At 44.8% G+C, this 72,089-nt stretch overlaps 1 protein-coding gene, 1 long non-coding RNA gene and 3 pseudogenes across 2 annotated transcripts; 2 read left to right on the top strand and 3 right to left on the bottom strand.

Moving 5' to 3' along the window:
- The first annotated feature begins 24,724 nt into the window (after window positions 1-24,724).
- Window positions 24,725-32,964, top strand: LOC149354481 (uncharacterized; annotated as a pseudogene).
- Window positions 32,965-33,086: 122 nt separating this feature from the next.
- Window positions 33,087-41,610, bottom strand: LOC149354480 (uncharacterized; annotated as a pseudogene).
- A 1,207-nt stretch (window positions 41,611-42,817) lies between these two features.
- Window positions 42,818-58,094, bottom strand: LOC149354479 (mitochondrial amidoxime-reducing component 1-like). Its single transcript, XM_089575985.1, has 6 exons — window positions 58,069-58,094; window positions 57,555-57,836; window positions 49,105-49,252; window positions 46,037-46,183; window positions 45,902-45,963; window positions 42,818-42,875 (listed from the first exon to the last, which is right to left on the bottom strand). Exons 1-6 carry the CDS (start codon window positions 58,092-58,094, stop codon window positions 42,818-42,820), a joined length of 723 nt encoding a protein of 240 aa, XP_089432111.1.
- Window positions 58,095-61,381: 3,287 nt separating this feature from the next.
- LOC149354478 (uncharacterized) lies at window positions 61,382-64,951 on the top strand. Its single transcript, XR_016289657.1, has 3 exons — window positions 61,382-61,471; window positions 62,535-62,662; window positions 64,818-64,951. It is a non-coding gene; the product is annotated as an uncharacterized LOC149354478 (long non-coding RNA).
- A 3,828-nt stretch (window positions 64,952-68,779) lies between these two features.
- Window positions 68,780-69,780, bottom strand: LOC149354477 (uncharacterized; annotated as a pseudogene).
- Between the last annotated feature and the right edge of the window lie 2,309 nt (window positions 69,781-72,089).

Genomic DNA, 72,089 nt, shown 5'->3' with positions numbered 1-72,089 from the left:
TGCTGAACATGCTAGTACAGTCTGTGATGCAACCTGGCGATAGCTTGCATTTTTTTCCCTGCCCTATCACTTCACCACTTGACTCAAAGTCTGGGTGCCCACTCAGCCACTATTGTGCCTCCGTACGGCAGTCTCACTCTCGGGCCGTAGTGTTTCTCACCTCAGCGTCTGTTGCTGCGTAGCTTTTAAAGCTTCGAGAGTTTCAGTGTGCGCTACACAAACTCTCATTTATCATGGCCAATGAGAACGCGCAGTGTCCTCAGGGCACAACAAACACAACACAACGTTCGGTGCAATACCACCTTTCGAAATAGAAGTTTTACTTACTGGCAAAGTACACTGCTGCATGCAAAAAAGGAATCGCAATAAAAAAAAAGACTGCACTGAGCATGCGACAGAGTCCTGTCTTTCATTTGCAACCCGATAGATGGCATGTTTTTTTTGTCTATGTGTAACAGACTGCAACAACGTGTCAATGCTTGTTCGCTCGTCACTCGCAGCTTCATTGGTTGCATGACAGTTTCTTCCACCCAGGGATTTGCGCAGCAGTGTGTCCCGGTGTGATTGCTACTCACAGCGCCCTTCTTTCTTTCTTGACTTGTTTTGATTTCCATTAGGTTCGGAGGTATCTTTTTAGAACTGCAGAGATATAATAACTATTCTGCGTAAACCTTTATGTCAGCTAGGATCACAATGGAGTTCCTTCTGCCACTTCCTTTATCTTGTGCTGAGGAAAAACGAACGGAGTATCAGTAGTGCCTCCCACAATAGTAAAATGACGACTCGGTCATAGATATTGGTTTAATTTGTGCAGTTTAACGGCCAGAGTGAATAAGGCTATGAGGGATGCAGTAGTGGAGGTGTCCGGAAAATTTCAACCACCTGGGGTTTTTTTTAGTGCGCTGACCTCGCATAGGCTAGCATTTTGCCTCAATCGAAATGTGACCGACGCAGCCAGGATCGAAGCCGCGTCTTTCGGTCGACGGCCGAGTAACATAATCACTGAGCCACCGCGGCGGCTGTCATACATCTTCAGAGACCGCTAACGGCTTTTATAAGTTTGGAGCACCTTTGAAGTGCCATATACAGCCTGCACTAGTTCATAGCACCCCTGTCAAGCACGCAAGGTAAAGTGCACTTGCAAAGAGCGTCACTTCCTAAAAGTGCACTCCAGCACAGCTAAACGGAGTAACATAAGTGTACACGCCAATGTGCGCACTCAGGTCACAATGCATTCACAGAACACACTTTGTGGGCGAATGCATAGGCTCGGAAGCAGCGACATGCAAATGACAACATGTATAGTGAATAAAGAAGTACTCGCAAGTTGATTTTACTTGCTATACCACTGTTCTTAAATATTTCTTCTCTATAGCTACAGCTAAGCAAGACCACAAAAGAACACGGTCAGATGCAACTCCACTGCAGGCTGCCATCTTGCTTGCTGTCAAAATTCTAAATAGTTTTGGCTGGTGCTGGCTGTTCCTCTATTTCCTGTTTTCTTCATAGTTAAAAACTGTTTAAGCTCGTTTTATTTGTGTTATCACATACAACAATCAATGTTTAAGAGTCCATTTTTTCATTTTCATCGACCTCATCAAAAACTCCACTCATTTTCAGTTGCCTTTTTTTTTACGAGTGCACTTTACTTTTCCTTTTAGACCACATCGCCTGAAGTGTCACTAGATATGTTGAAGAGCACTCCGCATAACTGTACTTAACTTGCGCGCTTGGCAGGGGTATTATGGGAAAAGGGGCTCCAGCGCTTTTAAAGAGAAAGCTTTACTACGGCAAGTTCCACGAGTTTCGCCGACCACGTCGCACTGACCTTGAGGGACCTTTAGTCGCTACGGAGCTGTGCCGAAACAAATGATGAGCGGGTGCTTCAAAAGCAAATGGTTTATGGTTTATGGGGTTTAACATCCCAAAGCAACTCAGGCTATGAGAGACGCCATAGTGGAGGGCTCCGGAAATTTCGACCGCCTGGGGTTCTTTAACGTGCACTGACATCGCACAGTACACGAGCCTCTAAAATTTCTCCTGCAAAGAAATTCAACCGCCGCGGCCGGGATCGAACCCGCGTCTTTCGGGTCAGCAGCCGAGCACCATAATCACTGAGCAACCGTGGCCTCGCTTCAAAAGCAAAGTAAAGGCGCATAACTGGCCCCCTGGGACAGTGGACACCTCAGTCGTACCTTAAGCTACGCGGCGGTAGTGACAGGTGTGTGCTGCATGCATTGGCATTCACAACGTTGTGGCAGAAACACGGCATTGAAGCTATAGGCTACGGCGTTCATTGTGTTCCATGGCGTTGGCGTTGTCAACGCTCTAGACCCTGATGATTTTGAGGAAAAGGATGGGTGCATAACTGGGTCCCTTGCTCAATGGACACCTCAATCGCACTTCGAGTTAAGTTGTTGTGGTGAGACAGAGATTTGGGCTGAATGCGTTAGTGCTGACAACGTTGTGTAGACATGGGGCACTGCAGCAACAGGCCGCAGCGTTCACTGGGGTGAGCAGCCTCTAGCGATTAACCCACCTGCCAAGGTCGCAGGGCGGGTGTGCAGCTTATCCAGTGTCTGGACAGCACTCAACGTTACAGATGCCAAGCTGCGTCTAGCTGCCTGATGCACCACAGCTTTCGCTCTCTAACCAGGTACAACCGTAGTTGAACAGCAGCTAGTTTTTTTCCTGTGAGCTGTAACTGAGCTCTGTGTTGGATGGCATGCCATATCCCGTTGTATAGCAGCCTTTTTGTCTTTTTAAAGAAAGCGAAGAAGTAAAGTCTATTCGCAGCGCGCTTAATACCTCATCGGCGGCCAACAGCACCCTGCAAACAATGTCTCGAGCATGTGCGTGAAGCCTGAGGTTCATTTGGCCTTTAACTGACTGTGATGATCCAGCACCTCCACACCGCCGCACCTGAGACATACCTCGCAGACTCACGACACTAGAGGGCTAGGAAAAAACTTGGACAACGCCTAACCTACTATTAACAGTGCAATATGATAGCATTACAGATCCCTTTCGTGTAAGTGCCCCTGTTTATGATCATAGAGTCATAGATTGTGGGGAGTCCTCATATCACTACAGGTGCAGCGGTTGAGCGATGTGTCGCTGCACCGGCAGATGGCTGTTTCAGCACAGCCACCGCTGGGGCTCGCAAGACGCAGAGTGCTCTTCCCGAGCTCGCGTCATGCTCATTTTTGCACAGGCAGTGTTTCGTGAGGCTGTCTATCTCTCCACGAATGAGCTGATGCACAGTGCTGCGGTGGGAAGGTGGAAATCGCATTGAATTTATTAGAATTTCAATGCTGCCTGACATGGCGTGCAGGCTGCCCACAACCCGGTGGGCAGGTTGCCACCTCTCTTTCGTGACGCGGATGAGAGCCAGCTTTTCTCGTGAATGGAACGTCTAATGCTAGCACATTAAAAGCATTCCCGATGCACCAACATGCCGGTCACCCCGGTGTAATCCACTCTGTGCCTTATGTACGGGCATTTTGGGGCTACACCTTAAGACACCGAATTCTGGTTTGCCTGAAGGGCTTGATGAGCGCGCGTTCCTTCACTATATGTTCTCGCTACCTTCCTCCTCTTATTATCCGACCGAAATCTTACTGCATTGATAAAAATCGATGCATTTCTGAGGTCAAGATACCTAATCTCACTGCAATGTAGATGGTGCCCTTACCACTGCGCTTACCCTTACCATTGATGACTGTATTTATCATCCTTCTACGCATTCAATGTTCTTCATTCTACTCATAGTCGCTAAATATTCTTCACTGTTCTCAAGAACAGAGAAAACAGAGAACACATAATCAGCCATGCAAGAACTTAACACCCTGGCCGTTTCCTATCTCCTAATAACACATTTTACTTACCATATCAAAAAACCATTTTTTGGGGGTCTTTTAAGGTGACCTTTATCTGATTCTCCTACCATCATCCTCACAGCCACCTTGCTCTGCGTCAATTTATTTTCTTCAGTTACTGGCAGTATACTCTTTATGTATTCATGATTAACACATTGTAACATACGAGTAGAAATACATAGATGCCAAGCTGCCGACTTCGAAGTAAGTGTAACAAATCGACTGCGCTTCAAGGTCACAACTGTTAAATGTCGCTTTAAATCCTGTGCTATGGACCATTCGAGATCTCTCAACATAGGTGCCCCATGCACATATTATACCAAGAACAGAAATAACTCCTACAGCACTGTTTCGTGTGTGGTCGGCATAAGTGGCAAACGTGTCAGTGCCTGTCAGCGATTAAAAATGCGCCCTGGCGTTATTATGCTTTCTTCTTGACATTTTTTGCTTACAATGTGGGCACATGGGAATAAAGATCTCCAGTTGGTCGAAATTATTCCGGAGCCCTCCACTACAGCACCTCTTTCTTCTCTCACTCCCTCCTTTGGTTTGGTTTGGTTTATGGGGTTTAACGTCCCAAAGCGACTAAGGCTATGAGAGACGCTGTAGTGGAGGGCTCCGGAAATTTCGACCACCTGGGGTTCTTTAACGTGCACTGACATCGCACTGTACACGGGCCTCTAGAATTTCTCCTCCAAAAAAATTCAACCGCCGCGGCCGGGATCGAACCCGCGTCTTTCGGGTCAGCAGCCGAGCACCATAACCACTGAGCCATCACTCCCTCCTTTATCCCTTCCCTTTCGGCACGGTTCAGGTGTGTACCGAGATGTGTGACTGATACTGTACCATTTTCGTTCTAAAAAAAAAACACTTTTCAAGACCAGCTGTAGGACAAGCTTCAAAGTCATGTTGGTTAACTCTTCAGATATTGCAAATGACTGATCACGTAGACTTGTTTTCTATGCTTCTCGTTGTATAATGCGCTAGGCTCTTTAATGGCACACTACCAAATATTGCCGGAATAGCAGTGGCCTGAGCCTTGGTGCTATAGAACCCCAGCCTGAACGTATGCCGTCTTACCGCTCATCTCCTCGCCTAGGTCGATGCGGCAGAAGAGGAAGACGAGCGAAGGCCGCATTCCAGCAATCGGAGCCATCTTCCACAGTAGGGTACATGCTGGCAAGCACCCACGCCACAAGGAGAGACACCGACGCCTGCGAATGAGGAAACACAAGTTTGAACAAAGAGCCGTGCACAAACGGCACTCTTTCGCAGCAGTCGCTGCCACTTATATGTTGTAGGCCTGTTCGCTGTTAGTGCGACCGTAATTAGTACCACGCAGCAGCTTCTGTGCATAAACGCAACTATCGAAGTTTAGACATCTTTCCCTTCCCTTCACACCGAGCTGCATCACCTAGAGATATATGTTGAGAAACCTCGGGCACCCATTTAATACAAACCTTTAATTCCTTTCAGACAAGCGCTGTGAAAACAAAACTCCCCAGCAGCTCTAACAAGCTTTCGTATTATATTTGCGCAAAGATGTACCATTTCTCCCACCAGTCTACGTGTATGCATGAACACTTAGTTTCTCATGCATACTAATTCCAAAATATATGAGAGAAGTTAACACATGTAAGGCGCCAGTTTCACCCAATATGCTTGCTCCCCACCAAGCCGGGTGATTAAGAGGAATTCTTTGCTTGAAAAATAGTTTCCAGATTACTGCTGCAGTTTCTTTTTTAATATAGACACGTCCAAACGCTGCGGTGAGGTGCAATGAATTTTCTTGAGGGGAGCATTCATTGTTCTGAGCCCATAATTGGCACTTTGGTTTAATCTGACGCCTCCAGATAAAGGCACCTGCAGGCGTCCTAGCACAGATACCCAATGGAATCGCACCGAAGCGTCGGGTGCGTCAAGGGCATATTAACGTTGCATTTCATAAAAAGATCCTCAGCACATTTGTTAGCTTTCGTACACAGCATGACTGGACCATTTAGCACAATGCAAATTTTTGTCATTTTTTGGCAAAACTACCTGTTTGCAAGGGGCTTAACTTACACAAAACGCGAGTTGTAGACTAGAAAATACAGTACTTGAATATTCTACGTAGCCTACAAAACACCTTTCAATACACTGCACCCTAACAGTGGGCATCCTCCAGGGGGGGCAAGTTTACATTCTCAATTTTACCGGTGCAAAATTGTGGAACATATTAATCACTTCTATCCTTACCATTTACCAGAAAGTGTCTTTCTGAACCAGCTGAACCAAAACCGTAAGTCACTGTGTTGTGTCTGTTGTTAATATGAGCATAAAGTACCCCATTAGGGCTCGAATGCACCTCTTGAGGGTAGCACAATGAGTATGCTCATAAAATTGTAGCTGTTCTCAACGTTTTAGTTTATATTTTTCTTTTCTAAAATGGCATGTTTAACAAGATTCCACACTAGAAACTGAAGCACAAAACGCCGGCCTCATTTTCTCTCAGTTAATGCGTCATGCTACTGTATTTCTGAAGATAAAAGCCATTTCTCTTCCCTTCAGGCTATACAAGACCTTCAGGCTATACAAAGAAAGATGACAACCACATGCGAGAGGAGCTAAGCAATAAAACACACATTGAATTAAAAAAGTTAAACCAGAACATGTGGCAGTACGAACACTCAAACTCCTATGGGGATCAGTTTTTCATTGCAAGAGAGCTGCTTTCCGAGACCAAAAACTTTGACACCAGCGCTGTATTAAAGATGCAATAAAGAGAAATTTGAGTTCATCTTTTTTTCACGGGAGCTCGATCTACACGCTTCAAGCATTCTCAGAAACATCGAATTAATATCCTGTGTTGCCGATTTCAATATTAGATCGGATTAAATGCTCCAGCTCTCGCCATATGTTTTTTAATCTCACTGCAGAGAGTAGCAGGGGTCAACCAACACGGTTGCCAAAGCGAAAAGCATGTTCAGAATGCCAAAATATGCAAGTTGAAGGCTGCACTATGTTCAGCCGGAGCCGACGAGATGAGGAGAAAACACAGTCCGCTTGCTTCGGGCTTTTTATTTTAGCGACATGTTCTCTTAGCTACAAATATGTAGCAATTTTACTAACTACTGCTTATATCACAGACAAAAAGAGTAATACAAATTACTTTGGGATCTTTCATCGATTACATTAATTTCTGTGGCCATCGCAGAGTAATAAGGGTGTCTTCGCAAAAGTCCATGCATATATTTATTTCCACGGCCTCAATTTGTGGCTATGTTGTCTACGACGAGCTATTATTTCTCAGAACTGCGAAAATCAATTTTAAAAAATTGCTGGCAGTTTAGCATTGCTAACCACGAAATACTGTGTGGTTAGGATTGAAAGTGCGTTTCCTCTCGTGACTTGCGCACAGATGGAAGTTAATGAAGGCAACGACGTGCCCTGCACAGCGCGAGAGTGCAGCAGTTCAACACGGAGCTGTAGTGAAAGACTAGTGCTTTCGTGCACTGGCCAGCGAACAGAAAAGTACTATGTAATGAACTGCCACCATTGGTTGGGAGGGTCGTGACATCATTAACACCATGTGACCACCAGTGGACCAATCATAGCGCACCGCAAAATCGAAATCTGAGCACAGTCTTTGTTCATTTGTTTTGTTTGCTTCATAGGGTTTAATGTACCAAAACGACGCAGGCTACGAGGGACGCCGCAGAGGAGGGCTCTGGAATTTCGACCACCTAGGTTCTTTAACGTGTGTTGACGTCGCACAGTACACGGGCCTCCAGAATTTTGCCCCCATCAAAATGCAACCGCCATGGCTGGGATCGAACTCCAGTGTCTTTCAGGCCAGCAACCGAGCACCATAACCATTCAGACACCGCAGCGGCTTCAACAGTCTTTGTGGCCAGTCGTGTCTCCTATACCAACACTGACTAAAAGCTCAACGGCTGAAACTTTTGAAAAAAGGACATTGGAAAGGCTATCTCACCAGGAATGGCGTCAGGATATTCGTAGTGCACTGAGTTGGAGAGAAGAAACTCAAGAACCTCTGGAAAACTCACTCCTAGCCTGGCCAATGGTGGAGCGAGACACAGCGGCAGGGTGAGAGAGAGTTTGTACTGTGGACGCTAAGTGGGTGCATGCGCACCTGCTTTGCCACAAAGTGACAAACAGATGTGGCGTGCCCTGTATAAGGAGGACGTTTACCAGAACTAGTCAGCCCACGCTGTAGTTCTAACACCTAAAGAGCTGCACTCACATTTCACATTTCAAAATACCATAATTGTCGGTGAATTGTTTGGAGTAAACGGCACTAAGTACAATATAAACAATGAAAATATATCTTCGGTACACATTACATTTCTAAAGGACACAGCGCAGAGCCACTAAACTATATTTTGTGGTGTTTGAGAAGTGACACGCATGCCACATCATTTCTCGTAGCACTACTTCTATCAGGCTTTCACTTAACAGCTTTGAATCATGGCTCATGACAATGCCTCCTCTAGTATGCTCATGAAGATGCAAGCGTCAGCAGCATGGACACTGTTGGCAACTTTTTTGTGGAAACCATGCTAGAGAAACAAACCTCACTCACAAAATAGACACACTGAAAAGCCATCTGCTATTTGCTAGACTCACGAGCTACTTCCACGCGATAGGTGCAATTGTCTGCAAATCCAGAACCTGAGAGACGAACTAAGTGACAGTGGTTTGCAAGCTGCCGGCCCAGTGCTCAAAGGCTTCAAGCAACAGCACAATGCTGCAAATCATCGCCTCTTGCTGTCAGTGCGTAACAAACTGCTTAAAATTGCTTGCCTTGATCTGGAGCGAGATGTTCTGGCGGATGACTGCGTCGTAGTCATCGTGCACTTTCTCCAGGGAGGTGGCCTTGTCCTCGAGGAACTTGTTTTGCGCCTGCAGTCTATGAAAAAAAGTAGAAGGAACTCGTTTAAGAAAGGGAAAGGAAGCGTTGAGACCCCCCTCCCCCATCTCTACGTCCAGAATCAAGACAGAGTATGAAAGCTAAACTCATTCATTGCATTTTTCTTCAGACTACACCTCGCTTAACCAGGAGCCTACGATGCCGATATGCTACTCTTACTGCTACCATCAGATGCACCCCATCATAGCTATGTGATTTCTTCCAAGTGCCGTAACACAACAGAGGTTATAAATAGGCAGGTTTGCCTTAACTGCTTGCTCCAGCACAAAATGATTCAGGTATTGTATGCTACCACTCAGCAAAGTTATGCGATTACCTTTTAGCAGATATTTTTTTTAAACAGTCAATGAAAAATTAATTCACGAGCCGCAATTTCACCAGTGTTTCTTCAAAAAATTGGCATATATTTACGCCTTTGTAACGGCAGATATCCACAAAACATCTGGTTGATATCATTCAACGCTCCGTTCTTCAACAGACGACTCGCTTTATACACAGTTTTGGTAGGGAACCAGCGTCCACATTAATGAGGTATGATTACAGCTGGAAATGCCTAAGAATTAAGGGTGTGCGAATAGTCGAAAGTTCGAATATGAATATGCATGGGGTACATTCCAAAGCAACTCAGGCCATGAGGAATACCGTAGTGAAGGGCTCTGGAAATTTCAACCACCTGGGGATCTTTAACGTGTTGCAGACATCACACAGTACATGGGCCCCCACAATTTCACCTCCATCAAAATTCGACCGCCGCAGCCAGGATCGAACCTGTGTCTTTTGGGTCAGCAGCTTTGACTACAGGCATTGCATCCCTCGCACCTTCAAACTGCGTGTTATAGCAGGCATAGCCACAAGTGGAAGTTCCCCTCCCACTTGACAGAAAAGCAGCCTGGCCGTTTCGTAGTTTTGATTTTTAAATTTTGCCCCTAGCCCGTAGCGACGGCGTCTGTCTGCCATGCATTTCTTCCTATGACATTTCTTCTGGCCCCTTCAAATGGGAATAATGAGGTTTTATTAGCACCAACGATATGTTTACTTGACAGTGATGTGCCAATTTATGTATTTCATTTTGTTACTCCTTTTGCATGACCACATTGCAGGTTTCATACTGTTCTAATCAAGTAGTGTAAAGTGTCTAATCACTAATACAAGTAGTGTACACTTCCGTGCTTATGTTTTCTTTTTACATATGGTGCTGAGTCCGTAGTGTTTGATTTACTTCAGTTGCAAAGACCATACAATATTTTGAAAAAAAATAATTAGGGCAATGACGTTTGCTGTATATCTTCTGTGAAATATTGTTTCATACTAAACAGGTATTAGATATCTGAAGCAGTTTTTTGCTTCATATCCGGAAATTTCAATATTTGCACACTCCCTGCAAAGAATGAACAGGAAAATGAAAACTCATAAATGAAAAGGAAGAATAATCCACTGCACAAAAAGAATGCCGAGAAAGAAAGCCAGAAGCGAAAAAATCCGTACTGTGCCAGGCTGTCCTGCAGAGCGGCAATGGATTGGCTCTGCTCAGAGTTCTCTGCCTGAAGGCCCTGGATTTGCTCGTTCATATTTTTGATCTGCTTGTCTACAAGTAGAAACAAAAGCACAGAGTAAGGATTGAAATTATTCATCTCTATTTTCATACCCTCTAGCAAGCACCATGGCATTATAAGGGGAGAGGGGAAAAAATTCAAAGAAAAGTGACAGAACTATGCAGTTGAAAGCATATCATTTTAATAAAGGCAAACCGTTTCATGATTGCACAGCATGCAAGGAATCATTTGTTTGCAACCAACATTACTACAGTAAGCAGAATAAATCACAACCGCACATCTAGAAGCAGTTTTTGCCACCCCCACTCTCCATTTCCGCTACAATCTCTGCGGCGGAAGTGACGTTACGTCACGTGATCATACTCGGCGGCGTCTGCTTCAGTGCACCTGGAAGATATGGTTTCGCAATACGCGGCCCAGAGTTTCGCCCAGTGAGCGCAACCCAGGGGACGACTCTCATAGTAGCACCACGGCAACAGTACACAATGAAGACCTTCACATCGTAACATTCAGCCAGCCACACGAGAGCGCCACTATCCTTATTTCTTTCTAGCCTTGCCTCTTTCCCTCCCTTTTAAGGTCCGGCTTAATGGGATCACTTGGTCTAATTTTTGAAATACCCCACTCCTGGCGCAAGAATGTGGGTAACACAGCCGTCTTGGTCACGGTGTCAGCGCTTACAGTGATAAAAAATTCCTTTGAAACGGTCTTAAGGTAGTAGTTCCTGAGATTTCCGTAGTCCGTGCTAAGTAAGAAAACCACGCTGTCCTACGCTTCGCCTGGCGCTCAGAATAACAGTTGCCTGGACGTAAACCTGCTTACCGTTCATCTCCACGCTGAGGTGGGCGTAGCAGAAGAGGACGACGAGCAAAGGCCACAGGCCAGTGGGGCAAGGCACACTGCGGTAGCAGTCGATCTCTCCGGTTGGGTATATGCTGGACGAAAACCGGGACAACCAACTTGCACACCTGCTCACACGGAACACAGGCTCAGACAAAGAGGCACGCGCGAACGTTGCTCTTTGCAAGTTGACGTGGTCTGTCCTAGAGGACACTGCAAGTGCGGGCACAGTTGGCACCGTACTATTCGCAACCAATGAAATGCAAACAAGAGAACTAGAAATGCTAATGCAAAAACACAAGCAATTCCTCCGACAGAAAAAATACAAACGAAATTGATTAACACTTCTGAAGGGCATACTCAGTTCTGTTCATCCTTCCCCTGCCTTCACACTCAGCTATATCTCCAACCGAAATTTCGTTCAAAATACTAAGCGCACCGGTAAGACCAGCTTTCTTGCTCCAAAAAAGAGCTGCGAAAATAAATTGGCAAGCAGTGCAAGCCATGGTTGATGATATAGCGCGCCCATGCTTTGGAACATTACAAATTAGAAAATTCAATTCATGTAATTATACTGTCAGCCCTGATCACGGGCTATAACAGGAGGGCTATAATGCTGCAACATAGCACACATTATACTATATAGCGGCAAACTTTGTGCAGTGTAATTGACATTCGAAGGGAATCTTGAATAAACTACAAATTATAATCAAGATAACCGAGACGGTTTACTCCGACCACAAGCGGTAGCCCCGCACCCAGTTAAAGGATGAGCAGCAGTATACGCAGGCGAGAAGGATGAAGTTGCATACCCCATTCCCAATATGCTATAGAGTGAGCCGTTGTTTCAGGATGGAAAACACTGTGCCTAGCAAGCAACAATCTTATTTTGAAACACTTTGATCAAACACACAAGACAGGTAGGATGTGATGTGAAAGTCGAAGAGATGAAAACTGTAGCATTTTTTTTTTTGGTGGAAGGCGTGGCACCAATACTTCCACAATAGTGTCGCGCTGTAAAGTTGTAAAATTTTTTTCAGGGATGAGACAACCGAGAAACGCGTTTCAAAAATCTCATGACACCACACCAAACAAATGTTCCATGTCTAATTTGGCCCCTTTGCAATAGATAGGACAGAATAATTGCAGATGAACGAGCAGCAGCATGGCAGGGTCATTTTTTAGAACGGAATTAAGATAAGATCCTCCATACAAGAAACCAAGGAAAAAAGATAGTTTTCTTTTGCTCGTCTGCATGTATATCGCGTATCGTGTTCTCTTACTCCAGTGACGCTAATGGGTGGGACCAATCAAAACAGCCTATCTGAGCACGTCGCGAAACACTCAGGAGAGGCCCTGCCAATACAATGCCCTGGGAGAAAAGAGTGGAGGAAATCACGTGGTTTTTCTCAATAGGGTGGCCATCTTGTCCGAGAGTAGCTAAGCAATGGCGTTGTAGTTGCTATTTAAAAACCGGGCCGCAGCAGCAGTCCGTGCCATAACATTCGAGCTGCGGCGTAGGCGTTCTTTCATAAGCTACTTGAGTGTCTGTTCTTAGTCATGCTCACAGGTTGATGTTGACAACGTTCACTACTGTGGTTATGTTGAGAAAAATAATCCAGTGCATTAATTAGGTGCAATAAACTGACCTTCATTGTCTGTATTGCCGATCGCAAGTAAAATGTGGTACTATGCTGTGACATTACAAGCTAGTATTTCACCAAGCTTAGAAAATTAGTGCCTAGAGCTGCATGCAGCTCTGCAAGTTAAACATCAAACACACATTGAATAGTGCACAACGCTATGAAACATACTGAAGCAACTGAGTGCACCTAAACTTCTACGAGGAGTCTGAAAAGCTAGGGTCATATATATTATGCTTTAAACTAGACCTGTGGATGTGAAACATGCTATGTTGCCATGCTACAAAGGGTGGATTTATAGATAATTCTTAAGGAGGGGGGAGGGGGCTGTCTTATTTGAAACATTTATTTCTTTGACTTTTTTTGCTGAGCAAAAAGGGTACAGCATGGTTTCCTTATGTAAAATTTCAGGCTTTGCGAGGAGGGCGACACCCCCACCCGATACATCCTCTCCTGCCGATCTACTGTAGGCACTTCGGCCCTCTCAATTTCTGTTAGCTCTCTGAGTGGCTCTTGGGGTCGTGAATCAAAAGTAATTGTCGCAGCCACCATTATGAACGCATTATGATACTAAAGGTTGCATTCACGGCCAAGAATTCAACTTTTTAGTATATTTTCTCTTCCTCACTGCTGTATCAGAAAACAGTTACGACATGGCCAGCCGCACAAAAACATGCTCTGAAGATAAATATTATTCGAGCCCAAAAACAAAGTACCGAAGGATTTTTCTTGTCCTCACTGTTGCAGCAGAAGGCACTGTTGACACAACCAGCTGCCAAACATACAAAATGGAGATGGATTACAACATTCAACAACAAGAGCAGCATCAACAGGCAGGTTGAACACTAAGCTTGGGAGTGAACATGCATGGCAGCATCGTTCACGACTCAGCCAAAAGCAGATGCATGCACACTCATTCAGCGTAAAACTCAGAGGGTTATGCTATCCACCAGTGTGCGTAATTCAAGTGTGGACGGTATGTGGGCCACATTTATGTGAGCGTCGACATCAAAAACCTTGCTCAGGATCTCATGCACGAAGCTCTCAATTCATTCTAGCAAAGAAAGATTTTTTTTACAACCTGATGAGCACATTTGAAACCTGTCCACTCAAAAATCTTTATGCTCTCAAATACAGTGTTGCAGAGGGCTATTTAAATATCAGCCTCGTGCCAGGAAGCTGGACACGGAAAGCTTCCAGGGTAGCCATGTACTAAAATTTTTCAGGACGCATAAGTTTAAGGGCAGTACTTTATACTGCATTAAGGTAGGATAATTGGTTCGGAAGCATCATGAAATGCACAGGACGATCCAAGACACATAGCATAAAAGGAAGGAAAGTTCTATTTCAGTTGCGCCATGTGTGAGAGTTTGTATCAGAAAAATAGAGAGAACACAAACAAGCATGCTTTTCAAAATGTGTCCTAGATATGGTTTTCTTCTGCCATTATTTGGCAGCAGCTGTGTATACACAATTTCACTGATCTAAAATTTATGCGAATGCTACCTGATTATGATCATGCAAATCCTGTCTGTTTCGATCAAATCAGACAGCAGGAATTATATGTGAAGACGACGCTGCAAAGAGCAATAACTGGAAGCCGACGAATGTCTCGTGCGAATATTTACAAGGGCTCCCGTACATGAACAACGGCCACAAAACCAAGCGCCATTCGCACCGGGGTCTTTTTAGTCCAGCTCCTTCTCTGGGTTTTAAACACACACGCAGAGAAAAGGAAACAAGAGCGCGCCCAGGCAACATGACGCCGGGCTCGTTTCCGGCTTCAAAAAATGTTGCATGACGGCCTCTGCTTTAATTTTTCCTTCCTCCATGAGCTTCACAGAAAGTCAGGGGACGGCCTCTCCTCTAAACATAGAGGAAGGAATGAACTCAGGAGAGGCAGTTACGTCACGTGCTTTAAAGGTGCTCCCCCCCCCCCCACCCTTGGCTGCTGTCTCGGCACCCATGCGCATGCGCAGCAGGCAAAGCAGCAGATGACGCCGCTGCACCCAGTGTTACTATTGGCAGCCCCGTTGGTGAAAGACTTCCAGAAGTCCACGCTTTCCTTGCAAAAGCGCGACATCCGGCACACTTCTTGGCATGCAGCAGGGATAGCGAGGGCCTCTCCTGAGCTTTCCTTCCTTCATGACCAAATTTTCCTTCCTCCATGGATGAGGAAAAATTTAGAGGAGAGAAATCAAGTGACATTTTTTGAAGCCCGAAACGAGCTTGGCGCCATGTTGCCCGGGCGCGCTCAGACTGCAGTGCGAGTAGCGGTCGGTTTCTTTGTGGCCATTGTTCATGTCCGGAAGACCTCAGAAATATTCATGCGAGATATTTGGGTCCTACCAATTATTGCCCTTTGCCGCGTCGTCTCCACGTCATCCCCTCTCTCTTGCTCAAAAGAAACAGTCCGGCCTTGCATGGTCATAATCAAGTAGCATTCGGCAAAGGCGCTTATAGCAACACCTGTAAACACTGGAAGGAACTTTCGCTTTCAGTTATTGCGGTGGCCACCATGGTACACACTGTCTGTCATTGCTTTTGCTTGCGTTGTTTTCCGAAGGTGGAGTTATACGCCCTTGGGGTCCTTGCAGGCTGCACTTGGCGAAATATACCGGCATATTACCTCCAGTCCGTCATAGACTCGGGTTAATCACCAGGCTAGAAGGTCAATTTCAGCAGCAGAAGTGAAGGGTGAAAATTTTTAGTTCAGTGAAATTGCGTATAAATGCACAGCTGCTGCCACAGGCGAATGCATGGGTGTATGTGAATATCGAGAATTGGGCCTAGACTAAATTTGTTTATTGTTGTATAATTAATTAATTTGTTGCACTTAATTGCAATCAATATTTAAAACATAACTACTTTAAAACGTAACTGCTCTTCTGTTTTCGTGAGTTTCATTGTGTTCGCAATTTCTCAAAGCGCAATTGAGCTGTCCACTGACCCAGGGAGCCAGTTATGCACCCTTTCTTTCATCAAAATTCTCGGAGTCTAGAACGTTGCCAACGCCAACGCCAATGAACACAATGACCGCCGACGGCCTAAGCGTCAGTGCCGCGTTTACATCAGGAGTTTTTAGAAAGGATAGCTGAAGAGTAAATTTCCAAATGTGGCACAGCAGGCCATTTTTTCACCCGCCGCGGTGGCTCAGTGGTTAAGGTGCTTGTCTACAGAGCCGGAGAACCCAGGTTCGAACCCGACCGCAGCGGCCGCGTTTCGATGGAGGCGGAACGCAAAAGGCGCCCGTGTGCTGTGCGATGTCAGAGCACGCTAAAGATCCCCAGGTGGTCGAAATTATTCCGGAGACCTCCACTACGGCACCTCTTTTTCTCTTTCACTCCCACCTTCCTTCCCATACGGCGCGGTTCAGATGTCCACCGAGATACGAGACAGATACTGCGCCACTTCCTTCCCCAAAAAACAATTTTGCCAATTTTCCAGGCAAGTTTGTAAAATACTGCTGTCACACGGCCACTTTCGATCGCGATCGGTCTCGAGCGCGGTTGAAGTTTGAAGCGCGATCGAGGTGGACAGATGCTACACGTATCCACTCGATTCCGATCAACAAGTTAGATTGCTACACACGAGATGGCGCAGCGCCTACTGTCGTCATCGCTATCAATTTCTAATAAATTAAAAATAACAATCGTTAATAAAAATTTTATTGTGAAAATTTCAAACTATGCGCAGAAAAGGCAGCTTAATTACTTTCTGCTACAACCAGCAGTGGACTCGATAGCGAACAGCAGCAAAACAACGCTCGGTGCACGCGTGAACGGTAGCGCCATCTAGTGACAACGCGCCAAAGCACATCAACTCTGTGATGAAGTAGTTTTCTTCCGTAATTGCTGGTATAGCTAGGGTCAGTGCATTGCAAGCCTTTTTTTTCGTTCCAAGAAGAAAAACTGCAAATAGCAGAAAATGTAACAACTGACTAAAAGCAAGACAACTGCTTCGCCAGGTGTCGCTCTTGCGAGGTGCACACACCGCATTTAGTTAGGCCTAAGAGCTTGAAAATTGCCAAATTATCTGAAAAACAGGGGCTAGTTATCGCTTAAATCTCTACGCGTGGCCGAGAGTGTGCGAAATAAAAGCGAACCGCTACCATTTGAGCGAGCTATCGCGTCGAAGAATCCAGCGGCGACATGTATTTATTCCGAAGCGGGCGAGCAGGGCGCCGCCATCTTGTCAACGCATCCCCTCTATCGTGCTCCATGCGCTCGAGTAGGATCGCGGTCGATCGCGATTGAATTCGCCGTGTAGCAACGCCGGATCTGCATCGAGTTCGATTTCGATCGACTCGATCGCGATCGAAAGTGCCCGAGTGACAGCAGTAAAAGAAACGCCAGCAGGCTAATGGCTCCTTACCTCAGAAAGGGAGCAGGGAGCACCTCCTCGCAAAGCAGACACGGGGCGAATAACAGCCGCCACGGCAGGTTGTCCCCGGCCCATGGCAGCAGCTGCTCGGAGTCCAGGATTCCAGACAGTGTCCACTTTAAATGATATCCTCGATGAAGGCCTCGCTTATCTCTATCAGGAACCTTCCTCTCGCAGCTATCTCCAGTTGTTGTTGTTGTTGTTGTTGTTGTCCTCTAGAAAATGGCGCATACCCACTGCGGGGGATTGGCCAAGACACAGGCGGCAACTGATAGGTGTACAAAATGTTAAACAAGAAAATAATTGTGGGGAAAAATAAAATAATCATGATAATAATAGCAATTAGGAAATAAATGAAAGGATCTCAAATGTGTAATTGAAATAGGTTAAACAAATGCTGTGAGATCGGTGACTGAAATAGAGAACGGGGCTAAATATTCCACGTTTCAGAAAGCTTTCATTCCAGAGAAATATTGGTCATGAGAAAGACCAGAGCTTAAGACGGCAGCCGTTTAGTGTCTGTAAGGAAGTTTTGCATGGCGGAGAGCACATTCCAGTTGCTGTGCCCAAGGGAGGAAGCCCCAAGAGACAGAGCAACCCCAGCTGACAGACTTAGACCAAGCTGTCGTAACGGAAGCTCCAGCAGGCGGCTCCGTAAAGAGGAGAAACGGCGGCAGGTCAACAAGAAATGATCTATGGTTTCGGGTTCTCCGCAGAACGGGCACAATGGGGAGACCGCCAGACCAGATCTATAAAGGTAGAAGTTTAAAAGAGGCACGCGACAACGTAGACGAGTGAAGGAAACCTCAAGCTTGCGTGATCGCCATCCTTTACTGCACCACGGGTAAAGGAGATGCCGGAATTCGGGAGAGGAGTTCAGAGCTGATGCTGCGAATTCTTTCAGGAGCAGATACCTGCGAAACCTGGCCGCGGTAATATATGCGCTGGGTGGAAGCACAGATACGACTGGGCCTTGAAGAGATGCCTTCGCCAGGGTATCAGCAACCTCATTCAAATGGATTCCTCTGTGCCCAGGCACCCAGACCAACCGTAATGAACACACGTGGGGTGGAACCAAGCATTTGAATAACCGAAGTGCCTGAGATGTTGTAGGCGCGGTGAGAGAGGAACACAACGATAATGAATCTGTCATAATTATGACAGAAGACAAGGAGCTGTTTAATTTGCGCAACGCTAAGACTACTGCTAGAAATTCGGCCAAATAAATAGGTGTGTAATCGGGAAGGCGGAGTGAGAATGACCAGTCAAGGGAGATGGAGAAAATGCCAACTCCGGCCTTTTCTTCACACTGTGAGGCGTCTGTCGCTATGAGCACATGAGATTTAAAGCACAGCAGGTAATCCTGCAATAAACCGCTGAGCAAATGAAAAGGCATTAACTTTGCATGTTTTGGAAAGATGTCATCGAAGAAAATCTGAATAGATGAGTTGGCGCATACCGGACGGATGTCCGAAATGCGGACGTTTAAGGGGTCCAGGAGGGATTGCACCAAACATATCTGAGGGGTACGGAAACGAGACCAGGTTTCGTTGAAAAATAGCCTAGGCTGACGAAGGAAGATCAAATTGGAGGCATGGAGCGAAGAATCGCACATTCTTACGAACGTTTTCACCGTTAAGAGCCTAAATCTAGAAGTCAATGATGGAGTACGCGCTTCCAGGTACAAAACGGAATTCGCCACAAATTTTGGAAGGCCCAAACAAAGGCGCAACGCCTCCCGCTCCAAGAGAATCAAGGGGCGAAGTTTATACGCTGGTGCACCAGAGAATAAAACACAGCCGAACTCTAAGACAGGACGGACGTACATTCTGTAAATCATAAGAAGTGAGTGCCTTCTCATGCCAGAACGAACACTGCTCAGCCTGCGCAGCATACCGACTGCCCGGACTCCTTTCACAGTGATCTGCTCGATATGGGCCGCCCAGGAAAGAGAAGGATCATAAATTACTCCAAGGTATTTGACACTTTGCACTTGAGGAATTACATGGTTCCGGTAAACAATAGAGATATTAACTGGACGAGAGAGCGGAAAAACCAATAAAGCACATTTATTGACATTAAGGGACAGATTAATGTCTCCTAACCATTGGTCTAGGACATTGAGGTAGGACTGTAAGGACTGGTACAAAGAGGAAATGTCGTTCTCTGAAGCAAAAAAGGCGATGTCATCAGCATACACATAGGTGGCCACCTGAGGACTGCAGGGAATACTGCTGAGTAAGATGTTAAAAAGTACAGGGGAGAGGACCGCCCCTTGGGGCACTCCTCTCGATTGTCGAAATTTGCTTGATGAAACACCGTTCTGAAAGCAGTAAAATTCCCTGTCAGCAAGGAATTCAGCAACCCAAGCCACAAAGTATCTCGGAAGTCCTACAGCCTGCAGTCTTTGCAAGAGCGTCCTGTGCTCAACGCTGTCATAGGCTTTAGATACATCTAAAGTAACAAGCGCTGCGTATTGATTTCGGCGCCGAGCTAACTGTATGCGGCTCTCCAGATCGGTATGGGCACACCATATAGAGCATCCTGGTCTGAAACCAATCTGGCAAGGGTTCAACAATCCAGCCTCTGAAATAACAGACATTATTCTAACATGCAACACCCTCTCAATTAGCTTAACGAGATTCGAAGTTAAAGAAATTGGCCTTATATTGTCTAACACATAACCATCTCCCTGCTTTTTAAGCAACGGGATAATCTTTGCTAAACGCCACTCATTTGGAATCCATGGCCCCTTAAGAGAGTAATTTATAAGCGCCAGTAAGTCGGTGGGAGATTCCTCGAACAATATTTTAATCATAGAAGAAGTCACACCATCAGGGCCAGGGGCCGCGGGTGGAAGGCGGGATACAGTGTTCGAGAGCTCAGTGAGGGTGACCTCCTCGAAATCGTCCAAAGTGGCAAGAAATCTCTGAGGAGAAGGAAGAAGAGCCGTAAACCGGCGCTCAAGACCTCTGCCTATCTCTTCCAGGGACTGTGCAAGTTCAGCCGGTGACTGAACTAGGGAGACAGCGTTCATGGTGGACGAGATTAGTTTCCTGGATTTTAGGTAATTGAATAGAGCACGCCTATTACCAGATTTTGAAAGGAATTCGTAGCGTTCAGTATCGTGCAACTCCTTTGCACGAGATACGGTGCGCTTAAACGTAGCTGCAACGAACTTATAATCGATCCAGTTTTTGGGACACTGATTATGGAGAAGTTTCTTCCAAGCAGCCTTTCGGCGCCTATAATCGCGAGCGCACTCTGCGTTCCACCAAAGGCACGGCGATGTTCCCTTATGTGCCTGAACCAAGAACTCCGATTTTTTACGAGCTCCATCCAAAATTGAACAAATGCGGATGGCATTATCTCCACTGTTGGAATGAGATAATTCCTGAAGGTCTGCTTTGAGGGCATTTTTAAAACTGTCGTAATTTATGAATGTGCGCCGTGTGCTGTTAGGAGAGGTCAACTGGCACATAACTTGGAAGCTGATCGGAAGGTGATCACTACTGGAGGCACAGTCAACTGGCGCCCAAGAGGACACAGTTATTCCGGGGGAAGAAAATGACAAGTCTAACGCTGAGCGAGCCTGACCACGGACAAATGTGGGGAGACCCGAATTTAAACATATTAGGTTATTCACACAAGCCCAGTCCCATAAGAGCGTACCGCAGCGATCTGTACGAAACCCCCACGAAACATGATGCGAGTTGAAGTCTCCAACAATTAAAACCTGTTTCCTGCAACTAGACAAAAACGAGTCAAGAGGCCGAACGTCATGCACACCTGTTGGAAAATATACATTAGCCAGAGTGAGTGGCTGATATCCAGGAATATTGAGATCAAGAGCCTGAATTTCGCACTGCCTGTCCATATATTGAAATGACACAGTTGCCCTGTGGCAAAATTTTGTGGATACGAACAATAGCAACCCACCACCTCTTGAGGGCCGGTCAAGCCTGAAAGAACGATAATTTTGTAAATTGAACCTAGAATCTTTAGAGAGCCACGTTTCCTGAAGAGCAATTAAATCTGGACTTAATTTACTGATTAAACAAACTAAATCTGTTGAAGCAGAAAGAATAGACCGGCAGTTCCACTGCAACACCTTCAACGACCCTATGTCGCCGAAAGGGCCGCAGCGGAGACCGCCTGATCCAAAATGCTGCCTTTGGGTGTAGATCTAGGGTGATTCTTTTTATTCTTCGACTGAGAGCAAGACGGACTAGCACCACCTATCGGAGACGCACTGCGCTTTTGAGCACGCATCTCAGTCTCCATATCAACGCACTCTTCAGATGAGAGTTCTGTCACACTGTGATGTGAATAACTGGTTGTAGGGATTGACGAAGGCTGTGATTGAGTCTGACTCAGTGGATTGGAAGTCACGGGCACAGAAGGTTGGGGAGGTGCAACCAATGGAGAAGTGATTGTGCCACAAAGGGGGGCAATAGAAGCTTGCAATAAAGTGGACATTTGGGACGCCATGACCTGCGAAATGCACGCGGACAGATTTTCAACTATGCGATCCATGGCACTTGCCATTGCTTTCTCCACCGCCGCCGCAATCGCTTGCGACAAGGAGGAATCCACAACGGTTGCATGCCGCGCTGCCACACTTGCATAGCCAGATGTCCTATCTTTGATGACTGCAACTGCCTCACGTCTTGAGCACCTGCGCTTGTCAATCAACTCTAATACTTGCACTTCCTCAGCCCGCGCTGGGCATTCGGAATGGCTTGCTGAGTGTCCACCGCCACACAAACAGCATTTCTCTTGTTGAGCAGAACACCCAGCGGGGTCGTGGCTCTCTCCGCACCCACAGCAGCGAAAACTCGATTTACAGGCCTTGGCGCTATGGCCAAACCTCCAGCAATTACGGCACTGAAGGGGCCGAGATGTAAATTGATCCACACGGAAAATCAAAGGCCACACCTTAACTTCAGATGGACAGGACAGCCCCGCAAATGTAGCAATAACAGTCTCCGTCGGTACCTTTGTTCCATCCACCACACGACTGCATCGGTGAATGGCGATCACGCCAGCCGAAGTGAGCTTTTCTAATGTCTCGGACGCGCTTAGACGTGGGTCTACGCCACGGACTAGCCCTTTCGAACACGCCAGATGAGGAGGTATGAACGCGCTCACCGGGTGATTGGCAAACGACGAACACTTCAGCAGGTCGGCTACGCATGCCTGGTCTGGCGATCTGCATACGATCCCTCCACGGCCGAACTGCCGGACGTCTGTAATCTTCATGTAATGGGGGGTGGTAGATTTAAGCGCAGCCTGAACAGCCTCGGGGTTATTCAGCTTGATGGAGCCGTCATCCGCGGGGACGAGAGCAACCGGTATGCTGCTAACTCCGCCACGGAGGAAACAATCAAGAGGCAGCTCATCTGGGGCGAGACAAGCTGACCAGGGGGTGTTCCCCTGGCCGGGAGAGTTTGTGGACATCAGTCCACGTTCCCGCGTTCAGTCACCCTGGAAAATGGGAAGAAAACACAAGAAATCAAGCAGAAATTCGAGGAATAACTCAGCACCGCCTGGTACTTAGCCGCAACCCAACAGCAGCGATGGGGCTCGGTCAGATCGAACGGTCCTCTTCCTCTTCCAGCGGAAGATTCCAGAGGAGCCAGCGGACGAATGTTCTGCGTCTTCGAGATTGCGCGAGCTTCGCCAGAGTGGCGCGCGTGTCACAGTGCAGTCTATGGTGCAATCTTCCTTTCCTTCGTCAGCCAAGCGCTTCGTTTTCCTTTTCTCGCAGCACCTATATTTAGAGTTCTATTAAACACCTCGTCAGTACAACACAAATCATAAATTGAGTACAAACTTTAATATTTTCTAGTGGAAAAATTCCGTTCACTACGTGTGTCCAATCAGAACGAGCCGCAAGGCATGCTGGGTACTCCGACTTCCGGATTGTGCGGCGAGATGCGCGTGTACGGCGCTCTCCTTGAAATGCGGAATTGCCAAGCTTAAATTCGCTCTTAATATATTAGTATACGCGCGAATGAAGTCGTAAAAAAGGTCAGCATGCTCTACGTGTATTATTATGCCCACGCTCGATGTTCCGTATTGGAATTAAGGGCGGAAAAGCGTTGTAAGTGCGAACGTTTCGGCATGCGTCGTCTGTTCGCGCTGAAGTTTAGGACGCTTCATTCACTCGCTAAAAAGTCCGCCTCTTGTTACGGTTCTATACAGTTCTCTAATATATATTAGAGTACATATTTCCAAGAGGTTTCGCGCTTCCAGGCGCTGAATATATGGACTACCAGCAACCGCAGCCTAGCATTACGTACGAACGCACTGGTGCGCACATTGTAGCAGAGTGGCTACGATGGCAAAGAGCTTGTACATGATTAAACCGTGCAAATCCTCGGAACACTTTCGGTACTCTTTCTATACACGCTGCGGTGGCCTACTGGTTACGGCGCTCGGCTACCGAGTCCGAGGAACCGATCAGGCCGGGACGCGGCGGCCGCGTTTCGATACAGGCGAAGCGCGAAAGGCGCCCGTGTGCTGCGCTATGTAAGCGCGCGTTAAAGAACTCCCAGTGGTCTTAATTAATATGGACGCCTCTACTACGGCGTCCCTCATTGCCCACGTGTCACTCCTCCTCTCAAAAGTCTGTGTACAGTCGCCATCAAAAGTAAACGGAATCCAACTTTGTCAAAAAAATGTAATTTCTTTAAATCTGAATCATAATGGTCCATGTTTTTTTGGTGCACAGTGCAATTCGCACAATCACTATTATAGTCTGCACATATGTATTCAAGGATGCATTAATTGAGCGGCAATGATTACATTTTTCGTTAATATTGTCTTCTATTTACTTTTGACGGCACCTGTACTTACCAATGATTTACAACCTTAGCAAGGGGCACAATCTGTTTTATTATCGGTTCCTGTACATGTCAGCTTAATTGCTTTCGGTGAATATTTGTTATGCTTCATGGAATAATTACTGCAGAAGCTGGCATGCTTAACATCTCTGTCAAGTGATTTAATTTTAGTTGAGCTGTAATGCAAAAATGCAACTGCATTACAAATGTGTTGAATTTTCAGCACTCTTTAGTGATTCTGCATGTACGAATTATTCCCCAACAAGCATGCACTGAGACTTTGTGGCTGAAAGCATCTACTTATATGTGCGTCAAGAGCCTGGATGGGCAAGTTACATGGCAGCTATTAAACCAGTGAGAGGCGTTCACTTACTGCGGTTTTGGTGGACACATAAGAACTTTGCTCACAAACAAAATTAACTATGCATAGTTACGCACTGCACTGCAATGCATTTCACATCCTGCATGGTGGTGTGGGACATTACATGCCATTTACATATAACTTCCAGCTATGAATGTTAAGAATTTTTCTACTCGATTTCCCAATGCTGGTTGCTACATTATGTAGATGAAATAAATGTACAAAAATAAATGCTTTGTTTTGTGTCATCTCCTGAACGTTCACTAGCTTCAGGATGAAAAGTCAATGGTGCTTCCCATCAAGGCAGAGGAGAGCCTGCAGCCATTTTGCTGTCGTGTACTTTGTGCTCTGAGCCTAGTTGAAGGGAAACCACCAGCCTGTGTACGGACAGGTGTCACCAATGGTTGGCACCTCAGCTGTTGATGCCTAGCTAGGTACAGAAATGTGGAAATGTATAACGCACTGCATGCACAGTGTTCAAGGTAAGGTAGGTAAGTAACAACACTAGCAGCTAGGCAAAAGATGAGCTTGCCTTGTGTTTTTTTCTAATGAAAACCTAACGCCAAAGCAAGGCATCAAAGCCTGCTGCAGACCTTCGCTACAGGCACCACAACATAAACAAAGTCAGGCACAAAGACAAAAAAGTTAGCAAACAGCAGCCAAAAGCAGAACAAGCTCTGACATGGGCAGCTTTACTGTTGAACTACAAGAGGAGGAAGTTTCTCAGCTATTAATGGGAAACTCTTCTTGACCTGCGGGTAACAACATCATATCTTTGTCTTGGAAAGGCTTTTGCTGTGCATTTTCTACAGCATGTAATAAATGACTAATTCAGGAGATCTGAGTGACAAATAGTAAACTATAATAAACAGTATGGTCGAGCGTAAAAAAAACATCATGCTTCGGATTTTACAGCACACACAGAAGCTTGATAAGAGTTGTTTTGAGCATTTTCTACAAGTTTGTTACAAACTCTTGTGCAGTGTTGAACAAAAGGCATTTGCGCAGTTTTAGCTTTGGCATTAATGCGGCACAGCTTGCATGTTAAATGACTTTGATACACCATCCCTAAGACACTAGTGATATCAAAAAGTCTCGAATATTTGTGAACACCATGTCTTCCTTGGCTTTTTAAAGCTAGCAGTTTCATAGCATGATTATTACTCTTGATCCTTATGGACCCAACCAATAGACCAGCCTCTGCCTTCCTTGTAGCATCTTGTACTTTTTGAAATCACCAATGTCCATCTCAATTAGTCAAAAATTAAGTGCAATATTACTAAATGCAAGCGTGCAATGCATCACATATGTAAGCTATAGACATAGACATTTATTTACTTCACATGCATGTTCAGCACCTAAACAGTTTGGAAATGATGCTTTGCAGTACATTGACAGTTCAGTATTTTAACACTTCTCTCAGATGTCAATTCTCTTAAGTTCTATACAATGAAAGGTGAAAAACAGCTATAGTATGTTGGCTGCTGTATTTTTTTGATTATATTATCCTGAAGTGAAGCTTTTCCCAACTTAGTGACTCAGAGTACGAAAAGAAAGGCGGTAAATAATAGTCTCATCACTTCCTAATGCGGTCACCTTGTCTGTCAGCCTCCCTCTCCGCACAAAGGAAATGAAGAAACATTACTTCAACATGCGGGTCCACACGAACAGGGAACTTAAGTGTAACAGCTTGCTTAATTATAATTTTCCACACTTGCTGCGTGCTCATGTCGACTAGTGTTCTGGTGAAAACGTCTTTCAGTTCGAGCATGAAATTAGCGAAAATGGCCTCAAAGTACAATTCATAACTTTTACAAGTGCTCGTAAGCATACCTTAACGCTGCGACCAGAGCAGTGCCAGCGAACGGGTCGCTGCTGTACGTGGCCGCGGTGTCACCGTTTCAACAGCTGACGGTAGTGACCACACACACCTTAAGTATAAGCTATTGATTCGAGCTACTCACATTCAGCGCAAATATCTGAGGAATAATCGTCCTGTCCTTTAACATCTTAAGTTGTCACGCTGTACTGACGGAGGCCGAACAGCATATATTTGCAAACATAGCCCGCGCGGTGCTGCTGCCGTCATGTGAAAACAGTTGTGGCACATAGCCAAGTCTTCTGAGCAAGAAATTGGTGCTCCCCAAGGAGATAAACAACATACTTGACCGAATTCTTCAACTTCCTCAACGCTCTCATACTCTGCCGCCAGAAAATTCTCGAAACATATAGCCTAGGGTTGACCATCAAAGGCAGTCTGCCAGCCAATCGCAACGGCGCACTGTTTTTGCCATTCCCTATACTTGATGGCACTCGGAACATGTTGCATCCCTTTGCAGTGAAGTTTCTGCTGGTTGAGGCAGCGCACAACATCCTTTTTCCAGTAATGTGAGTGCCAGTATTAAGGAGAGAAAGACCGAAACCGCATGTCTGCAAGCAATTCCCACACAAACAAAACCACAGGAACGACCCGGAAGTTCCAATTCACGTGACAAAGCTGTGCCATGCTCATTGCTTCTTTCTTTTGACTAGAATATCATTAACTCCTGTTTATTCCCCGACCCACTCTACTCTTATCCAGTCTCTTAATGCTACATTTATCATTGGCTTCCCGTACCGTGTTGCGTTAAGCTCAACCTTTTCAGTAGCCTCAGTGTTTCTGCCCTATACCAAGTACTAGCAAGATACAATATACTCTTCTCTTGAGGAAACTGGTAAATTGCCATTCACTATCCGAGAATACTTGCCAAATGCACTGAACCTCAATCTTATTGGCATGGGCAACTTGCCATTCGTACTGTTTCACTTGTGAAGCAAATCACTTTACATTAAGGCCAAATTTTTCTTCCGGAACTCTACTCTGACCTGGGGCTCCAGTATAGAGCACAGTTCCCCAATGGTTCTGTGCAACAAAGAAGCAGAGAATACAGTGCGTTGACATTTCACTCAACACTTATTTTATTGATGCAATAACTACATGCATTAGCATGAACTCTACAACTGTCTTGTTTCCAAATGTGTTGTGTAAAGCAAAACTTGCTTTACTAAGCAATGTGATTGCCACTTTTTTTTCCGATAGGATTTATGGTGCACAACTACAGTTCAAGAGCCACAAGCTCCGCAATTTCTAACCAAGCACTCGGAGCAAGAAAGGGACATTGCAGGCATCCTCCTGGAATTGGGCTCACTTAAGCGTTGTACAGAAGACAAGCAGTGCAAGTGCAATCTGGAGGATTCCCAAAAAGGTTTCAATTCAAGTTTATTTGCATCTATACATGTACAGATGACGGGAGTGCAGACAAAAAGCCAAATGGATTTGGCTTGACGGGGTCTGTACCCCCTACAGAAATGGCACTATGCACAATAAAGAGAACGCAAAGATACAATAATGGATAAACGAAAAAAAAGTATTAGTGAACATTCTATAACATTCTATGCTATAACAGAAATACATACGGCCAAAAAAAAATCAATGATAGAATGCTGAAAGGATTTAAAAAGCAGAAAGCATAAAATTATACAAACAAAATAGCTTTGAAATTCACAAACATAAATAATAAGTTACTAACAAGCAAAGAAAATTGGTTAGACATTCATGGCGTCAGTGTATACTACAGCAAAGCAAACAAAACAGAAAAAGGAATCCACAATGAGCCCATAAAAGGAGAGCTACGTTGTTATTAAGTTTCTAATGAGTTTAACAAAGATGGCAGTGTGTGGCGTAACATTTGTTGACCGTAGTTAGTGCGCGTTTTAGGAACGTACCATGTTTCTCTGTGACGTGTGTTGTAAATGTTAGAACTCATTGTCAATAGAGATAAATGCTCGAAGAATTTGGTGTTCTGTTTTTTCGCAGTAGTGAAACGCTTGAGTAAAATACTACGATATATGGAGGTGACCGGCTGTAAGTTAAGGGCACTGAAAAGAGGCTGCGTATGAGCGTCATATGAGGAATTAGCGATAGCGCGCACTGCTTTCTTCTGCAAAAGATAAAGCTTTGTGATGTTAGACATTGTGGTGTTTCCCCACACTAAATGGCAGTAATTCAGATGGGACAGGAAGAGACAGTTGTAAAGCAGCTTTTTCACGCTCAAGGGAAGAAAAAATCGAAGTTTCGTTAGTATCCCCACAACACGAGCGATTTTGTTAGCAACTGAGTCTGTACAAAGATTCCAAAGTAAGTTCTCTTGAAATACGACCCCGAGGCACTTGATGGATGGCACAATGTTGATAACCGAGGAACCCATTTGCAAATGGCCGTCAATGTGGACATTTTTGTTTTTAGGTTGAAAAAGTACAGCCTTTGTCTTGCTTTTATTTATAGACAGTGAATTCAATGAACTCCATCGATTGAGTTCGCTTAAAGCAGCGTTCGCAAGAGCCAACAGGTCGCTTGCACAACCAGATGTAAAAAACAGACTAGTGTCGTCAGCGTATATGATGAATTGGGCAGTGGTGTCAATATTTATTATGTCGTTAATGTAAATATTAAATAACAAAGGTCCAAGAATGCTTCCTTGAGGTACACCAGAATGAATGGGTAAGTTATCTGAAAGACAGTTATTTATTGAAACCCTCTGACACCTGAACTGCAGATAGCTTTTGATTAAGCTAAGGAATGGGCCCCTGAAACCATAAATTTCAAGTTTTGTTAGCAGTGTGGTGTGATTGTGTCAAAGGCCTTTGAAAAATCGATGAAAATGCCTAGTGTCACAAAATTTTGCTCAAATGCTTGTAATATTAGTTCCTTTTGTGTTAGTAGAGCTAACTCTGTCGAACGACCCTTTCGGAAACCGAACTGACAGTCAGTAAGGATATTGTGTTTTTCGCAGAAAGCGGTCATTCTGAGTGTTATTAATTTTTCTAGGCATTTTGAAAATACAGGTAAAATGGATATTGGTCTGTAGTTAGACATGTTGTTTCTATCACCGGCTTTGAAGAGCACTGTAACCCTTGCGAGTTGCATGCGCTTAGGAAATATACTGTTTACAAAGCACAAATTATACACATGTTCAAGAACTGGACATATCAGATCTAATACGTGTTTTACGGGGCGTATTTGCAGGTCATCAATATCGCAGCTTTTACTGTTTCGCAGAGCGGAGAACGTGAGACAAATTTCTTCGGCGCTAGTTGGATGCAGAAAAGCACTATCGCAAGTTTTGGAATTGACGTACTCTGCGGAGCGAGGATCGTGCAAACTATTCACTAGGGACACAAAATAATTATTAAAAGCGTTTGCTAAATGCGCGCCTGATGAAAGTTCCCCATTAATGATCAATTCTCGTACGCCCTCTGGATGCTGACGTCCAATGTTAAGCACTGCGCTAAGGTTTCTCCACGTGATGTCCGTCCGCTTTACAGCTTCAGGATCAAACAACCTATGAAGGTAATCTTTCTTAGCTTGTCTGAGGGTTGCAGTTAACTTATTCCGAAATTTCTTAAATTCGGATAGATGGCACGTGTCTCTTGTGTCCAAAAAACGTTTGAATAGAGCATCTTTTTGCTTGATTAGTTTCAGAAGTGCACTGGTTATCCAAGGTTTTCTAGCTTTTCTAGGCTTCAGTGTTTTAGGGTGAAAAGATTCCGAGTAAGCCTTTTTGAAAAGACACAGAAATGACTCGTACGCGGCGTCTGCGTCAGACTGATTGTACACGTCGAGCCAATTTATTTTTGATATTCTTGTATGGAAATCCTCGAGTGTAGCTGGATTAATATCTTGGATAGTGATCGGGGGACACTGCTTTGGCTCTTTACTCGAGACATACGATTCCAAGAGAAGAAATACTGGCAAATGATCGCTAATATGAGCGCTGATTACTCCGGAGTTAATAGTTCGAGATTCAGTGTTTATAATGAAAACATCAAGCAAACTTTCACAGTCCTTGCTAATGCGAGTTGGAGCAGTAATTGTGTTGAAACATGCATTAGCTTCTAAAAGTCGAGTGAAATCAGTACTCAGCTGCGTTTCGTTCAACATGTTAATATTTATATCGCCGCCCAAGACGAGTTCATACCTGTTTTCATTTATCCAGGATAAGAAGTTTTCCATAAATGTGAAAAAGTTTGCAACGTTCCCGCCTGGAGGGCGATATAAAACAGAAAATATGCTTTTGTTGTGAACGACAGTCAAGATTTCAAAGTCCGCTGTAATCGCCGTAAACTCGTCGATTTTTTCACACTGAAAATTCTCCCTGGCCATGAAAAGTACGCCTCCACCGTTCCTGACTGAGCGATTTAAGTAGTGTCTTGTGTAACCTGGGATCTGTATAACTTCGTGGTCGTGTCGGTACCATGTTTCACAAAGCATAATAACATCAAATGAAAAGCCAAAACATGAAAACAAGGCACACAGCTCATCAGACTTATTGCGCGCTGATTGAGTGTTCAACAGGAAGAAAGATGTGCATGGCTTTTCATGATACATTTTAGTCACATCCGCAGGGTTCACCGATTTGCCAGCCATTGACGGGAATGGCTGTTGGCAAATTGCTCGGAATCCTAGTTCCTCACTTCATCTTATCGATGTCCGCAACGCAAGATATGCGCAGCACATTCGACGTGTCTGTCTTGCGCGCGAAAATTTTGCCGCCCTTTGTCCACGTGTACTTCCATTCTTTTGATTTCTTTCGCTCCACAACTTGTCCAAGAAGTTTCTTCAAGGCAGGGCAAAGGTGCTCATTAAAAAATACCGGGGGAGAACTGGAACCATCAGCACTCTGGTAACCAAAATCAGAGGTATAAATTCGATTTTTCGTGGCCTTTTCAATCACAGCTTCCCGTTTCGCACGAGAGCGGAACTGCACGACAATGTTAGGGCATCCTTTGTCTTTCCTTGGCACACGATGACACATTTCTACATCGGAATCAGAAATGGGTTCGCTTATGACGTCTCCTAGTTTGCTCAAGATTGAAGGTACGTTCTCGTCGTCGCTGACCGGAACGCCTTTAATCTCAATGTTCCGGTTCCTCGAGTACTGTTCTTGGTTTGTCACCCGGTCTTCAAGATCAGATAGTTGTTGTTTCAGTCCTGTGCATTCCTGTGATAGTTCGGCATTTTCTTTCTTTAGCGCTGAGTTTTGCTTTTCTAGTTTTGCGCAGCGCTCAGCCATAGCATCAAACTGTTCACTAAAGAAATCAACGGATTTTTTCAGTTCTTTGTATTTCTTTCGAAGCTCTTTCTCTAGTGCACTGCGCATATCTCGCATTTCCTGTTTAAAATCTTTCAACAGCTTTGTCACTTCAGTAGGCATTTCAAATTAGCAGTTCAGCAAACAAGTACAAGAGCTTGGCAGCAGCGGCAGAAAGAACAAAAAAATAAAAATTGGTTACAAATGATTGCACAAACCTGTGTGTAAGATGCGCAGGTTTAGTGAACCGGTCGGTACAGCCGCTGCTGCCAAATGACGATCAGTTGCGAGGTGCAGTCCTTTTGTAGTCGGTGCCTCTTTACGGCAGCCAATCCTGGTCCACGGCTCGCTGACGTCACACTGGAGGCCACGACAGTTTATAGATGAGCGGCGATACGTGCGATAGTCGGAGATGCGGCACGTGCAACGGTGATCCGCCGAAGATGCAGACCAAAGCCACCGGGAAAGCGGGTGGTGTCCTGTGTGTAAGATGCGCAGATTTAGTGAACCGGTCGGTACAGCCGCTGCTGCCAAATATGATATGATCACTGACAAAAATATAACAACATTCACAGGGCTGCCGTCAGTAGCAGTTCTGAACGCACTCATCGAGTGCTACAAAAACTACACCCACTGTCTGGTCGACAGCACACGTCAGCAAGAAAGAGCACTGTTTTAATGTTGAAGTTAAAGCACAATATATCAACTGCCTCCCTCAGGCATTTGTTTGACTCCACAATAACAACATGCAACAACATCATTGTAGAAACAGTGCAGGTATTGTCTGAAGTTCTAAAATTTGTTGTCATGCTCCTCTCGAAAGAGGAAATTGTTGAACATCTGCCAAAGCAATTCAGTAATGTAAGAGTTGTTGTTGACTGCACCGAGATAGCTTTGGGGCAGCCCAGCTGTTTGCAGTGTGCACTGAGAGTGTATTCACACTACAAGAGGGGATTCACAGCTAAATATATGATAGCCATCACTCAAGCTGGCATGATTGCTTATATAAGTGAAGGCTATGGGGGACGCGTGTCTGATAAGGCCATACTCGAACAAAACAGCCTGATTGATGCACTTGAGCCAATATCAGATGCAATCATGGCTGATCGTGGGTTTTTAATTGACGAAATTTGCACACACTACCTCACTCATCTTATCCAGGCTCCATTCAAAAAACAAAAGCAGCAGCTGTCTAAGGGGGAAGCTCTTCGAACCCAGACGATTGCTTTGGCCAGGTTGCACGTCGAACGTGCGATCCAACGAATGAAAATGTTCAAGATCCTGGCAACAAAAGGGCCGTGTAACATGGTTGGGCAGTTGGATGACATCCTCAAGGTCATTGCTGGTATAACGAACCTTTCATCGTGAAATATTGCTGGACATCGTTTCCTGTGAGATACTGCAATTGATTGTCAATTTTTGTAAGTTTGTTCTATGCTAATGCTAAATGTAACAAAATGGAACAATTGCTCTTGTTGAATAAATGTGCTTGCATACAACTGATGAACTGATTTTGTTTATGGTGCAAGGAACACCATGGCTGAAGCGTGGTCTGCTGGAGGCAGGGAAAGAAGTCCATTTTTCTGAGCAATTCAAACACAAAAGCTTATACCCAGTGGTGAATGTTTGGCAGGATTGGGCAGTGAACCTTGCACATCCTGCATACAAAGCGTATGCTCAAACCACTGGGCACTGCTGTGGTTGCATGCACACAATTGTTTTGTACCTCTATTCTGTGTGCTCTCCGAGCTGTGCTGGAACCGGTTATCCTATGGGTGTTCAGCTCTCTTCCCTGAGTGCATACTGGGCATAAATCTGACATGTTTTGCATGCATGGCAAACCATATCCAAACAGATTTTCAGCCAGCATTTCAATAAAGGCTTGTTGAAAGACGAGGATCATTGCAAGGCATTTCTAGTGATGACGTGTTAGGCGTGACCATCAAGCATTAAGAATTTCAAAAGTCAAGGTAGTGCATACACATACTTCGGGCATATTCCCATGAAACAACTAGAAGTAGGTAGTTGTAGCTCGAGCACGGCTGCCTAGCTCTGCAAAAAGATGAAGACGCATTCTTAGGCTTTATTTCAGATTGAATACAATCGAAAATGCTGAGTCCCCTAATTTCAACAGCTGTGCAGAAAGGCACTCGGTGAGAAGCAGGAAGTAATGTTTACAGTTTTCATACCACAGACGGAGCACCAGCCATTATGTCCTAAGCATTAAAGGGGTCACTAACTGGTATGGTAACAGAAGAGCAAGGGAAATGGCTAAGAATGTTGGAAATTCGCCTATGCAACAAGAATGTGCACTTTCTGGTGAGGGCAAAGAGCAGGTTTACCTATGACCCATCAATGATGTTATGTAATTGCAACTTCATAGATGCAATGCCTGACTTTCGATGGAGTGTTAACACAAAGGGAGCCCTCATGTTGCAAGATGTTAATAAGATCACGTGGTGCCCCAATTCCTAACCCTTCCCTGGAGCAGTGCGAAGCTGCCTGGGCCAGCCACAACTTGGCCGACCAGCTTCACCTGACCGGCTGGTCAACAGCAGTTTCAGTTGCCATGCGGCTCCTGGAATAGGGGGCCTTCCCCAGCACACTGCTCAACACTGACCAACAAATAAGTTTTACCACCCCTCTGTGCACATCAAAGAACCCCAGCTGGTTGACAGCCACCGCGGTGGCTCAGTGGTTATGGCGCTCGGCTGCTGACCCGAATGACACGGGTTCAATCCTGGTCGTGGCAGCCGAATTTCGATAGAGGCAAAATTCTAGAGGCCCGTGTACTGTGCAATGTCAGTGCACGTTAAAAAACCCCAGGTGGTCGAAATTTCCACAGCCCTTCACTGCACCATCCTTCATAGCCCGAGCTGCTTTGGCACGTTAAACCCCTATAAAACACAAACCAGCCAGTCAAAAATAATCTGGAGCCCTCCAGTACCGAGTCCCTGATATCCGACAGGCTGCTTCAGAATGTTACACCCATAAATTTCCAGTTTTTTCTCCTTGCTCTCTTTTCATCATGCTTTATGGCCCCTTTAAGCACAGTGATAAAACATCTGACACTTAACAGTAAAGACACAAGGGACTAAATGAAACAAAAAATTTACTGTCCTACTTTCTGCAAAAGATCGGGCACTACACGTGCCTTGTAGATGTCAACAACTGAGTCCTTGAAAGATTCAAAGATCTCTTCATCATAAATCACATCTACACATGTAAATTCTAGGTTACTGCAAAAATCAAAAAAGTGCGCTTCCTTAACACCACAGACAGCCATCTGCACATTTACCTGAGTGACATGTTCTAACTTTGGCCTCAGCATTTCACTACTGCTGAAAGAATTTTGCAGCTTTACAGGGCACTTAATTTCCAATAGGACCTCCCTGCCCTCGCAGCACTGGCAGAGAAAGGTTACCCTGCCATCGGGAGAGCAGATAATAAAAGGCAGATCCCTATGCAAAATCAGGCCAGTCAGCTGCAACTCAACTTTATGGCCCTGGGCTTCCTGCTACTGCACATATGTACTGCGTGCAGCATCTTCCTTGGCACTACCAGCTCGCATAGCAGGGGTGCTTACATGGGATGTTCTGAGGATAAGGCTCAGAAATGGACCAATATTTGGTGCGGCCTTTGTGCGCAGATACGTCTTGGCACGGGTCATGCAAGCGTGTGCAATGCTTGCAGTTACAAGGCCCTTCCTATACTTGTGCCATGCTGGTGCTGATTGCTGACCGCGTGTTATACGTTCACTTTCTTCCCGGACAGTCTCCGAGCCATACACGTCACATATGTATGCCAATACGCCTTCTGCAGTCTTGCTTTATGCCTCTTCCTTAAGCAGCCCCAGAAGTGGCGGAAGGCGGAAATGGCAGCGGGTCTTTTTGTCTGCCCAAATAAGCACATAGCTACCTTAAAACAAATGTTCTCGAACATCAAAAAAGACCAGTGGTACTAGTGAATGAAAACTCACTTTCTTTTATGCATCTCTGCCTCAAAAATAGCCAGCTACTTCCTACAACAGTGCAATTAATCCCTTCATGTCAAGCCACTGCAATCAGCACATGACGATGCAAGTAATTGCTTTCTTTAGCCACTTAATCAGCCATTGATCTATATAAGACAATACAGAGCAAGGGCACTTATGAACCATCTTGCTTTCATTTTCTTCCTTGAAATAAGAATCATGCCAGCACTAAGTGCTCCACAACGTACACCTCTGCACTCAACTTACTTTGTGCTCATTGACCTATGTTCCTCTGGTGCCAATTATTCATTAATTAGCTTTAGTCTAAAAAAAATGTGTATATATCTACATTATCCTCTAAACATTCCCTTCCTTTATGTTGCGCACCAAATGCACCAGAATGAGGAAGCTTTTCTTTCACCTTGCGGAAGCTTTAAATGATTTACTTGAAAGGTGTACATTTCGTAGATCTGCATGAAGCGAGTGGAGTAACATAAAATTATTTTATTGCTAGCCAAGTATTTTCCTATCTGTTTTTCTGCATGTGTTTTTCCAGTACCTGCAAAAAGCACATTCAGCACATGTTCAAAAGCATATTCTAGTACCTGCAAAAGCAGAGTAAACGCTGTGTGTGTCTTCTCTGTCTGCATCTGTGTCTTTTATGCTCTTTAAAGAAGCATATTCAGCTTTTCATAATGTCACAAAGCAAAGCACTTTTTCTAAAATGCTTCTGAGCCACAAGACAACAAATTTAAGATAGTTCTAAGAGCTATGACATCTGTTTCGCCACTTAAGCAGCTCCAAGGTGAAGACAAAAACGTACTAACTATGAATGGTGCTACATGAGCACACTACACCAAAAAATGTTCCACTGAAAGCGCTCTACTGAGACACTGAACACAAGTGGCAAACACGCTACCATAGTTATATAAATATGCAGACTATTGCAGCACTTTTGCCTCACTGCAAGAACAGAAATTTGTTTCACATTCAGCCACATTCCTTCTGAAATCAGCAGGCCACAATGACAAAGTGGTAGGCCTCATGATGACAGTTATAACACGGTAGTGATTTTATGCGTCCTATTATGAAAACAGAAGCGATGCTACACAGACTTCACTGAAGAAGTTCTTTAGTCCAGTTACGGCATGTAAAAAAATATATGATACGAGGCTGTGCGCATCTGCTTACCATCACATGAAATGAAAGTTCCTACTACTACACTTTTTCTGTGGGCAGCTTATTGCATATTTATCCCAGAAATTGGCACTAAATCTTGCCAATACTTCGTGGGAGGGAACAGCGCGAACAAGATGACAGACGAAGCAAGAGGAGACAAAGACGAGCGCTCGTCTTTGTGTCCTCTTGCTTCCTCTGTCGTCTTGTTCGCGCTGTTCCCTCCCACGATGTATTATTACAAACTCGCCCAGCTATCCATCCTTCTTCATTGCCAATACTCATTACTTATTCCTTGAACAGGCATTGAAGAGTTCAGCTTTCCTGGCTGCTTGCGTTTTCTGCACAAGAATCCAATACAGTATTGTTAAACACTTGGCAATAATGAAGTGCACCTCACTATGAACAACACTTTAGTGTAGAAGCAGACATATCTTTCTGCTTTTTTGGCCAATTCACATAATTTTCTTGACTACCACGCCAACGTCGCAGAATATGATTAATCATGGTGCGTAAGGATTGCAACATACAGTGCAAAGCAGTTGCAACACCCAGGGCCATCTGCGTCTTCACTTGTCTGTGGTCATGACATCCTGTTATCTGTAAGCATGCTAAACCAAGCTGCCTGTAGACTTCTTTTATTGCTCACAGTATCATCAGTGCCCTAACCAAAGTAGCACGACCGCAAAGGAAGGTTGTGCAACTTTCTTGAAACTGGGCAGCTGCAGTCGATGCAGTCAGAGAAAATAAAACCTACTCGGCCTTATGGGCTGCCCAAATCATTTATTTCACTGTCAAGCGTCATTACATTATGGCAGTTGAGTACTGCTGTTGCCTTACTCTCAATTTATATCAGAAATGTTTACTTATGAAAAACCACGACTGTTGTGCAAAGCTGCAAATGCAAATGAAACAAACACTGAAACCTCAGTAGAGACTCAGCAGAGAAATGCATAATGCACAGAAGGAGCCACACTTAAAGGAGATAAAGAAATTAACCAAAAACTCCATACACAAATAATCATAACTTCGAAAACATCATGAAGGGATAAGTCATTCACGTTTCCTAAAATGCAGCTTTCTGAATCCACCAACACTAAAAAATAAACTATATGCACATAGCATTTACCTGTGGAATGCCCATGCAGAGTTGGGTGCACTGCTGCAGAGTAATGCAGCCATGCTCTCACAGTCGTTGATTGGAAGCAGATGTGCAGGAGTGGGCAGTTTTGTGTGGCAAATTTTCCACAGCGGCCCTGGTGCATACTTATCTTGCACGTCCTTTTTTTTGTTGCCCATGCACATTCCACATCTGTGCAGCTCAGCACCTGCAATGCCCGGAGCCCCACACTAAAAAAAAGATTTCGAATGAGTCAGAGGATTTACTAATTTTTGACAACAGTTAAAGTTCACATTATTCAAGCAGCCAGAATACATAAAACACGCTCTTAAAGCAACATCAGGCTCACGCTGCTGATAATGAGACAGATACCTGTACAAAATTAATAGGATATTAGCTAGACACAAGTAAAGGCCCAGTGCATACTGATAAACTTCTTGCAGCCATGCTACAACAAAACTTGAACATATGGCTGCTCTAAATGTGTGCATGCAAACTTCCAGCCACTGGTTTTCCCTGGTAAAGGTCGGAGCGTGAGCATATAAATGTAGTTGCTCGTTTCGCTTATTTCTAGAAACAAACGCATTGTCTTTCATGGGTGTGGTTTCACTCAACCGCCAATCTGCTGAGGAGATCGGGCGACCATCCGCCGGCCTGAAAAACCGTCACACTACAAAGAAAACTGGTCATTTGGTCTATCCGACAGGCCGCGGTGTGCCCGCAACGGGATCTGCCAGTCATACCACCGACCACATTCTATTCTTCCTGGGAAATTTCATGATCAGCCTACGGCTTACTGAACCTTTACAAACCTGAGGGGAAATAAACTCTATATCAATGCACAAATGCGTTTAAAATGTTCTGTACATCCCTACCTCTACAGGCTATTCGATATTGTCTTGGCGAAAAAGCCAAGCACGTGCAACCAACAGCTTTATGAAAGGGAGAACGATTTCGCGTGCTGCAGTGTGCAATTGGCGCAGTCTAGTGACTTCAACTTTTCAAACCATTCACCTCTTTCAAACCAGCGAGACAGCTCGACATACATGGCACTAAACGAAGAGTAAGTCGTGCTTTCCCACACCGATGTTTTACACCTGCTGACGAAAAGAAATAGAGCATTCTGCTTACCTGGACAGGTGGATGAAGACTGCAGCAATCTGCTTGCATTTTGCTGAAAGTCCTTGAAAAACAGCTGTCACCTTCACTGATAACTCATGCGGGTCCGAACCCACGCGAGACGACTGTACGCACAGAGCGACAATATCTGTGTTGCTATCGATTTTGTTTTTTGCGCCAATTAAGATGATATGTCCAGTGCTGAGGACTCATTCGCTCTCAACGAAACAACGGGAGGTTACGTCGCCCCACTACAGGCACTAGAGAACCCCCCCCCCCACAGAACCCCCACTACAGTCCCTAGAAACAAATTTTGCACAACCCTCCCTTGATCCGCCATTGCTGCAGTGTTGCCAGATTTCGCCGTGCTACTTCGGCGCCCCCTGCAGGTCACCTGACTTGCGAATAATATTTGACTTACCGAAGAAGTTCGGTACGAGACATGCAATAACTTTCTTAAGTCCTCCAGAAAACACCGGAAGTACCGATATAGGCTTGTAGTTTATCAGCAGGTTTTTGTCGCCGCTTTTATTGCCTACAGAAATTTTTGCATATTTCATCTGGTCGGGAAAAACTGTTTGCAAACACAGGTTAAGAATGGGCTAGTACTGATGAGGTGACAGGTAAGACATATTTAACTGCTTAATTTGCAGATTATCAATGTCTAAAAATTTACTGTTTTTTGCAAAGTGATTAGTAAAGTGATTTGCCAGCTCTTTACCTGGGAGCTCATGGCCATTTGCAGTGATCAGCAGAACCGGCCTAATGCTACCTTGACCAAAAACGTTATTGAGAGCTTTCCAGGCTGTATCAGGTTGCTGTTTTTAACGCTGCCGAAAAGCTATTCATAATAACAAACCTTGGCTGTTCTTAGGTCTGCGTTTAAGTGATTTCTTGCCTTTTTAAAATGCCGCAGTGATTCCTCGCAGCGAGTGCACAAGAAAATGTGGTAAAGACTAGTTTTAGCATTTATCATTCTGATATGGTCATAGTTCACCCAAGGCTTTAATTTTTTCTCCCCTTATTTGCTTTAAATGGAAAATGCTCTAAGTAAGTGGACACAAACTGTGTAATGAATGCATTGCATGCATCATTTGCAGTGTTTATTTCAAGGATTGGCTAGAAGTTTTGTGCCATTATTTTTTCTCTCCACGCCCAAAATTATCGGAGTTGATGCACACATTTTACATGCAAAAGTGGCTGCTCATGGTGACACCTGTATGCCATTTTTACAGCAAAAGCTGTAATAGCTTTCCCTCAAAACTAACAAAGCCTAAACTCTCAGTTCATTTTCAGAAAAAGAAAGGCACATAACTGCCTTAATTTGTAGGTGGAAACCACTGCCACCTCACAGCGTGCTTGAGGTATACCGACCCAGTGAGCCAATTATGCGCCTTTCTTTCCTTATGCAGGGTTTAGGCAGCGAATAAGACAGCAGAGGGAACTAGACAATTTGCTTCATGCAAACGGGCCCTGGAGTCCGTGAGGTGTGCAAGCGTAAGAAGGCAGAGTACGCACGTAAGCGTACTGATGCCAAAACAGGCCTGTGAGATGCCGACATGGGCAGTCGCCGGTAAAACGTCAAAATGGGCCTGCCACTCCAGACCTCTTAGCACTATAATGCCAATCAGCTTTCGCTGACTAATGTGCTAAGCCAGCAAACTTACATATAATAATTTTTAGCTCTTTTCCAGCTTATAAGACCTCTATTTTCAGTGACAGCTGTCACTTTGTATTGAGAATGAGGCACCCCATCGATAGAGGCCAACTTCTATTTTTCCTCAGTGTCCCTTTAACATCAAGAGCTTTCAAACAGGTAACATGTCACCAAACACCCGCTGAGCAAAGCTGCTGTTCACTACTATAACAGTAGCAGCTTCTACAGCAATGGGCACGAGAACAAAAATTTACTTCACAAAAGTGGCTTCGGCGATACCACTGCGTACCATGTCTCCAACAGTTATGCGGCCGTGTGTGACATAATAGGTGCTGATGCCAAATAAGGGCTGTGATGTGCACTCTTTGAGCCCATCCTCTGACTTGTCCACTCAGTACCTGCAAGGCACAAAGAAAGCGAAATGTAGTAGAGCCACAAATAATGAATACTTTACTTCATTAGAACATGTAAAGCATTAAGAAAAGCATTTACAATAAAAATTGTCTAAATAAAAGTAATATTAAATGAAGTTTCATGCACTGAAGCTGCATTCAAGCTATCAGGCGCCCCGTATTAGAGAGTTCTGATTAGTTTCAATCACATGGGGTTAAATATGCGCTGAAATTCAGTAAACAGTTGTTTCTGACTTCACAGAACCACTGCTGCTGCAGCTGGGAATTTAATGCTCATAAAAATTAATAGTGGACATTAAACGCATGTAAGCGCTACACCCGTGAATGGGCCGCACCCCGTTTTCCCGAAGGAAACGTTTAAAAAAAATAAATCCGTGTAAGGGCCACACCCGAACTTTCCATGACCTAGGTGGGAATAGCCTCCTAAATGCAAGCGCCGTGGCCTCTACGATCGGCTCCAGCTGCGAGCAATGGTGCGCTTGATTGTGGAGGCCACGCATGCACCATAGCCTCTGAGGCCATGCACGCACACAGGAGCTTCCAAGTGCCGTCCATGGATGGCGCCCGAGGTTATAGTCACCATCATCGCCAAATTTTTTCCTCCGCCACGACCTTCCGCTATCCTCATCTACATCAGTATCGCCAGCTCCAGCCTTTTGTTGCTTTTGTGGTGTGTTCGCCGTAGTTTTAGTGGTTGTGGCTTCCACGTGCTGCCGCCGAGCATAGCAGTTTTAGCACGATGGGCAAGCACTGCAAAAGCTACATGGCTGGGAGTTAGCTCTTGAACATGGCAAACGTGCGGCGGGCAGGAAATTTGACGTGGTCGAGGAGTGCATCTGATGATGGTGCAACCAAAAGGATTCAATGAGAAACACAGGCTGAAAAAGCCTGCTTTCCGAGGCAAGCCGTGCGAGTTTCCTGAACTGGAAGAGCTGCTATGCTATGTGATGGAAGTGCGACACAACGGCTACACGTTGACAGTGGATATGCTGCACGGATTCTTTTGGGATGAGCGCGCACCAGAGCACAGCACCAGCTCAGAGTTTAAATACTCCACGAGTGACGATTGAATGCAGAATAAATGCCGCTCATTGCCTGATTGGCGTCTTTTTACTTTAAAAAAAAATTTCGCACATCGCATATTTGGGCCGCACCCCGAGAATTGGCCCTAAAATCAGGAAAAAAAAAGTGCGGCCCTTACACACGTTTATACGGTAATCAAGTTAGTTTTTTATTCACTTATTTCATTTATAATTTTTTTCTCTATAGCTCCTACATGGGGCTGCAGTATTTTCAAATAAATAAATAAATAAGCACACTGAAGACAAGTACAGCAGAAGGGTGGAGAAGTGCCAGTGTGTGTTTCGTCCTTTCTGTTGTCCCGGTCATCTGCGCACTGACTTAAACGTAAAAAATAAAAATTAACCTACAAGCTCGTTCAAAGTTGAAGAATTCCACAGGCACTAAGCTACCATGGTAGGTTAGCTATGCAAAGAATGGTAGGCTTACTTCGGCAAGTTGACCAAGGGTTCCTTGTTGGTCAAATGTTTAGGGGAATCCCCCAAGGTGGAGTAGATTTGATCAATTCGCTCTCGCCCTACCATAAGCTTGCCGTCCTGGTTAGCTCAATTGGTAGAGCGACTGCTCCGGTGTGGCGGTGGTTCCGGGTTCGAACCCCGGACCAGGACGAATTTTTCTTTAACTACGAAGTTTCTGAGAAAGCTGTATAGCTTTCCTTTGTAGCCGTATGGCTGCGCTTGGGTGGATGCCAATGAGTAATTACTGCCTTATTAGGGTTCCTTGTCAGTCCTGATGCCTGCATCTTGGTCCACGGTCGTGACGACGCACCTGTCACGTAGTCACCAGTTTGATATTAAAAGATCTCCTAAGCAAACAGTGCACATGGCAAGAATTAGAATTTAACTGCACACAATTAGTTGGCGAGTTTACATGCTAATGTACAAGTTGCAAGCTTTTTTCCAGGCTGTGGTACAAAAGAAAGCAAGCTGCTGATAACAGAAGGCCAGATGGACACAGCTGTCTTTACACAAGAATGGTAACTGTATTCCCACAAGAGAAATGTTGTGGTAACATGAAAAAATGCCTCCATACAAAGGATTTGTAAGCTTGTCATGTGTGCGTGCATTCATCTGTTACGTGTTTTGCTCTTATTTTCTTGAAATGACATCTGAGCCGCATTGCACCTTGCATTGCACATTGCACCTCCAGAGAGAATATTTGTTCATCGTTTTGCTACAGGGCCCAGATGCTTTGGCGGACCAGCACCGACTGAATGTATACCTTAGAACTGTGCGAATACGCCCTCTGAGAGCCTAGCAGTGTTGCTCTAGGAATTGGTTCTTGGAGGTACAGTGGGTGACGACTATGAACAACAGGCAAAAGGGCAGTTGAGGCAGGAGCTCGGGAGCTGATGCATAATCTCCAGCGCACTTACTTAGGATGACTGATGGACTATCTCAAATCTAACGTGCAGCCCAGTTCAAGTTTTCTAATCTTTGTTGCCACAATCCTTCTCAACTGTATTGCACTTTTTCAGTAAATAAGCGATTCATTAAATCAGGTCATTTCCTCAATACAATCCAGTGTAATCGAGTAATCGGTGTAATTGGCAAAGTGAGGAGATGGGTCTGATCAATTAAAAGAAAGAATAAACAACCATCACCCTTACCACTAAAGAGAAGAAAAAATTTTTGCACTCAAATCAACCTTATCTTTATGGAAAAAAGACTCCATGCTACTAAATGTGCTGAACAGTTAAACAGCATTTTTGCAATGTGAGAATCTTTCCAATTTTGATGACTCATTCAGCAGGAGCTAAAGCACTTCCAGAGCAAGCTCTTATGCATTATTTATGAAGAGAAAGAATACAGGTATAATGTTGAGTTTTCTTGAAAAGTTAACCTAATCATCAATTTACAATGTGGATTAAATTGTACACAATCTGTCTTCAATAAAAAGAAGTAAAATACAGATGACATGCATTTATTTAATATCGCCTAGGTCATCTCTCTACTTAATGTGAGTGCATTCCGAACTACTGATTGGGGCCAATTTTTTTTTCTGTGCAAAACTGCAAACTCACAATTTCTTTTATCAAAGTAGAGAGGCCTCTACAGGCAGACCGTACACTCTCAACTAACCACATCATCTGGCCCCCTTCAAGGACAACTAAGGAGACAAAGCAACAGAAGCCAGGTTGGGAAGACTCTGGAGGACTGAAGGAGAAATACCAAGGAGAGAAGGATGGCACGTAACATATTTAGGGCCCTTCGTTTATGGGTTTTGTTTTTTCCAGAAATAGGGGGGTAGAAATCGGGCGACATTTTTCGAGCTCAACTTCGGATGAAAACTGGGTTATTCACAAAAAATTTCAATAGTTTGGGTTTTTTACAGTCATTTTTTGCAGCACACGACAGTTCTACTATAATTGTTTTTCAGCTGGACATAAATGCACTCTTTTTGTGTAATTAATAAACAACAGGAAAATCGCATGTTGTACCAAAGAACTGTTTGCGAATAAAGTTTATTTTTATTAATGTCTACACATACTTCGTTGCATACATTGCCAGTCTGCTACGAACCACTACCACATCTGAGCAAGACCGCGCCTGCCTTTATTAGTACAGTGAGAAAACATTCAACATCTTAGCGACAATTTTAAATGCGCAAAGTCCTTGGATTAGGGTGTCGTTGACAGTGACTGCAATAAGGCATCTTGTCGCTAGCCATGTATTTTCCTCTCGCATTTAAAACGCCCTTTTAGAACTTATACTCAAATTCATTAGCCTCATGAAAGCAAATGTTTACGAAGGTTTAAGATGCCTAGTTGACCAAAGACACTTCTTTGAAGTAAGCACTGCATATCCACAAATTTTTTTGCGGCGTCTTCAGTTTTGCGAACTGCAAAAATCATTGTCATCTAGGAGGCTCATTTTATGGGAGAAATTTTTATGAACTACGTTTGGGGTGCAAGAATCGGGTAAAACCAGGTTTCATCTGTGAACAAAGGGCCCAAAGTATATCTTCTTCCTGCTAAAACAGTTCAGCCTCACAGGTGCTGCACCAGCTTACCAGCAGCTGGATTCGCAAAGCTATTTGCTCATGACAGTGGCGAGACCAATAGCAGGTGCAAGCTCAGTCTTGCACAATGCTGCACCATTTTTGTGTGAGAGCAGTGGTGATGAGAATAGCAGAGCCCAAGAAGTGCAACAGACCACTGCTGATGTGGAAGTTGTGCTTCAGCTGGAACAATGGTTCTTTACGCATGAAGGCAATGGTGGCCAAGCTTTGAAGAGGGCATTAGTGTTGCAAATCTATTTTTACAGTGCCAGTCTCCCTGTGTGGGTACAAGCTCTCATCACAAAAAATTGCAATAAATACATGTTTAATCTGCTTCAAAATTTGAGCACCCACTGCAACTGAAGGCTGGACATTCAAACAAATTTTCCATGCTATATTTAGGTAGTAGCAATAGTAGTTGGTCGCACAAGCCAAATTAGATTTAGCAACTTTTGCTTCACATTAAAAATTTGTTACCATTTTTTCAAACAAACTGACTGAAAAATGTCAGCCATGCTTGACTGCTTTCTGTGACGTAACCACTAACAATACTATTGTGAGCCACATTTTGCAATTTAGAAGCAGATATCATACTGTGAATGCAGACAGCATTTCAGATTCTCAAAGCATAAATTGGTTTTACTAAGATGTGTTAGACTGACTGATGTACAATTCTTGCAGGATAGGTTCAGTACACACTGCCAGATTGATGTAAGTATTGCTCCTATGATGTGGTGACCCAGCAATCGCCACGCACACACTAGCAGAACAAGAAGTGAGAAGGGACACATTACCTTGTTGTGCGATGTGAAAAGGCCATGTCTGCATCAGCAATCCTCATGCGCTCCCAGTGGTCCTAAACATAGCAGAGCTGTGCAGTCTCCTCACAGTCATGTCAAGGACTCAGCAAGCCATGTGTACTCATTCACCTCTGCATAAGCTTCACACCCATCAATAAAGAGGGCTGGTCGAAAATTGCGCCGGTCGATGTTGCTGCCTGGAGGAAGCCTTGGCAGGAGCTCTTCAAGAGATGCCTTTGAGAGGACGTGGAATGCTGATTCGTCGTGGCAGGCAACCTGAAATACATTCCATAGAAACTACATGATGTGTGCACCAGGTTCTTGCATGAAAGAGTTCCGTTTCTTTTTCACCCTTATTATGACAGATATAGGAAGAGGGAAAGAACACTGAGGAAATACATAAGAGATTCTAAACAACAGCTTGGCTTTCCTGCCCATTTTCTCACATGAAAGCCGTTCTTTTTGCAGCATTACATTAAATTAGGAAAACGCATGCCAAAATGTTGCTAAGAAAAGTTAGTGGCTTCACGTCTGGCCAAGAACACGTAAAACTATTTCTCTCATGTGGGATGCCAATACAACTACGCTTACAAAAAAAAAACCTGGAGAAGTGTGAATACAATAGAGGGCCTACAAATGTCTCTTGGTAAAAATTTTGCAGCAGTAGTATGGTTGTATCATCCAATAAATGCACTTCTGCAGAAATTTTTTTCTATTCAGTAATAGCACAGTTACAGGTCACACAATCAAGCAATTTCTCCATGCTTTTTGCAGTCGCATTCTTTCCAAGACATTTCTCGCACATGTCAAGCAACTAGCCTATGCCAGATATTTTCACCTTCTCCTCCTCTTGACGAACAAAATGAAGCTGCCTCAAAGGCCTGTGTCATATGCCCGTGTTGTGCCAGGGCCATGTTCCTACCCAGTGGGTCATGCTACACCAGGGGTTCTCAAAGAAGGTGCCGCAGAACCTTAGGGTTCCTTGGAGTGCTTTTTAGGTTCCTGAAGCATCTAAATCCTTGCATGCCTCAACTGCCGAATTTCTTTTGCCCACTATATTTCTGGGCTAATCAGACAGGAATTAGTTATTGCAGATTACTACACTTACACAGGCAGTCATTAAATTTGGGCATTATTTGAAACGCTTGTGCCTGCATGCTCTCTTTTGCATGCATGTCGGGCAGGAAGACAGCGAAGCCAAGAAGGCTCTCGTTGCTCTTCAGCACCTTTTGAATGCCACTGGGGTACCACAAGGCACAAGAGGAGCCCTGTGCTATAGTAAAACAATTATTACAACAGCAGAGCTAAGCTGCATGGTAGAGTGTGAGCAGTGGAGCTGAAATGGCGCTGTACTAGCACTTACTGCAGCGACGGTGCACCAGCAAACATGCAATAAAGCCATACGGTACAGAAAGGAGCAACCAAAGTGAAAGAATGATCCAGCACATTGCTAAACACAGATGAAGACAGACTAGAGTGCAATGCTAAAAAGCCTGTTTCTTCAAACTGGAAAACAAATGGCCCGGTAAAAACCATACCAGATGCCAAAAAAAGCACATCGCCCATCAATCGGGATGATGGACCAGTAAAATCCTTGGGTATGTAGCAAATGAATCTGTCAAGTCACCAGCAGAAGACATGGACAAAAATTACTGCCTTATGTCTATGTCAAGAGGGTGCTTGAGTGGGCTTTGAATTTTGATTCTTTACCACTGTGAGGATCTGTGTGATTGCAGGTCTTATTTTAAACAAACACAAAAGTACAAACAATAAACGAGGCGGATTTTATCGGAAATGAAACCAATTTCAATATGAGCGAGAAAAAAGGAAAGGAACAAGAGAACAACGCAACAACACACGGGAAAAACACACGGGGAAACAGAACAAGGTGCTTACAAAAAATGCAGAAAAAAGAGTCAAAGAGGAAAGTTACACTACTTGTCTTATTCGAGCAACGAGCGGAGAGGACTGGCTGGGTGTCGGGCAGTCAAGGAGTCTCTTGGCGTTCCAACGTCGATGCAACGCTACCGCAGCGTCAGCGTTCGTGGGCTCCCGGCACGGTTCCCAGGTCTGGTATCCCGGAAAAAGGTTCCACACAGGCGCCAGAGGCGGCCTGTGTGGAGCAGCTGGCGGATGGACGGAGAAGAGTGGCGCCTGGGCCTGGTGGTTGAGGCTCTCGACGATGGATGTCCAGGTCTGGTGGCCCGGACTGCGACTAAGGCCCAAGCCCGGAACTCGGGGAGCCAGCAGAACTCGTCCACGTCCGTCGCCCACCGCGCTCTTCTCTTCTCTGCCACGTAATCCTCTTCGACCTGTCCCGGCGTACCCCTCAGCACGCGCTCCTCGTGCTTTGTCTTCTTCTCCTCACGAACGCCGCTGGGTGGCGCTATCTCCTTACAACCACAAATCACTGCACAAATGGCCCTAATATTTTGCAACAATGCTAACCACCAGATCTGCAAACTGAACTTAGTAACTTGAAATCCCCCATCCTAGTCATGGATTCTTTAGTCAGCGTAACAGACCTTGCAGTCATTAAAATTTGGCTGCTTGAACAAGTGAGTTCACAGCTAGTGACACAGGGTGCCCAGCAGTGTTATACCATGCTTATAGAGTAATATCTTTTGGAGCCCACGTTTTTGCACTCTGAAACTTCCCAGAGCGACTGCTGTGAGGAACAATGGCTAAAATTTTTTAGTACTAGCTGTGAACTCACTTGTTCAATTAAGTAGCCAAATTTTAATGTCTGGAAGGTCTGTTGCACTGGCTAAAGAACCCGTTGCTACGATGGGGCATTAGAAATGAGCAAGTTCAGTGTGTATATCAGGTGGTTATCACTGTTTCAAAATATTAGGGCATTTGTACCGTGACTGGCGGTAAAAAATCGAAATCCCAGGACAGTCATGCACCCTTTTGAGACAGACAAAGGGGAATTTTTTATGTCTTCTGCCAGTGACATGACAGATGCCCCTGCTACATCAGAGATGTCCAAGCATTTTATTATCCCAACTCATGGGTGATGTGCTAGTCCAATCAATGACACCATGAACTATTATGCCAGTGGCTGCATCAACAGCAATGGTGTACTAATGCACCTAAGTAAATTTTGCTGAGACCAAGCAGACTGCAATTCTTTTATGCATGCCATGTTATGAAAAGAAAGGCATTCATATGAAGAAATGCATTATACCACATACCACAGCTGAACTGTTTATAGCTTGGCCAAGCGTCTCCTGGTCACGAATGATCCACACAAGCGGGATGTCCTCTTTCTGGAGGTACTCCCTTAGCCATTGCGATGCTTCCACAGACACCTCCACTGCTGTGTAGCTGTATGTCCGCATTCTGCATGCAAGATGTGAACAACATTATGACAGAACAAACAACCAAAGAAAGTCTGCAACTCCAGTCTCATGCAAACAGAAACATCTAAAAGAATGGAAGACAATGCAGGGATGATGCCTTAATGCAAGTCCTTTGACCACATGTACAATATGCAAGTGCTCTGCCCCTCCCCGAAAAAATATTCAAAAAGAGAATTTTAGACAGCTTTTGCAACTGTTGCTCCCATCTTGTAAGTGACATACAGCCTGGCACACATGTGTTCCACTGAAGCCAAGCAGTGAACTAAATGGAACGCACACTTTTCAGGAGCATCAAACATGCCACCTGCTGAGCCTGTTGGTGACTGCCTTTTCAGCAACCTGCTCACACCTGCAAGACATTATGCGTACCTGGCCACCACTGTGGGCTGCACACAGAAATGCTTTTCACATCTGCTTACTTGTGGTCCAAGGAAACTAATGTTTGATCCTGAGTGGGCACAAAGTGCTCTGCCGTATTTTTTCATCAGCCAAGATCTAGACGGCTACCCTGCAGCAGCTCAGTTTGAAGTGCTCCTTCCAAGCATGCAATTTCTGCACGGGAAATGCCCAACTGCATTTGATATCTCTGAAACCTGTGGCTCAGCCTGCAACTTCCATGGTTGCTTCCCAGAGGGGATCCAACCACACATGTATGAGTCATCACGGCTGTTCTTGTCAGCATGAGGTGCCAATGAACTAAGTGGTATGCAGTGCTGATACTGCATCTACAATGGTGGAGCAATTTGGAGTTTGCATAACGTTCTGCTTCCAATTTCAGCACTCGTCTTAAGGAACTGTTGAAATACATCAAAACACCTTTGGAGACAAATTCAGGAGTGGGGCCTGCCAGTTGTTATACGAGCCTTACCCTGGCCTCGTGTTCGGTGTCTCAAGGATGAAATGCTTGGAAACATGGGTGTGTGACCCCATCTTGAGCTCACCAAAAACATATTAGCCATGGGCACTGTGTGGCCAAGTTGCCCTTGCGCCATGAAAATAAAAACATTATGATCACCACTTCTTTTCTTAGGTTCAGTGATCACAGCACTAGAGAAAAAAGGTAATAAATTTTGATCAATTGTAAATTTCACTAAGTGGCACAAGACTGCAACAGTTCAATATTATAAATACTTGGGTGTTTATTTTGATGCTGATATGCATTCGAAAACTCAAATTACACAAATGTGCACCAAACTCGCACGAGGATATTATCTCTTATTTAAAGCACGTGAACTTTTTTAATAAGAGAGTAATTACTCATTGACGTCCACCCGAGCGCAGCCATACGGCTACAAAGGAAAGCTATACAGCTTTCTCAGAAACTTCGTAGTTAAAGAAAAATTCGTCCTGGTCCGGGGTTCGAACCCGGGACCACCGTTTCACCGGAGCAGTCACTCTACCAATTGAGCTAACCGGGATGGCAAGCTTATGGTAGGGCGAGAGCAAATTGATCAATAACTCGAAGTGGGAACTGTGTTGGTCAAATGTTTAGGGGAATACCCCAAGGTGGAGTAGATTTGTAATAAGGGAGTAATTACTCACTGACATCCACCCGAGCGCAGCCATATGGCTACAAAGGAAAGCTACAAAGCTACAAAGGAGTCAATGAGTAATTACTCCCTTATTACCAATCTACTCCACCTTGGGGAATTCCCCTAAACATTTGGTGGACTTTTTTATTTTTACTTTGAGATTTTAGGCATGCTTTGTTTTTCATTCATACAGTCATATTAACTATTGCAGAGTCTTATGGTGGTACATATTCGACTTACCTTGAGCCCCTTATGACGCAACAGAAATGAACATTACGGATTTTAACTTACTGAATCGTACATAGCACACTACTTTCTCATTCTCGCTAGTTCCCATTCTACAGATTGAAGCCTTATGCAATTTCCAAGATTTCCAAAATAATTCACACGATTATACAAACCAATTAACCAGTTCCATTAAACACGCTTACATTACCGCAAAGAAAGAGTAGGGTGCAACAAGTCAGAATTTTAACTTGCCTGTATGCCAGAACTTATATGGCAAAAGCTTATTAGAATTTATGGGCACGCTGATATGAGAAGAATTACCTACAGATGTCAAGCAATCTACCAAGTTTAGTGCTGCTCTAAAGAGGTTTGCATAAAATAACTACCGGACACTTCTCATTTCCCCCAAGGCATAGTTTGTTGCTTTTCTGGTACACTCCCATGTACTGCCATGTACGTATTTTGCTATGTATTCATGTGCGTATTTGTTCCTTCAAATGATGCTCTATACTCTTAGTTGTGTACTGTACTATAAAAAGTGGTAACTCTGTTAAGTATTTTGTTCCGTTATATTGTTGTGCATGCCACACAGTGAACTTATTTTTTTATTGGAACTGCAACTAGCCTTTAGCTATGGGTACAATAAGCAGTTTTTCATCTCCAACAGTTCATGTCTTTTATAAATAAATAACACGGCAAAAATGTTAAAAAATGTTGTAACTAGTGTGCATTTTAGCAATGTTTCATTCAGGGCTAGTAACCTCATAGTTACAGTAGAATATTTAGCTCAACATAAAGGACTACAAGAGAGTAGATGGCAGGTAAGCTAACTCATTCATTCGTCCTCTCCAGTGTGCTGTACTAAGAATCCTGCCCTGAAATGGTGTGCATCGTGGGAAGCCTTCCACTAGTTAAGTGCCTGAAATTGCGGAACAGGCGAAAAATGATCAACGGAATGAGGATGACTAACTAACTGTCACTAAACCAGATAATGACCTTAGCAGCCGATAATCCACTGTTCTTAAAATTTTGACACAGAATGATGCTACTGGACAAACAACTGAAGCTGTGGAAATTGACTGACCAGCAGCTTGACTACAAGAGCACATCTTGCCATCTTGTAATAGCACATTCATAATGTCTTGAGCGGTATTTTTCAATGAAATAGCATCACCCAGGATTGCTAACCTTCTATAGACAAGAGATGCTTGCCATCTAAACACAACTTCTGGCTGCCACAAAAGAAGAAATGTCATTTAAAAACTAGGACATTCAAGAGGTTTCAGGCAATCAACAGATAAAAAAGGACAATGCAACACATCAGCTAACGGCCACCCAAAAAGAGAATTCATCGGCACACTTTTAGATGAGAAAGGAATGTTCAGTTATGCATCAGTGTACCAGGCTGAGAACTTATTTAGGAAATAAAAAAAAGGCTGGATACTTCCCACGCAGACCTTAAATTTGAGCTCCAACAAGTGATACAACACAATCAGCATTAAGAGAAAGAAGGAATAAGCAACTTCAACTTGTGATGGCTAACTTGTTCATTAAAACAATTTGTGCATTTGTAATGACGATCACATTAGTCACCAACAGAGAGGCACTCACAACCTTTGAGCTTAATAGATGGGGTGTTTGTAAAGAACACCGTTATTATTAGAGTTTTGCAAATTTGGAAGAACTCTTGTATCAGAAAGCCAAAAGGATGCAACTGAATGCATACTATTTATGATGATCATTCAGTCTACCTATTTATTTGGTCTAGATACAGCAAGGCCACATATTCAGTAATCCACACACCAGAATGCATTTTTGGCACCTCAAGGTTTGGATTAAAAAACTGCCTGTATAGGTATAAACGCGTGTAAGGGCCGCACTCATGTATGGGCCGCACCCTGTTTTCCCGAAGGAAATGTTAAAAAAATAAATCCGTGTAAGGGCCGCACCCGAACTTTCCATGACCCAGGCGGGAATAGCCTTCTAAATGCATGCGCTGTGGCCTCTGCGATCGGCTCCGGCTGCGAACAACGGTGCACTCGATCGCGGCGCGCTTCATTGCGGAGGCCAAGAACATGCACAAGAGCTTTCAAAAAACGTCCATGGATGGCGCCCGAGGCCACAGTCATCATCGTCATTTTTTTTTCCGCCGCGACTTTCCGCTATCCAGATCAGCATCAGTATCGCCAGCTCCACCCTTTTGCGGCGTGTTAGGGTATAGTGTACTAGAAAATGGGGTAGTGTGTTCAGGGAGGATTCAAAGCTGTCGCTGTTGATGTCGAAAGCCACGAAACCGGAAAAGTTACTTGTGGAAAAGGCCGTAAAGTTCAAATCATGATTGAAGTCTCCAAAGGCTCCAAAAGATGGTAGCAAAATCACCTGAAGCAAAAAATGCTGTGAGATTCAACTCTGGTACCAGTGCTGCTATTGAGCAAACAAAGCAGAAGGAAATGTCTGTCACTTCCATGAATTTCACAGCTTACTGTTTTAACAGAACTATGCTAAGGTGTTGATCAGAGAGTGTATAAACAACACAGTCATTCATACAAAGAATGCATAGAAAGTGTCAACATCTATGACCTATGTAACAACAACATGACCCCTTTCATGAGCATGTCTGCACAACGTAGCTTTGGAAAGGGAAGCAGCTTGAAATAAGTAGCACCCAAGAGACGTGAAATCCCAGAGGGAGCCATGGTCGACTGAGATGGTAAACCTTCCAAGTGGTGAGCATGACAAGATGCAATGTACACAGTCAAAGCAGGAGCTTTATGATGCAGTGACAATGGGAGGCTGCTATGCCTTGGGCTACAGATAATATGGGCAAAGAGCCGGATGGCAACAAAGGAATGATGACCACAAAACAATGGAATGACAAACAGTTGACTATCTTCACTGTACACAGCAGATGCCCTGCTAATAACAGTTATCAGGCCTCAAATACAAAGACATTAGCTTGCACATCTCAGCTGCATTTCCATGACCGAAAGCCAGAAGAAAAAAACTGAGAAAACTACAGAATCACAGAAGAAAATACCGTAAGTGAAACTCCACTTTAGATTCTTACAAATTGTAAGTGAGCAGATGGCAATGGCACCAATGCTTTACTACTTTCATAACTTAATGTTGGAGCATTTGAAAATGTGTGCCTCTGTCATTCGTTTCCTTGCATGCATTGAAAAAAAAAACATCAATTCAGAACCCTTCTGCGATGCTCTGTACTGAAAGTTAATCATCCTAGCGAAACCACAGGGCCAGAAACTGAAGTATTGTTGTGTATACTGCGTATGCAACAGTTACATTCCCTCCTCACTGCTAAGGTAGGGCTTTGCTGAATGTTTCTCAATATGTTATATCTTTTCTGGCTTCAAAAAAATATTTCACTTCACACTGCACAAAATTCAGAAGTAATGTTGAAGTGACAGCTCCATTTTTGTGAAAACAAATGAAGCATAAGGAAAGGACACCATAAAAATTCTCAAATGCTAATGCAAGTCATGGAAATCATTCATTTAGATCAAAACGATTTTAATTTTTCTACAAAGCAGACTTCACATCTGTGTAAGCAATTGATATTTATCAGTGCCCAATCAATAATAAATCACTCCTGCTTCAGTCTCAGCCACACATGCAACATCAGTTCAAATACATCCGAACTGTACTTGACGATACACAGTTTGCAAATCAAGGAATGAGAGCCGATCTGGGTTGATGTGGAGCTATCAACATTACATTCAAAAGCTTAATTCCAAAAATCTGCCAATTACCTAATGGTCTAACCATGCTGTGTAAGGTATAGGAAGTGTACAGATGGAACAACCCATTGTTCGCATATCACTGAGACAACAGGCAAATGCTACCTACCAGGCATTGAAGCTCAGACAAGGATGTTTCAGGAATACTTTTTCAGTCTTTGGGGGACATTCTCCTCAGAGATGAAAGCATGACTCACTGACAAATTATTCTTCTGCTCTTTATGATATCCTGTTTTGAGGCTAGTCACCGCGTTTTAAATAACTACCAGACCTCTTGCCCCTCTCTGGAACTACAGCAGTATCATGCCCCCAACTTCTCAGCCCACTTGAACACCTCCCTCATGTGGTAGCTGGTGAGCACAGGAGTCTTCATTTATGACGTTATAACACTGATGCTGCATAAGCTCTGCAAAATGCTCAGAATCCTTCCTATTATTCTTAATACGGCAAGCTGTATAATTTCTCCTCAATAACACACTTCACTGACTAGCTTTGATAAGATACTTGTTAGTCTTACCATTAATTTAGTCTGCATGGCCAGTTCCACATACATAGAGTTGCTTGTTTACCTCAATTTTAGTTTCTCTTGATTCATGTAAGCATAAGTGTAGCAATCCAGAAAACTTGCAAGGCCACTGCAGTAGCCCATATCCAAGTTTGCAATAGTTAATCTTAATAAACATCAGCAAACCAAATATTTATTAGATTTAAGCTTACTGGTTTAGCGCAATACTCGATGAAAGCTGATTGGCATTAGCAGCCGAGAGGTCTGGAGTGGCAGGCACACTTTGACGTCTCACAGGCCCGATATGGCATCTATATACTTGTGTGCATACTTGGCCTTCTTCTGCTCGCAGTCTTCGGTTCAATTGCAACACCGGCACACTTCACGGATCCCAGGGTCCCCTTGCATGAAGCAAATAGTCTAGTTCCCAGTGTTGTCTTATTAGCGGTCTAAACACTCCATAGGTTTTGAGGTAAGCAAAGGCACATAAGTGGCTCACTGGGATGCCTGGATGGCACTGAGAGGTGCCGGTGGCGTCCACCGAAGGATTGATACCGGTCCGGGCCTTTTCTTTTCTCAAAACCATTGAAGGATTTCGTCTCCGTTTGCTCCGAGGAAAGAAAAGGCACACAACTGGCTCCCTGGGTCAGTGGACACCTACATCACACTTTGAGGTACGTGGTGGTGGGGTACACCTACACATTATGCGTAACAAGCTTCACAGCTGCCGCTGCATACCTTAAATTGCTTCTACTAGATGACTTGCACAAAGCTATTACAGCTTTTGCTGTAAAACAACAAAAAGATGACCCATTTCTTAGGCATGTAGATATACTTCAGACCGCAGTAAAACAACTGCGAGGACAGTCACCACCATGCAGTATAAATTTGTTTTCAAAAGTTTTTTTTTGTAATTTAAGTTTTGTTTATTTTGACTGCCTTTATTTACTCCTGACAAAACATAAATCAACACACTTCTCTACAAAGGAAAAGGTAGCTTCAAGTCAGTGGTGCACTAATTACCATTCATGAAGTACCTATCAAGAAGTACCAAAGTCCCAATCATGAAACCTTGCCCTTTGAGCTCTCTCAAACTTACAGCACCAAAATAAAGATCTGAGATAAATAATCATGAAAGCCACTCACAATGTAATGGCAGCTGCCAAATGAGAAACTTGAACAAATATCTGCTTTTTCATTAAAAGGCCATATAGCAACATGTGGTTGCAGATTGCAATAACAGAAATGGTTTGGTTTATGGTTTTTATGGGGGTTTAACGTCCCAAAGTGACTCAGGCTATGAGGGACACCGTAGTGAAGAGTTGAGGAAATTTCGACCACCTGGGGTTCTTTGATGTGTACTGACATCGCACAGTACACAGGCCTCTAGAATATCGCCTGCATTGAAATTCAACCAACATGGCTGGGATCAAACCCGCGTCTTTGGGGCCAGCAGCTGAGCGCCATAAACCACTGAGCCACCACGCCGGCCTCCAATAACAGAAATAAAAAAGAAACAATTTATTCTTAATTTGTCATCTCCCCTACATTTTGATACATTTGAGTTCATGCAATTTTCGCACTGATGGCTAAACTTAATGAAATCATACTTCTGATAAATGAATTATGTTTCAGTCTATGTGGTCAAGTGCTACAGTGAACAAATATCTCCTTAAAAGGACTCCTCAGTATCCATAAAAAAATATACACGTCATAGACCACCTTGTTATAATTTAAATAAGTGTGCTTGGGAGGATGAATCTTCTGTTTGAATGCCAGCTGTTCCCTGTAAAGGGCAAAAGCAGCTTCAGGCTTTGTTTCTATGGCCTATTTTTAATCAGCCACTTTCGAGCAGCAGTCCTGGACCTTTTCTCTGATTTTTAAGTTTCATCTTGCTATTTAGGTGATGTGTGATGCAGTAACGCATTAATCACACATTACCGTGCACCACGTTTGTGACAGGTGCCACGCACAGGCATGCACGGCTGCTCATCCATCCACATGAGGCTGGAGTCCATCGTGACAAGGGCAGTCAGCGAGGGTTTGAGGGTGGGAATATAGCATTCACAGTGTTGGAATATCTGGGCGCAGTAAGCAGTCGTAGGGTGTGGAGTAGGGGATTGGTGGTGGTGGGGTTCGGTAGCATGGATGACAACGCCGATGAGAACACCATGATTCTATCAAATGTTCCCAAGCGTGTGGCACTGAAAAGCATTACTGAGCGGCAAATAAGCAAGCAAAAATTGCAGGTGATATTCGAACCTGTCCTTGAGTTCCTTGTACACGGGGCCCGCTGGAGTGCAGTCCGCATAGGGCACCTCGATTCCAGCGACTGACTTGATGGGGTAGATGAAAATGTTGGCCAAGCGTCCCACGGGCACAAAGCTATTCCTGCTGGCAGCCCTGTGCTTCAGCAAAAGGTAAGCTGTGGCTGCAGCCGCTCCACCCACTGCTGCAGCTGTCAGGGCAATGGCACCTATCTGGGGGGATCTCAAGACTGAAGATGCCATTGCACGCTGTGAGGTCAGAATACACGGGACCCTCCTGAAAAAGAGAACAAAAATAGTCTTAAAAATTTTGACAACAGCACGCAGCCTTAATTAAGCACTGAAATTTTGCTGAGGGATTTGGTGGCTAAGAACCAGAGATAAATTCTCATTGTAGGGGAAGAAAAACATCAGATACACATGCCTTATGGTGATGGCATGATGTCATACCTGGTGTTGTATAACAAAGATGACTTGAAAAGGCTGCCTGAATAAAGCTCTACACATACTCCTTGAAGCTGAGAAATGCAGCCATTATAGCGTGCAATGAATACTTGCACCGTGCACCTGCAGTGATTGGCAACCTCACTGAGTGCCTGAGAATGCCTTACAGCACATCCCTGTGCAACTAGAAGGTGTCTCATCACCCGTGTATGCGGTAAATATAAAAACAAATCTTTTTAAGTAAGGAAAAAGCATTACAAAGTTGACAACAAAGCACTGCCAACTGTACCAGAAGTAGCGATGAATGCTAGTCTGGTTGTCTCGGGAACAGCAGTCCTATTACCCATTACATTTAATTATAACAACAAAATAAAGTGAAAAGAGGCATGCAGCAGTGGAAAGCTGAATGTAGAGGCCAATTTACTCAAGGCTGATCCCTCATTTTCTCAGGTCACTAAAACTACAAACGCACAGAGTAGCGCTACTGAAAAATGTAAACTGGCACCCCCGAAACAGGAACGTCTCAATAAAGTTAGCACAAGCATGAGTGCTGTGTTGCAATCCAGTCATCAAGTAATGATACCAGCAGAGGCAGCACACACACCCCCTTATATTTGAAGCATTTCAGGTGATCATGACTGGTATGAATGATGGAGCCGAAATAAAATTTTTTCCCAACAACATGTGTCCTTTAAACTTTTGTGGCCTGGTCCAATGTGGCACATACACATTCCAATGGTTTTATGCCTGACGTCTTTCAGTTGCCGCCCACCTTATCAACCCATATCAGTAGAAATGATACAAAAGAATGCTGAAGGAAAAGTAACAGCTACCTGCAAAGAAACTGACATACCTATTGCTCATATTTCCAGGCAAGACATGCATGTGTCAATCAATGTCCTGACGGACAGTGTGTGAATGCGGTATAGACCTCATGGAGGGCGTCTTGTCGCTACTTTAGTTTTTTCAGGGGCTTTACGAAATATTAAAGCCCCTGAAAAAACTAAAGTAGCGACAAGACGCCCTCCCTCTTCTCTCCTCCTCCCCCGCGCGCCGGGCGAACAACTTTTGTTTTCTTTGTGATTTCATGTGACTGCGGTGGCGACCTCTAGCCCGCTCCGAAGGAACTAACGCCCCTTTTCAAATGGTTGCGCTGGATTCCCGTACTTGCCGAGTTCTCTATGTCTCCGCATTAACCGTGCGTTCCGCTGCATAAATACATCGGTGACTTAGGAGAAACATTTGCATGCTTCACTGAATCGTGTAAAGGCAATAATGAGCACGCATAGATGGACTGTTTTGGTAGAGCCGCACGCGCACCGTGTCCGGGTGCGCCGGGCTTTATGCGGCGTGCCAAGTTTGACATCGAGAGTGGGGCGCGCATTGAATGTGACCGTGAATCACGAGGCCGTAGAATGAATTTGCGGTGATCTGTTTTGGTAAAGAGTATGCAAACAGAACGACCGTCCCCGCCGGAACGCTGGACGTGCTACAACGGATGCACAGGCTTGACATTCTAAAAGGCACCTGCAAGTGAAGGCATTCTTAATTCGCGTGGTACATCCGCCCTTCTAGTGGCTTTTAGTTTTGGTCTGCTCTGCTGAAGTGTATCGCGGACCAGGTAAGACGCTTGAGGGAGTGCTCGAAATACGGTATGAAGGCCACGCTAAGTGTGTACTTATCTGTGCCTCCCCTAATGTTCTTTTGCTTGCCTGAACTGTAACGATATAGACTCCCGCATTAAAATTTTCTTTGGAATAGTTACTTAGTAAGGAGAAAACCTACCTCGCAAATATCCTTCGCCTGCCAGCAATGGGATAATAAAGTTCTACATAAATGTTTCATCGGTATCAGTCACTATATATACCCAGCAAACCATGAATATGCAGAGGATGTCCACTAATGGTCCTAACGTCCAATGTCTATGTATCGATATCCTCTGCATGTTGAGAGGACTATCGGATTCACATATCAGTTAGTGGATATTCAGGAATAGTCTTCTGGCGGGCTAGTTGGTTCTTTTCGTTCATGGTTTAACTGCGCGAAGGAAACAAGGACAGAGACAGAAACACACGTACACACTGCGCTCAGTGTGTACGTGTGTTTCTGTCTCTGTCCTTGTTTCCTTCGCGCAGTTAAACCATGAATGGATATTCAGATGACATTCATAAATGTTTTTCTTTCAGCACAGTGGAAGATTTGGAAATGTGCAAACAGCTTACCAGAAAACACATTAAAATTATGTTGCCTTTAAATTTTAATTTTTTTTTTTGCTTTCGCAATCTGAAGTTTTCAGGAATGAATTATTTAGGCAGTCAGCAATTACATGCTTTGATTTTATTTTATGCAAGCACATGCATGTGAAGTACGATTATTTGAAGAAACTTCTCAAGTTAGACTGAAACCCACAAACGCCGCGAATTTCAAACCAGAACCGCAACTAGAACTGTTTTGATATTAGGCAGCCCAACGGCCATGGGCATCATCATTAGCCGCGGCGGCCGCGAAGCGACGTTTTCTTGGTCCCTTTCAGCGTTCGTTTGCACATTTTATTTTTTCGCGTGTTCACATTTTCTTCGTTGTGGCGGCAAGCTTGTACGCGTCGTATACCGTCCTGTGCCAGTATTGTGCAGTGTACTGGGGGACTACGCGAAGAACGGCAATAATGGTGAGTTTTTGCACACTTTTCTCTCAAACAAGTGTTAGTGTTCGTTTGTGGCATTGTGCAGTTTTCGTGCTGGCGATTTCACCAGTCGGTTTATCAGTTCGTGGAGTGCATAGATAGCTTAAAAATGCGTGGCGTTTAGTTAACTGGATTTGTCCCTGAAGCGGAGGCATGGTACAGTAGTGGCGCGGGAATGCCTGTGGCGGCCGCCTGGCATGCTATGACCCTTACTACAAAGGTAGAGTTTCCAGTCTCCGGCGGCTCAAGAAGACAGTTTTGGCAGATCTTGTGTTGGTGTAAAATTTGCTAACAGGTCCCCTTTCGTTGCAGCTCTTCTCTTCAAAACTACCTGGGCTTTGTTTTTAGTCAAGCTCTTCTGTTTAAATTTGCCTTTTGCGATCTGACATTGCTTTTTCATCTTTGTGCTTGTAAAAAACCTTTGTGGGTTCTTTCTTATTTGTAATTTTCTCCTATTTCAGTTGTTGCTCACTTCATGATATTTGGTTCTTGACTGTTTTTGTTTTCCAGCTTGAGGTTTCTATAACTTTTGCTGAAAATATCTTTTTATTGCAGTGTGTCAATGCAAGTAGTGCTGAGAAAATTCTTGCTACTGTTTGTGTGCCCCAGTACGGGGTTACATTATATAAAATGAGAGTTGCAAATTGTAAACCTGTAATGCAACTGGGTGTGACCACTCTTCTCTCCTGTTCATTTTCAGGTATTTTGGAGAGCATGTTCAGAAAAGAGGCTGTCTGTATGTTGTCACTCACTAGCTGCATTTGCTCCATCAAGACAAAGAGCTGGTATGAAACTTTTTCGCGCTTCATTCTTAGGTTATTAGTCATGACCTATGGAAAGCAAATAGCTTTCACCAAATATATTCTAGTTCTTTATTAAAGACAGGCTAATTGCCAACTACTGCCACATCTTTCGTCTTAACATAACGCAAAAAAATTCAAGCAATCACGTTTCACTGGCGTAATTAACTCACTTGAGTTAAACCTGTTTTCTCACACGTCCCAACTTTGGTTCCGCAAATGCTTTCATGAAGCACAATTTATAATGTTCGGTAGTGATTAACATACATTTATAGCTTCTGGGTCTGGAAAGAGCTTTGATTTTAGACGTCTCCAAGGCATGTTTCTATGTTAAACTCCAGGTTTCTACAATAAGACTAAGGCACCTCAACAATGACTATTTGGTTTTCTACAGGGTTGCTGACTTTCTTTCTAACTGCACATCATTTGACTGTTAATGCAACCAACTCTTATGGTGTTCCAATCCTTTCAGGCATGCCTCAAGGATGTGCTTTAGCATGTTAACTTTTTCTGACCTGTATTAACAGTTCATTTAGTGTTGTTTCTGCTTGTTTTTTGCTGCTGATTGTGTCATCTACTGCTTAATAACTGATGGTTCTGACACTGCATCACTTCAGACTGAATTCAGTAACGCTGTGTAACGCTTTCTCTAGAATGTGGAGCTTTACTTTCTGTTACAAATTTATGAGCATTTCTCATAACCAGGCACCCTGTTCTTGTTATTTTTACAAATAGTTGCCTGGACTTTCTGCATAGAAGTACTTTAGCATGCATTATACAACTTTTAGCAAAAATTTATGGAAGTCCAACTAGTATTGCTTAAGTAATATCAAAATCTAATTGCATGCTGATGCATTTGGAAAACAATTTTCACAATGGCAATGAAAAAGTACGTGCCAGCCCATTCCAATTTTGTTCCCATCCGTGTTTCCTCATGCTGCATTCCCCGTTTATGATCTACCAACCGGACTTATTACAATATCGACCATTCATGGCTCTTTTTTCCATGTGTGCTTTCATACTGAATGTGTCCTATCGTTCTGCATAGATGCTGTTCGATCGAACAAGATGTTCTCAACAACACTGGCCGAGATAGAAGAAATGGTAAAAAAATGGCTGCAGCATGCGTCCTGCAGGCGGAAGCAGCTCCAGGAAAGGCACGCAAAGAAAGCTGAGGCAAGTTGATTCCCTTATACCTTTTGTGAGCTTGAGACTGTTTTTGTGTGTACAGTGATGACCAAAAGTGTGCTTGTCTGCATAGACCTGGCATACCCAAAGGTTACATTCCACACCTCGTGTTATCCACTTTTATGGAAAAAGATACTTGTGATTTTTGTGAGCATTTGTGTGCACACTATTAGTTTTTTGGTTTGCTGCCTCATGTAGCCTAACATTTTTAGTCCCCTGGTACACAATTAGGTGCACTGCAAATTCACAAAGCTTGGAGCATAGTCTGCATAGCTTAGATTGTTTCATTTAAGGCTAATTAACTGAGCAGATAGAACGCTTTGTATACAACTGAAAGAGCAAATATATTTCACAAAATCGTAAGCTTGGCACTGTGACCTCCAATGTTTTGGTGGTAGATTTTGGCCCTATAACTGATGTCATTTTTTTTTCTCAGAATTCGGTTTTATTTGGTTCATGGGATTTAACGACAAAAAGCGACTAGCTATGAGGGACGCTGTGTGGAGGGCTGTGGATAATTTTGACCACTCTGGGTTTTTTTTATCATGCACTGACATTGCTACACAGGCACCTTCCATGCCTGTGTAGCCTCCACAGCCAGGATCAAACCTTGGGTTGCCAGGCTCAATAGTCGAGTGCCCTAACCACTGACTGGTTAGAGCCCATGCGCCCTTGCATCACATCTGTCTTCAAAATGATTTGAAGATGCCTAGGGTGACAATTTCATAGATCTGGATTTTAAAAATTTTGTTTCCAATTTTTTAGCAGTTTTCATACCTAGAAAACGTTCGCCATTTGTGTTCTCTCTCCGCTGGAATGATAAGGACTGTTTTGAATCGAAGTTTGTTTTATGGGGTTTAACGTCCCAAAGTCACTCGGGCTATGAGGAACGCCGTAGCGAAGGGCTCTGGAAATTTCGATCACCTGGGGTTCTTTAACGTGCACTGACATAGCACAGCATACGATAAATGGCGCCTAAATGCAGTCACTTTCTGAAAAGTTCTGTGATTTAGTACAAATAGCACATCATTGAATGTTTTGATTCCTATTTGCATTTGTATTCGCCTGTAGTGTCATTCTGGAGCTAATTTTTTCCTAGCAGAAACTGCTTTAGCATACACGTTTTTCTCCACAAAGTGCATTTTTTAGTTACTTGAGTCAAGTAACTAAAAAATGCACTTTGTGGAGAAAAACGTGTATGCTAAAGCAGTTTCTGCTAGGAAAAAATTAGCTCCAGAATGACACTACAGGCGAATACAAATGCAAATAGGAATCAAAACATTCAATGATGTGCTATTTGTACTAAATCACAGAACTTTTCAGAAAGTGACTGCATTTAGGCGCCATTTATCGTATGCTGTGCTATGTCAGTGCACGTTAAAGAACCCCAGGTGATCGAAATTTCCAGAGCCCTTCGCTACGGCGTTCCTCATAGCCCGAGTGACTTTGGGACGTTAAACCCCATAAAACAAACTTCGATTCAAAACAGTCCTTATCATTCCAGCGGAGAGAGAACACAAATGGCGAACGTTTTCTAGGTATGAAAACTGCTAAAAAATTGGAAACAAAATTTTTAAAATCCAGATCTATGAAATTGTCACCCTAGGCATCTTCAAATCATTTTGAAGACAGATGTGATGCAAGGGCGCATGGGCTCTAACCAGTCAGTGGTTAGGGCACTCGACTATTGAGCCTGGCAACCCAAGGTTTGATCCTGGCTGTGGAGGCTACACAGGCATGGAAGGTGCCTGTGTAGCAATGTCAGTGCATGATAAAAAAAACCCAGAGTGGTCAAAATTATCCACAGCCCTCCACACAGCGTCCCTCATAGCCAGTCGCTTTTTGACGTTAAATCCCATGAACCAAATAAAACCGAATTCTGAGAAAAAAAAATGACATCAGTTATAGGGCCAAAATCTACCACCAAAACATTGGAGGTCACAGTGCCAAGCTTACGATTTTGTGAAATATATTTGCTCTTTCAGTTGTATACAAAGCGTTCTATCTGCTTAATTATTAGCCTTAAATGAAACAATCTAAGCTACGCAGACTATGCTCCAAACTTTGTGAATTTGCAGCGCACCTAATTGTGTTATTGTGACTACTATTTAATACTATGTATTGTGCTCTATTATATTCACAGGCCACTCGAAATCAAGTGGGGACCTCTCCAGAGTAGGCGTCCGCCATTCCTCATTTTGCTTGGATTGTGCCTGCACCTTGGCTTTGTCACAGTGGTGGGGTACCTGACTGGGTAATAAAGATACATAAGAATAATGGTGGTCTTGCCCAGTGCTTTGTTATATTGACACAGCATCATTACATTCAGCGTAGAACACCCGGCACCTCCCTCCAGAACCCACAAAAATATTGGACGAATATCTATTCAGCGTCCAATAAATATCTCAGAGTGACCATATGTGGCCAAAATATGGACATTATATAAACATCCACTGTTATCAAAATGAAGCTCATATGGATATTCTATGGACATAATATGAACTTGTGAGAATATTATATGGACATCTGATATTTTATAAATTATATTATATGGATATCCCCTGAACATTACTTGGTTGGTGAGGTAGTGAAAAGCAAAACCTACCTCGCTTTTAACACATCTGTCCGATAATCTTCCATATTCGTATAGTCGCTATTAGAGCACTGCACGGGCCTTAATTATTCACGCGTCCCGAGCCCGTCAACCTTTTTCGTTACCCGCCCCAGCCCGGCTCGATTTTTTCGATATAGGCCCGAACCCGGCCCGCGAGGTATAGACATGCCCGGCTCAGGCTCGGAAACAGCCCGAGTACTAAATGCACATCGGTAAAGCGAAAGCCTTTTGTTATACGGATCTCATTTTTAAAAAAAAGCGGCTACAATACTTTTAAAGACTGAGATAGTGGAGGCCTCACTGTGGGCAACGTTAACAAAAAAAAACGTTTTAGCATTAATAGAGGTTATCACAGATTTGCTCGCATCCGTAGCCTCCTTCTAACTAGTTAGGCGTCAAGGGGAAGCGAGAACGCGGAATTGATGTTACAAAGTATGTGAAAGGAAACGCGCGACCCACTTACGATGGGCACCATATCACGCATACCCACAGCTACTGGTCATATTTCGAGATTAAACGCAAGCCAGCGCGCGACAGCTGGTGTTTCCACCAGCGGTGCCTACGGTGCCTTGACGATGCATATTGGCGCGATAATTTTCTTTTTGTCTTTTTCTTTAATATATATATAGATATATATACTATACACGCAAGCACGCGCGCGACTGCAGAATGTAACGCTTGCGCTTCACCATGTCAGAGCGCAGTTTGATCTGCGCTTATAGTACGCATGTATGTTTAACTGCGGCATGCGCTCAAATTTAAGGAACGTCACTCTAGAGTTAGACGTGTGCCTCGGGTCACTTACACGTTTGCGTGCGTGCAATCACGATGCGCTCAACGCAAGCGCCCTTATGTCGAGCTTACTGCGGCCATACGCTCGATCGCGAACAAACCACTGCACAGCGTAGCTTGAAAAAAAAAAGGAAAACTCAGCAGCTATTGAAAGCACATCCCTTACGTCGCAAAGTCTGGTCGATGGCGTTGCATTAAAATTCGCCCGGCCAATTCTGTGTAACCAAACCTTCCTCCGGCCCGCGTCGGTTTTCGATGATGGGATCGAGAAGAACCGCTTTCCGCCGTCGTGACGGTTCTTGCACCCGAAGGCGCAGCAGCCCGTCATGCCGCACAGATAGACGGCTTAAAGTTAGGTGACTGACACACGTTCCGAACAAAACAAAAGTCGCTTCACAGCAAGCAAAAGCGCAGTGTCCGCAACGACGCCTGCCGAACCTACGGTGCGCGGTTGGAGCGGACAATATGGCGTCTGCGGCGGCGAAAAGCGCGGGTTTAAAGGACTTTTGCGCTCAAAACCATCGACCAATGGGAAGAGGCGACGGGCGCAGGAGAGGGTGAGGCGGCGTTCTGCAAAGGTTGTCGCTACTTTAAAAATTTCCAGGGGCTTTACGAACTATGGACCTTCCGCGCTCTCTTTTGACACCCCACGCAAACACAGATGTAACATTGATCAAGGCAGCGTCAGGGGGCGCTAGCTTCGTCAATAACGGAGGTGAGCAGCGCCTCCCGGGTTTTATGTATGCGGACGATATTGTACTGCTAGCAGATAGCCAGGAAGATTTACAAACTTTGGTTAATTGCTGTGGAGACGAAGGAGACGCTCTAGGATTCAGTTTTAGCGCAACTAAATCAGGTGTGATGATTTTTAACGACCAAAGTGGCCTAATACAAATACCTCGGGATATGGCTAAACGAAGGGCAGATATACACGGAAAAGCATGAACGGGCTCTTAGGGCAAAAGGACGAAGAGACGCCGGAATAATAAAACATAGGGCATTATGGGGGTACAACAAATATGTACTAAGAGGTATTTGGAAAGGAATAATGGTGCCGGGACTTACTTTCGGCAATGCGGTTCTTTGCTTAAGGACAGAAGTTCAGTCGAGATTAGACGTAAATCAGAGAGCTGTTGGAAGATTAGCACTAGGTGCCCACGGCAAAATCACAAACGAGGCAGTACAAGGGGATATGGGCTGGGCATCGTTCGAAGCACGGGAAGCTAAGAGTAAAATACTATATGAAGACCGCCTGAGGAAATTGGACAATAACAGGGGGCAGCTAAGGTGTTTAAATATTTATACAGAAAGAGCGTTGACTCACAGTAGCGGAAAAGAACTAGAAAACTAACCAGTAAGTATGCCGGTCGTGAGGACGGAGAAAACGCGGAAGTTAAAAATCGATACTGGAAAAGGCAGATCAGGAAAGAATTTTTCCATGATAACTCAAGAGGCAGTGCCCTACTTTTTGAAGCTAGGTGAGGGTGTATAAAGAAATTTAACGAAGAAGATGACACATGTGCAGTGTGTGGTAGATCTGTGGAAACAATTGAACACCTCATAATCAAATGTGATAGTATTCATCCGAATGTCGATGCAGGCAGAGTCACTCTTCCTGAGCATGGTTTCCTCGTCACCAGTGTGTTCGTGGCGGCCATGAACCTCATAAGTCGGGACCGCCATATTGGCTTCACATCCATCTCAACGCCAGAACGCTCTTCACGGTACAGACATAGAGAAATGTCCGCGCTGAGTCGAAAACGACGACGAAGTGGCAATTGGCTCTCGAGGCGCGCTGGCTCTGTTCTGTGACCTGGGACCTGGCTTCTCCTAAGCTTGCACTTTGCTCCTCCACGACTCTCGCTTGGTTTGTGCTTAGCTGGCGAAAGTTGTCCACATCACACTGCTTATGCGGATGCCGTGTTTGTGCGTAGGGATCGGGTTGTGGCGGCAGGAAACACAACATAGCGTCCATGCGCGTAGATCGCACATACACATAAAAAGGTCCAATCTGCTCAGTCGTCTAGCACTGCTAATGTTCCTCTGGTCGCGGCAGTCAATTTTTGTTCACCTCTTTCTTCCTTGTGGGTTTTTGCTGTTACTTAGTCGAGCGCTATTTACATGCTTAGGTTGTGGGCAGTTTTGCGGCTGGCTAGAGCTCTTCCTCTTGTGCTTGTTTCACTCTTTCAGGCAGGCAGGCTGAGGCAGGCAAAGACAGGCAGAGAGAGAGGCAGGCCGACAGGCAGCTTCATTGGCTGGTGCTTCGCTTTCACATGGCTTCTCGTGGCCTCTTTCCTTGGTTCCTGTGGGCTTTCACGGGGCATGACTTTGCTTTCCCTGGTTTTTCCTTTGCTTCACTTGGATTGTTCATCATGGCGTCTTGCACATCCTTACCTTCTCCCAGGACTGTACTTAGCTTCTCCTTTTCTTGCTTATGTCCTTCGCTTGCAACTTCCTTGGCCTTCGCTTGAGTTTTGCCTGGCGTGTGCTTTGCAGGCTCTTCCCTCTCCTTTCTCCGTGCAGCTGTAGTAGTAAACGTCGGCGCTATAGTGCCGACTTGGGTAATAACGCCGACCATTATCGCCGACGTCGGCATCCACCACCCACGGACGTGCTCCGAACGTTGAACACGTTTACGCGACAACGTCAGCACATTCGTAGCACGTGCATAGAGACGGAGGACACTCCGGTGGGCGGCGTCACTCGACGTCTGTCGATTTCGGGGCGGTCTGAAAGTCTTCGTCTTCGGCGGCCGGCGGTCGAAGCCGTGGCTGCGCGATGCGCCTCGGCCGCCGAATCGTTGTTCGTCCGGTTCTGGACGGGCCCCTCCCCGGCCGCTCCGTAGGTGAGCAGGACAGAGAAGACCTGGAAATACATGCACACGAAGACGCCCGAAGAGACGACCCATACAGCGAAGAGGGTCGTATCACAGCGCGCAGACCAGGAGTGACCCGCGGCATGGCCCAGGAACGTCGACGACGGCGAGATGTCCCCGCCATTGGATAGACCTTGCACCGGGACACTGGTCTTGGCACCTCGAAGGACGTCAGCCCCCTCTGACCGTGGTCGGCCTCGGACATTAGTCGCTGCCGGGCTCCGGTCTTCGACGCCGTGATGTCCTTTCAGAACGACGAGGCGTCGCCTCTTGCTCGAAGACCGCCCTCCGTTCTCGCGTCGCGTCGCTCGGATGCGACCCATCTTGTCAAGTGCTTCGTCGCTTTCAGGTGCGCGTCTCTCTCGTTGCAAGCCTTCTACCGCCCTTGAGCCAGCACCACGTCCTCGATCCTTGCGCTTTGCAGAGCGCCGGGCAGCTCCCGTCTTGGCGTCTGGTGGGTATTCGCCACAGCTGAGGTCCTTGACTTCACCTTCGTCCCCTTGCAGTTCGCTTCTCTCGTCTCGATTCTGGCATCCTTCGCTTTTCATGACGTGTTTATTCTGTACTGGTCTGTCTTGCGGGTCCCGACAAACAGGATCAGAAAGACGCTGGTATGTACTTTGCTGCTGCGGTCTCGACTGTCGCTGCCTTGCTGCTCGGCGTCGCACCTCATGAAGGAGGCAAGGCTTGGCCGCAACCTCCTTTCATTGACGGCGGTTTCTGACGCCCCCCCCCCCCCCCGGTGTTGCCGTGTTTGCCGGGAGAAGTCTTCCTTGGGCTCTCAGCTCCCGCGTCCACCGTCCTCCAGGGCACTTCCGTCTTCATTCTTCGGCGGGCATTGCCTGATCGTTCCGCGTCGGTACACGTCAGTGAAATGGAGAAGGCAGCATAGCTTCCGTTCGACTCACGCTTGGTCGACAGCACGTTGTTGCGAGGGGGGGGGGGGGGGGGGTTCGATTGTTCGATTAATGCCACGCACCTAACGCGCCGCGCGGGCTCCGCGTTGACTCAAAAACGACGACGAAGCGACGGTTGGCTCTCGAAGCGCGCTGGCTTCTTTCTGTGGCCTGGGATCTGGCTCTCTAATTAAAAGAAGGCTCTCAGTCTTGGGTTCTCCCTGACGCGTACCTGCGCGTCTCCTCAGGTCGTGACAATATGTAGCCTATGTCTGCACCTTGAGGCCCGAATTCCATCTTCCTTAGCTAGGTTTCGCCTTTTAACAGTTCAAACCTTTTTAAATGTGTGCGACTCACCTCTTCACACCTCCAGTATAATATTTCTTAGTCAACCTGCAGTCTTTTTAAATGTCACCTGGTCTCGTTTGCATACTCCGCGGATCCTTAATACCTTGAACATTGTTTCACAGACCTCCATCGAATCTATAACATCTCTCCTTCTTCAAGATTGCATTTGATGACATTTTCCTATCGAATGCCAAGCTCCAGCCCTTTCCTCTCCTTCACGGTTTGTTGCAGGACCACCTAACGTCCTTTCGTTCTCATATTCTCATTGCTACCGATGCCTCACAGGATCGTGAAAAGGCAGGTTTGGGCATTGTTTCACCTACATTGGGATGGTCCTTTTCTCTCCGTCTTCCTGACTTCACTCCATTTTATCGGGCCGAATTATTAGCAGTAATTTTAGCCTTACGCAAATTAGATCCTACCATTTTCCAAGTCATGGTTATGACCGACTGTACCTATTCGCTCTTCATTATCATCATCCACTGAGTCTCGGGTATTACGCCTCTTTAAGCAGCTGATCCCGCTCCGTCTAAATTCGGTGTGGTTGCTTTGGGTACCGGCGCACATGGGCTTTCAATTAAATGAAGTTGCAGATTCCTTAGCAGCGGCCTCTCTCTGCGGCCCAAGAATTGCTGTCCTGCCAACCTGTGCGTATACAGCTGCGGTGAGGTTTCGCAGTTACACATTATTTCAGCAATTGCAGCCTCGGCGCTCACTTCATCTCCCGAATATCAGCATCTTCTGCATCCTTGGAGTAGCAAAAACTGGCGCTCGCGCAGACTGGAGGTGTCTTTCACGCTTTTGCGATACCGGGTTCCTCTGCTAAATTTCTACCTCTACAGATCTCGTCTGGCGGCTTCTCCACTGTGCCCATTTTGTGCCGAACCTGAGACAGTGGATCACTACCTGCTGTTCTGCCGCCGCTTCTCTTGTTTGAGAAGGCGCCTATTAGAAATCCCATTTCACCAGCTGGGTCTACCTGTGTGCACTGCAGTTGTTTTTAAGATCCTTTGGCGCTTCTTCGCTGGGACGAAGCAACAGGAGTGCGCGCTGTGCTGCACAAAATTTTAAACACAAGTTTAAACATGTGTAGATACAAGTTGTAGTGCCACAAGAAGATGGCGGACACGGACTGCTTCTACCATGGTCTCTCCGAATCGCATCGAGCGCCGAGCGGCAGGGAGTGTTCACACTGGCGAGTCGGGTTCGCTGCTCGCTTCCCGATACCTCTCCCTCCGAACAAGAATTGGCAGGGGAGGAAAGGCGCCCGTTCGCGTGCTCTCTTCCCCTTTATCTCGCACATGACGGTGTGAGCGAGAGAAACGACCGTGCACAAGGGCAATGCGGCTCCGCGAGCAAAGAAAACTGTACTGCACCAACGACGAAGGCAGCAGAGGCGGCGAGTTGCGAGCCACGCAAGCGTCTCAGACCCAGTGGCATGCGCACGACGAATGGCGGTACCGCGACGCAGCTTCCGTGTTTGGCCTGCCGCGACGTTTTGGTCCTACCATGTAACATGCCTCTACTGGCACATGTGGAGAAAAGGCCCAGGACACATAAGAGTCATCCAGCTAACGACGCGTAGTGACAGAAATCGCGAGATAGAATATTATTCATCGTCCATCAGGGAAAATTTGTCGCAGTAATTGTCCCAATATCTAAAAGGCAGTATATACTTATACGCACGACTGACCTGTTGTTTATACAAAACAAATTGGATATCTCTTTCAACGTTTCATTTTGTTTTTTAGCGGCGCATGAAATTGCAGTGCCGCTTAATCATACGAATGAAAAAAATATTTTTTGGCGTCATAGGTTGCCTCCGCGCATAATTTCATGAGGGAGATAATAACACCTCCTAAAATGTAGAAAAGAACAGCATATGCAGCA

The sequence above is a fragment of the Amblyomma mixtum genome, chromosome 3, assembly GCF_055824585.1.
Source record: "Amblyomma mixtum isolate Tamu chromosome 3, ASM5582458v1, whole genome shotgun sequence".
NCBI classification, from domain to species: Eukaryota; Metazoa; Arthropoda; class Arachnida; order Ixodida; family Ixodidae; genus Amblyomma; species Amblyomma mixtum.
This window is presented reverse-complemented; position numbering and strand designations above follow the sequence as displayed.

Bases quoted from the DNA above. Each gene is read 5' to 3' on its own strand.
- LOC149354479 (XM_089575985.1), bottom strand. From the start codon at position 58,094: ATGGCTGCATTTCTCAGCTTCAAGGA. The intron at 57,837-58,068 runs GTATGTGTAGAG...TCTCTTTTTCAG, and splicing joins GCATTTCTCAGCTTCAAGGA to GAGGGTCCCGTGTATTCTGA. The intron at 49,253-57,554 runs GTTCGAATATCA...TCTTGCATGCAG, and splicing joins TACAAGGAACTCAAGGACAG to AATGCGGACATACAGCTACA.